Consider the following 72,089-nt stretch of genomic DNA (forward strand, 5'->3'; position numbering starts at 1 on the left):
CATATGTAGATATGCCAAGTCTAGATCCGGAATCAGTATTGCATCACTTGTCGTTGTTACTAGGAATCAAACCATACAAACAAAAAATCAAAAAGATGCATCCATAGATCGCATTGCTGGTAAAGGTAGAACTACAGAAACTTCTAGATGTGGGTTTCATTAGACCTGTTGACTATGCAGAGTTGATATCCAATCTAGTACCTATGACTAAACCACTTGGGGGCATAATAATTTGCACATATTTCCAAGATCTAAACAAGGCATGTCCTAAGGATTGTTTCCCATTACCTAACATAGACATGATAGCTGATCTAACCATTGGGAATGAAATGCTTTCACTAATGGATGGTTTCTCAGGATACAACTAGATCAGAATTGCACCAAAAGATCAATACAAAACTGCATATACATGTCCATGGGGAACATACTATTGGAATGTCATACCATTTAGTCTTAAGAATGTTGGAGCAACATATCAAAGGGCTATGACAATATTATTCCATGACATAATCTGCAATATCCTAGAAGACTATGTTGATGATCTGCTGGCTAAATCACAAACAAGAGAAGGTCACCTTGAAGTCCTTGCTAAGATATTTGATCGATTAGAACAATACAATGTTAGATTAAATCCAAAGATGTGTGTGTTCAGTGTAACAGCTAGAAAACATCTAGGCTTTATTGTTTCTAATAGAGGAATTGAGGTAGATCCAGCAAAGTTCAAAGCAATCATTGATATGCAACCACCATCAACACTCAAGCAGTTAAGAGGATTACAAGGAATATTATAGTCTATTAGAAGGTTCATAGCACAGCTAGCAGATAAATGTCACCCATTTCAGCATTTACTCAGAAAATGAGTCACCTTCAAATGGACAGAATAGTGCAAAGAAGCTTTTCAAGCTTTCAAAGATTATCTTTTGAATACTCTAGTATTAGTTCCACCTACTCAAGGAAAGCCTTTATTACTATATATATCAACAACAAACTCATCTTTGGGAGCCCTTTTTGCACAGCATGATGATCAAGGAAAGGAAAGAGAAATCTACTATATCAATAGAACCCTTATCGAATATGAGCTTAATTACAATCCCATAGAAAGGGCATGTCTAGCAGTCATCTTCGCATCTCAGAAGCTTAGACACTATATGTTGAGTCACAAAGTCCAACTCATAACACGATTTGATCCACTCAAGTATCTGTTGAGTAGAGCAACATTAACTGGAAGACTAGCCAAGTGGGTTATGATTTTAAGTGAGTTTAATATAGAATACATGGCTAGAAAGGAAATTAAAGAGCATATTATAGAAAATCAATTAGCAGAAGCTCCCTTGCAAGACAGTCACCCACTACTAGTGGATTTTCCTAATGAGTCTGTGTTTACATTGACAGCATCCACCACTTGGAAATTGTACTTTGATGGTTCTTACACAAATCATGGAGGAGCAGTTGGGATTCTTTTCATCACTCCTCAAGATGATTCTATCCCAAAGTCATTCCGAATCAATTTTCCTTGTACAAACAATATAGCTGAATATGAAGCTCTCATCATAGGACTTTGTACTGCTATACAATGGATGATAAAAGAACTACAAGTGTATGGTGACTCACAACTAATTGTCAATCAAGTCAATGATGAGTATAACACAAAATATGATAAACTAATGTCTTATAAACAAATGGTAGAATATTGCAAAGAACATTTCAGTAACATCACTTTTAAGCAGATTCCAAGAATGCAAAACAAGGCAGCAAATGCCATGGCTAAAATAGGGTCTCTCCTAGACATGCCTAATAATGAAACTCAGTTTGAGTTCATTGTAGAACAGTTGATGGTACTAGCATATGAGATTCCCTCATCAGAATATGTATGTATCATTATGGGTCCTGAATCCCCATGGTATAATGAGATATAAGCATACTTACATAATCAGTATGTGTCTCCTAATCTGTCAAGAAATCAAAAGAAGACTCTTATTCGTCAATTGCCTAGACATGCCATTATCGTTGACACATTGTACAGAAAGAGTCTAGATGGAACACTTCTTTGATGTCTTAATTTTGAAGAAGCGCAACTTGCCTTAAAAGAGGTACATGATGGAATTTGTGGTGCACATCCAAGTAGCCCTACACTATTAAATAAGTTACTAAGAACTGGATACTATTGGCCTACTATGGAAAAGATGTCTATAAATAAGTACATAAGTGTAGACAATGTTAAGTGCATAGGGACCTCATTCATGCACCAGCATAGGATCTCCAACCTATCACATCACCATGGTCATTTTCACAGTGGGGGTTGGATCTTGTTGGTAAAGTTAATCCTACTTCATCCAATGGGCACAAATTCATCTTAACTACCAAGTATTTCACCAAATGGGTAGAGGCAATCCCTCTAACATACACCACTGGTAAGAAGATAGAAACATTCATGCTTAACTACATCATCTGTCGGTATGGGATTCCAATGTGTATAGTGACAGACAATGGACATCCATTCAAGAATCAAGAAATGAAATAACTGTGTGAACAATTCCATATACAACAGAGATTTGCAACACCCTATTATCCGCAAAGTAATGGAAAAGAAAAGGGAACAAACAAAATAATATTGAAGATCCTGAAGAAAGTTGTCACTGGCGCAAGATGGGACTGGCATCTCCAGTTAAATCTCACTCTTTGGGCTTACAGAATAGGGGTATGAAAACCTACGGGAGAAATGCCCTATTCATTGGGCTATGGTCCAAAAGAAATATTACCCATTGAAATAGAACTAGCATCTTTAAGAGTCTCCTTAAAACACGTCATATCAGAGGAATACTATCGAGTTGCAAGATTGCAAGAGCTTGAAATGCTCAATGAAAAGAAACAAACTGCTTTAAATCACTTGCAAGGCTACCAGAATAGACTAAGAAGGAGTTAAAATAAACGAGTATGACCAAGGAATTTTGAAGTGGGGGATCTAGTTCTCAAGGAAAACCAAACAAACCTAGCAGAGCGTGAAAAGCCAAGAAATTTTGAACCTAACTAGCTAGATCCTTTTATCATAACAAGGTTCATAGGAAACGAAGCATATAAGTTGGCTACTATAGAGGGAAATCCACTTCGTGAATCTATGAACATCATGCACCTTAAACGATATTACATATAAAGGGTTAGGTTAATGTAGATTTTATTTTCTGCATTACATATCATTTTATTAAAAAGCATTGCATCGCATATAGTTTTGTTTTCAAATGCATCGCATTCACAAAAATTTTGCATTAGCATATAACAACATCAATAAAACAAGTCAACTGTCCAATTTTATCATCTATTTGCATTCAAGAGAAACAAGGGCAGTCCCCTTTCTTAGATATTCAGACATGAAGTCCTTAAGATCCTAAGGTCATACATTTTTAACATCACCCCATGACGATGATTTACTTATGGTTAGGTAGAGCTTTCACTATCTGAGACTTGTTAACCCAAAATATTTCAATTTCTATATCTCAAACACATTAATAAATCTCTAATTCATTCTAGACACTTAGTTGATCATATGACTAGTGAAAAATCCAATATTCTACTTCAGTGTCGTTGTAGTTGTCACACCCAAGTAGGTTTCATTACTTACAAGTCAAGGCAAGAAAACAAAAATAAAAAGTTCTATGCCAAATATCCATCTCAAGGCAAAAGAGAAATGATATATAACTGAAATATCATGCATACAAGTATGATAAAAAGCTTGACTATGGTAACATGCAAATAAATCCATCAGGGCTATGGATGCCTGCTAGAAATGGAGCAATATTTGAGAGATTACAGTGTATATCCTCATCAGAGCCCTAAAAGCTTGCTAGCAGTGAGGCTCTATCTGGGATGCTTTTGAAGTTAGAATAATCCATGTAGCTAGTCATATAGGATGCTAAGGATCTTCAGCAAACACAAGAGAAGGAATTAACTCATTTGCACACCCATGGGCAAAAGAAGATCAAAGTTTCAAGAATCAATGGGGAAGTTTTTCGTGTCTCCATTTGTAAATCCTAGTCACTAAGTGTGTTAATTTGGATGTTCCAAAGGATATTGAGGACCGATTGACCGCTTATCTGTGAAATGTTTTGTACCTCTAATTCAATTGGTGTATTACAAAATGCTAAACAAACACAGTCATCCTTGTCAAAATAGGAAATGCATCTTCATCATGCATATTGCATTAAAATAGATCATGTTGAAAATTCATTGTCTTTGTATGTATCACCTAGATCATCATATCATAACAGGTCTACATACTGGGGCATAACTGAAAAAATCACTAAAAAACATATAAAGTCCTGAAAAAATCCAAAAAATAGTGAAAAATAAAAAAATCACTAAAAAACATATAAAGTCCTGAAAAAATTCAAAAACATTGAGAAAACACAAAATACCAAAAACATCCATATATGATCCTGAAAAAATCAACCAAAAACATTCAAATACAATCTTGAAAAATCTACCAAAAACATTCAAATATCAATCAACAAAATCCAAAAACAATCGAAAATCAATCACAAAACTTGCAATAAAATGTCTTGCAATAATCAAACACCCTAGCAGATATCTAGCAAACTCTTCGCATGAAGTTAACAAAGGATACAACTATCCAGTCAAACATCTACAATCAACTGATCAAACTATCTTATCAATCATATCATATCCATATCAAGTGATCATTATCTTGTCTTAAACAAAGATGGATACACTTGAAATCAGACAGGTCAGTCTTAAATAGGGTCCATGCTTTCTGAGATCAGGCATTATCAACCATCACATCAAGAAACTGAGAACGAAGGCACATATCAGTATAGTTGCTGAATTTAGTCTTGGTCAGTCTCTATCTTTTATCATTTGGTGATAGGTTATGTTCCTATGCTACTCAAGGATGTCCACAAGTGACTAGAGGAGGCCTTATGGGCATTATCTTTTTCTTTGTTTGTTGTTTGTGGTGTGAACCAATGAAGTTCTAGAACAATTTCTCTAGTGGGTGTCTGTGATAGGAGCATTCAGTTTGTGAATGCCACACATACCTCGACCCCTAGCGTAATTCCCAGAATGGAGGGTTCCCTCCTTGTCTGCTATGTGTTTCTTTCTTCAATGAGATATCTTTACATCTTGGTTCCTTATACCCTGATGTGCTAACCTCCATTGTTTCATCATAAGGCTCAATGATGAATATATCTCTCTATGAATAAATGACACAAGTTTGTGAATCAATCATTCTCATTTCACCTCATATGCTTATTTCTTGTTTGTTGATTCTTTTCTCATCATCTCTTTCTGAATCATATTCTATCATCTAACAGTATTCTTTCATCAATCTATTGTCTCTTTCATCTTACAAACATTTCTTCAAAGGTATATATGATTCAAAAGAGATAAAGCAATATTCTAACATTATCAAACAAAAACATATTGCATTCATTTTAGGTTAATTTCACTTTTTAAACTGCATTCATTTTAGGTTCATTCCATATTATATATTGCATTCATTTTAAATCATATGCATATAGTTTAAATTATATTCATTTAGTCATTTTCATTATATTAATATAGTATAAGTGGAATTAGTTCATTTGAATTGCATTCATTAATCATATCCATCATATTTGTATCTTGTAAGATTGCATTAAATTAATCATTACATTAGAAGCATATAGAAAACATTGCATTAAACCATGTAGAGATCACTCAAAAATCATATAGACATGCATCACTTAACACATATAATCATACATCATAAAAGAACGTAAAGCATAATAGATCGCCGCCAAAAAACTGCATATCATATATATATAACTCAAAAAATGGTAATGTGTCAGAATACAATCATCAGAAAATGCCCAAAGGCTCATATAACATAATCTAAAGTGTCTCAACCCACACTGCCTCTATCTCCAAGTGGATCCTGTTTGCTAGATCCTACCCTGAGATGTCCCAAAGATGTCCGAGGTGGACCCATGATGCCAGTGCTACTAGTATCTCTCGAGGTAGATCTGCCTGATCTCCTACCAACTATATACACACTATAGCTAGGAACTCGCTCTCCCTCTAGGAAAACTCTCTCATACTCTTGACATCAATACATATGCTCCTCAAACAACTAAATAATGTGCTCATCACGTGTCAGCCTACCTGTATTAGAGGCCCTGTACTGATCATATACATCATGTGCCAACTGAGCCCTCCTCACTCCGTCATCTCTCTCCCTCTAGAGACAATCCCTCTCACTAGAAATCTAGTCTCTCTCCCTCTCTAAGGCACCATAATCCCTGTGGAATAGATCCCGCTCATCACCCTGTCGCTCCCTTAGTCTAGCCACCTCATCCTCTAGACTCCAAATCCATGCTCTTATAATCTATGGATCATCATAATCCCCATCACCACCTGGTCCTCCATCCCCACTCCCCTCTGTAGTTGGTGCATCCTCTAACTCGAGCATGTCAGTATCATCCCCATCCTCACTGCTCAATTATCCTAAAGTTGAATCATCATCATCTCCACTACTAATAGACTTAGTGTCTCCACTGATTTCTATGTCCTTGTCTCCCTCCTCATCTCCTCCCCCACCCTCATCTCCTTCGTCATATCCACCATCTCCCTCCCTATCAACCCTCCTCTGTTATCTTGAATGACGTATTTGTTGAGGTGTGATAGGAACCGTCAGATCAGTAAGTGGAATAGGCCTATGTCTGGCCCACCATGCATCATACAGAGGTGTCATCCCCAATCTACAACACTTACCCTCCAACCCCACTGTACTTCCTAAAGTGTATCAAACTCTGCAGCAGCAACATGCGGTTGTATACATGCACCCCAATCTAAAAACTCACGAGAAACATGAGCAAAATAAGTTGTGATAGTAGGTACTCCATGTACCTCCCCAAACTGCCTAAGTACCCATCCAGGTAGGTACATCTCAATGATCCTTTGTGTCTCCAAAGTCCTACCAATGAGATATCTCAGCTCTCTGCATAATGGTAAATGTTGGTCATCGTCTTCCCAATCGGGGCAATCCAGGTATGGTCTCCAAATAAAGTGTTTTAAAATATCAAACTGATGTCGGCAATACAATGTGTTACCCGAGCCCTTGTGTCTAATCTTGGGTGTATTTGTGTATGCATATGGCTCCTCAGGTTGTAAATCAACATGAATAACTGGCCTAGAAATAGAAATGTGCTCCCAAGCCCAAGTCTGGAGCAATGTAACGCCACAACTGACAGATCTGTATCTCAAGTAAACAATGTTGTGCATTTGATAATAAACCATCTCTAAGAGACAAGAACCCCAAGCATAGACATGCCGATGAACGTTCATATCATCAAGGAATCTACCCCATCTGACTGGGAATCCATGACCTCTCCTATCAGGGATAAGTACACTGCCTACAATACTACATAATACTATAGTGAAATCATCATAGTCCAAATGAGCCCATGGTATATCATAATGACCACTGATCTGTAAGTCTTGCTCATCACACTCAAAAAGAGCACACAGTCCTATGATAGCATCATCATGATCATATACAACTCTGTCTCCATGAATGGGAATATGGAGAATCCACCAGACATCCTCTAATGTAATGGATGTTTCACTGGTAGGAAGATGGAATGTACACATCTTGGAATGCCACCGCTCAATTAATGCGGTAATCAAGGCCTTGTTGGTCGTAATCTCTTGCAGATGTAACATGTGATATAAACCTAGATGTCTGATATGTGCAACCTCCTCATCAAGTAACTGATCACACAAATCGAGACCACTGGGTCTACTCTGTCGGCAGTATAGCACTCCAATATTCTCCTACACAATAAAAATGATGAAAATGTCAAATACAGTATCACGAGAAAAATCACCATACGCATGACAACAAAACACTTATTTCAAAAGAATGTGTTACAATTAGAGCTAGTGCATTACATTTGTTACTAATGTGTTACGTTTATAGTGATTGTGTAACAGTTAACATGAATGCATGAAGAAATTCACCTATGCGTAAAAAGATAGTCGTTTGCGTAATACTTAACATGCATGCATAACATTTATACTATTGTGTGACCGTGAAATTTAACATGAATGCATGACATTTAACACGATTGCATAAAATTTGACATATGTATGCCTAAAGCTTAAAATTGAGAGCTCTAGAAAAATTTGGAAAAAATGACAAAAAAAGGCAAAAAAATTGAGCAAAATTTTGGATACTTACCATACCGCCCATCCCAGGTGGTCTCTAATATGAATGTACTTGTTTGGACAAGTGTTGTCATGCCCTAATACCAGCCATGATGATCAAACACTCGCAAGAAAGCACTAAAATCACAATGAACTCCAAGAACTCAAAATAATGCAAATGAGCAAATGAAAGGTCAAAAACACTATTTATAGCTCAAAAGTAGGGTTTTTACCACTCTGACGGTCGTGGTCCCCCTGAACTTCAACACACTTGTAGGCCAGTCAAATGGACTCAATATCGCACAAAACTTCATACGATTGCTCACTAACATTGTATAAAAAAAATGGTCTCAAATTCAAAAAAAATCGACCACTTTTTTCGAGGGGGCATATTTACACTATAAAGCATCACTGGGACATACCGGGGTAGAATTTTTTGTTTTCTTTGAAACAATGTCGAAGTCTCAAAGAGGGGCAAATGTAGACACCTAAAAATGTCTCATTGATCATGTACTAATTATTCCTCTAATTGATTAAATAATTATTTAATTATTTAATTAAGCTAATTAATCTTATTCTTCTAAAATCATATTTTGATTATTTATTTCTATTTCTAATCAATTAATCATTTAACCCTTCTCTTAATATTAATTAAATATTTATTTAATTAATTATGATTTAATACCTTTAATTCAATAATATTTATTATTTAATTAAATTTAATTTCTAAAATAATTAAATAGTTTCTTTAAATTATTTAATTAACTAATTTTCTTCAAATTCAAATTCCAAATCCCCAAATTCTAATTTTGTTTAATTTCATTTATTCTTCTAAGTAAAATTCAAATTCAAATGCTTCTAATTTATTCTAATTTCAAATACATGTGCATGATTTCAAAAATCAAATTGAAAATCAAAGTCAACCCTGGTATAGCCAGGATAGGTTGTGTTATTCACTCTAGAGAAAGGGAAGAAGTGGTTGCTATCGCTAAACCTATAGGGACAACCACTAATAATGTGGTAGAAGCCACTGCAGTGGTAGAAGGGATGTTGCTCTGCCATGAATTAGGTATCTAGAATCTGGAAATTGAAGGAGACTCTGCAATCATCATCAATTCCCTCAAATCAGACTGGAAAATCAACAATTTAATTAAAAAGGTCAAGGACTTTCTTCCCTATTTCAACTCTGTTATCATCAATCATACTTACAGAGAAGGAAATCATAGAGCAGATGAACTTGCTAACATAGGAGCAGATAGCAAGGAGCTCAAAATCTTAGGCAAAACCAATGCTCTGCCTGATAAGGCAGTGCCTTCATCCACCTAGATTTTATCATATGTCATCCCCAACAGGTTGGTAACCCGGGCTCAATCCCCCATCTCCTCCCACCTTCTCTCCCAGATACAAGCAATAGCCTGCTCCAGTCCCTTTCAAGTATTTCAACCGTTCTAGGTTTATTTTATCACTCCTCCTAAATCTTTGGCCTTCCTTCTACGAGAATATCTTTAACCTTCATCCCTTCTCTTCTCCATCCTTGATCCATTTTACCTCCCTTACATATTCAGAAATAGGAATCCAATGGCCCAAACCTTGAATTCAGGATCAGTCATTGCTTCCCTCACAGCTTGAGAGATACATTTGCAAGGAAATGTATCAATATATATATATATATATATCTGTGTGTGTGTGTGTGCATGTATATATACATGTATATGTATATATATATATATTCATATTTACATATATTTATATATATATATACACATATATTCATATTTACATATATGTATATTCATAAATACACATATATGTATGTATATGTTGATACACATGTAGTCATACTTATATATATATATATAGATATATACATACTTGTATTTATTTAGATATATATATTGTTGGCATTATGTGAACCGGTATGAGGACATAATGACATTGTATGTTGTTATTGATATCAATATGCTGAAGAGGTGAGAACCAGCATATGTGAGAACCGGTATAACACTGTGAACCGGCATTTGTGCCAAACTGAAGCGGTGTGTTTGTTCAAGGTGAACCGGCACATGGAAGTGTTGTATGACTACTGATTGGTAGTCTCAACTTCAGGGTTTCTGATTGGAGTGCTTCAAGCTTGTGTGGCTCAACCGATGAATCTGTGTGATGAGTCAGAATGATAACAAAGAACAGATTGTGTTGCCACGTAAGCCTTGTGTGCGTGAAGGATCTTGCATGAAGGAGATTGTTCCTATCTACCTCAGGAATGTGTGAAGTCTGTAAATGATGATAACGTGTGATGGGTTATCAGCCACCATGAAATCGGTGGAAAACGAATGATGGAGATTAATGCAGTGTGCTCAACGGTCAGGATTGAACCGTTTGAATTCCTTAACCTAATAGGTTTAGGGTTTAGGGTTTAAGCTACCAACCTATCTGTTTTCCTATAAGGTCGATGTTGTGATTCTTTCTAGGGTTGTTGGCAAAAGTTATGTGTGTATCCAAGAGAAGAGATACATGATTCTTGCCAGACCAGAGGAGAGAAATTATACCTACAGAGTGTAAGTGCAGAAGGTGAAGAGGAGCTTAAGCAGATCTGCATTGGCATTGAGTGTTGTTACCAGATCATTGGAATACCTGTTGATCTCTAACCACTTCAACAGTTGAGAAATCCCTTAACTGGGTAGCCTTAATCAGCTTGTTGTAAATCCTTTAACAGGGTGACTCAAACCATTGAGTTCTTGAAATCCTCTAACAAGGTAATCTTTAACAGGGTTTAACCCTTAACCGGGTATTCTAGCCATCCCTTAATTGGGTGATCCCTAATAGGATCCGTTCCTAACAGAACCTATTGTATTAGTCTTTAACTGGACTAGGCTCCTAACACAGTGGACTTCTAAAGAGTTCAAAAACAAGCTTGTGGGTATTCATCCCCACCGTGATTTTTCCCAGTTGGGTTTCCATGTCAAAAATATGTGCGTCATGTGTGATGTCTTCTTCATGTGATGCTATGTCATTTTCTGTCAAGTAGTGAATCATGTTGATCTAGTTGCTTATATGTACATCTTTGATGGTAGATTACTTGTTCATGCATTAGGGTGAAATGGAAATGAAATGTTAGATTGTATGAGAAGTGTCAACCGGTTTATGCTTGTCTCAGTTATTCTAGGTTTTGTTAGTTGTACTCTATTTAAGGACCGGTGTTACTGTTTGTCTATCAATGCACAGTGTCTACAGACAAACCGGTTCAAGAGTGTGTTTTTGTTTGTATTGATTCACCCCCCCCCCTCTCAGTACTGGTTTGGTACTATTCATTCATCATTGAGTTATCAATTGGTATCAAAGCATCCTCCAGGTCCTCTATGTTATAAGCTTAACCGCTTGAGGTAAAGATCCCAGTCAGATGATGAAGAGGGAAGGTCCAAAGTTTAATAGGGAAAACTTCAATATATGGAAAGATAGGATGAAGATATACATTAGAAGCATGGGTGCTCAACATTGGAGCTATGTTGAGAATGCCTATGTTGCCCCTACCGGTACTCTCACCGATGACCAAAAGAGAGAGATGCAGGAGAATGGGCAAGTCATGGAAGCCCTAGTTAGTAGTTTATCTGACATTGAGTTTATTAATGTCCAAGATAAGGTAAATCCCAAAGAGGTATGGGATACTCTTAAAAATATCTATGGCGGTGATGAGCATGTAAAACAAGCTAAGGAAGAAAGCCTTAGAGGGAAGTTTGAAGACATGCAGATGATTGAAGGTGAGACCATTCAACAGTATCGAATAAGAATCAAAACCATTATTGGAGATATCAAGAGTGCAGGTGGTAAAATGGAAGACTCCATTGTGGTAAGCAAAGTCCTGAGATCCCTATTGTCAGTCTATGCAATAAGGGTTGTTGCTATTTAGGAGCTGAGATCAATAGACAAGACTAAGGTATCCCTAGACTCCATCATTGCAAAGTTAACAGCCTATGAGCTAAATAGTTTTGATGGCAGTGTTCAAAAGATTGAATCAGCTTTTAAAGCTTCTGTTGTACCATCCAGAAAAGGAAAAGAAGCTAGCACCAGTGGTGAACCAAGATAGAGTAGAGAAATGGATGATGAGGAGATTCTGATGGCATTTGAAGCTCTCCTTGCTAGGAAACTTCCTAAAGGAACTGGCAAATATAGAGGTAAGCTTCCTTTGAAATGTTTTTCTTGTAACTAGATAGGACATATTGTTGTAAACTGTCCTAATGGCAACAACAAGGACAAACCGTAAAGGTTCAATAAATTCAAAGGAGGAAACCGGAGAAACTATTTTGTGGTAGTTGATGAAGGTGTCACAGATGAGGAATCAGAGGATGAAGAAAATGAAGATATTGTGTTTGTTGCTGTCAAGGAAGATGTGTCAGACAAGAAGGCTCTTGTCTCCCAGTTTGATAATTCCAATGAGTGGATCATTGACAGTGGTTGTTCTCACCATATGACTAGTGACCGGAGTAAGTTTCTATCCTTGGAAGAGTATGATGGTGGTGTGGTTCGCTTTACTAATGATGCACCATGCATGGTCAAAGGAAGAGGGTCCATCTCTCTGAATGGAAGGAGTAGTGCTGACAATGTGTACTGGGTTGATGGTCTCAGACACAACCTTCTAAGTGTTGCCCAGCTAAATGACAGTGGTCTCACTCTAGAATTCAAGAATGGTGAATTGGTGGCCACCGGCATGCAGACCAAAGGTAACCTATTTCAACTGAATGCAAATATAAGTACTTGTCTTATGGCTAAATTTGATGATAGCTGGATATGGCATAGGAGACTCTGCCATGTAAAATTTGATAACATTGTGAAGGCTAGTAAGATCAAGGTAGTTAGAGGGTTGTCGGTGCTAAGCAAACTGGATAATAACTTGTACAGAGAATGTCAATTGGGGAAAATGTCTTCCTCAACCTTTAAAGGTAAATGTTTCACTGCTGACAATTTGCTTGATCTTGTGCATACTGATTTGTGTGGTCCTATGAAAACTAGAAGTGTGCAGGGTGATAGGTACTTCATGATTCTCACTGATGACTACTCATGAATGATGTGGGTCACATTCTTGAAAGATAAGTCAGAAGCTTTTGTAAAGTTCAAATCATTCAGAGCATTAGTGGAGAAGGAAAGCGGTAAAAGGATCAAGTGCCTGAGAACTGATCAAGGAGGGGAATTCACTTCCAGTGAAATCAACTACTATGAAGAACATGGCATCAAGAGGCAACTGTCTACCCCCCAGACTCCACAGCAAAATGGCCTCACAGAGAGGAACAACCGGACTATGGTTGAAGTAGCTAGAACCATGTTGATTCAAGGAAAGGTAGCCCACACCTTTTGGAGGGAATTGGTGAGCACTGCAGTCTACACAATGAACTGAGTACTCATCAAGAAAGGTAAGGATAAAACTCCTTATGAGTATCGAACCAGTAAGACACCTGTGGTTAGCTACTTTAGAGTGTTTGGTAGCAAATGTTACATTAAGAGGAGTGAACACCAGAGAAAATTTGATGCTAAATGTGATGAGGGAATATTCTTAGGGTATTCCACCAAGAGAAAAGCTCTCAAGTGTTTCAACAATAGGACTCAAAGAATCATGGAAAGCATCAATGTAAGAGTTGATGAGACCTCTAAGAAAACTAAGGAAACCGGTAGTGAGCAAGCGGTAAATGAACCAATTGCAACCTTCTAGGAACCGGTTGTCAATCAACCAAGTACCAGTAACAGTGTTCCTACACTGGTAGATGTAGATGCTAATACTGATGGAGATGAGGATGAAGAAGAAAAGCAAGAGGAATCTATCAAGACCATTCCTCGATATGTTAAGCTAAATCATGATCCTAAGAAGATCATAGGAGATAAGGATGTAGGAATCCTTACAAGAAGAAAGGTCAGAGAAAACTCATGTATGATCTCTGAATTTGAGCCTAAAATATTCAAAAAAGCACATAAAGATGAAGACTGGATCAAGGCAATGGAAGAGGAACTTGACCAAATAGAGAAAAATGGTACATGGTCTTTGGTACCCAGACTGGAGCATAAAAATATCATTGGTACTAAATGGGTTTTTAGAAATAAGCTGAATGAGGATGGCACAGTGATTAGGAACAAAGCCAAATTGGTGTGCAAAGGATATTCTCAAGAAGAAGGAGAAGACTATGGAGAAACCTTTGCTCATGTAGCCAGATTGGAAGGAGTTCATATGCTTCTTGCATATGCAGCTTTTAAAGGTTTCAAAGTATATCAAATGGATGTAAAATCTGCATTCCTAAATGGTGTACTTGAAGAGGAGGTGTATATAGAGAAACCAGATGGGTTTGCCCTATCTGAAGATAGCGACATGGTATGTACACTACATAAAGCCTTATATGGTCTAAAGCAGGCACCTAGAGCATGGTATGAACACTTGCATTCCCATCTTGTGAATATTGGATTTGAGAGAACAAGTGAAGATAGCAATATCTACTTGAAGTCTGAAGGAGATCAAATCCTGATCTATGAGGTATTTGTTGATGACATTATCTTTGGTGGAGATGACAAGATGAGTCATGAGTTTGTAGATAAGATGAAGAAAGAGTTTGAGATGTCACTCATAGGGGAGATTAAGTTCTTCATTGGATTGCAGATCCAGCAGATGAGAGATGGAATCTTTATCACTCAATCCAAGTATGTCAAAGAGGTGTTGAAGACCTTTGGCATGGAAGATAGCAAACTAGTTGGTACACTAATGGTAACCGGTTGTAAACTATCCAAAGAGGATGACTCTACATTGGTTGATGAGAAGGAATATTGATCCATGATTGGTAAGTTACATTATGTAGTGCATAGCAGACCAGATATTGCACATGCAGTTGGCATTACTGCAATGTTCTAGAAAAGTCTAAGAGAATCCCACTTGGTTGCAATCAAGCGGATTCTTAGGTATCTGAAGGGAACTATTGACTATGGATTGTGGTATCCATATAGCAAGGATTTCAACTTGAAAGTATACACAGATGTTGATTGGGTAGGTAATGTAAATGACCGGAAAAGCACAACCGGTGGTGCATTCTTTCTCAGTGGTAGACTAGTCTCATGGATGAGTAAGAAGCAGAGTTGTATCTCTCAGTCTACAGCGAAAGCAGAGTATGTTGCAGCTTTCATGAACTACACTTAGACAATTTGGATGAAGCATGTATTAAATGGCTTCAAAGTTCCTGTATCTGAACCAGTAAGTATATTGTGTGACAATACTACTGCAATTAATATCTCCAAGAATCTGGTTTTATATTCTAGAACCAAGCACTTTGTGTAATACCCTAAAAATGGTCATATAAACCATGGGCCCCTAATCTCGACAACATCACCAAGGTCCTAAAAAAAGGCAATTAAATAAATCTTGAGCACATTATTAATTCTTTAATCATCAAATATCACATGGCATATCAACTACTCAATATTAATTAAATATTTATTTAATTAATCAAATCATTTCCAATAATATCATTTTGATCAGTTATCCCATTTTAATTTATTAAATATTCTTGCATATTTAATTAATTAATAAATTTGCCATTCAATCATGCAAAAAGGATTAATTTATTATAAAAGATGAATTAATTTATTACAAAGAGTTGAATTGAAAATAAAACAAAAAGAATTGAATTGAGAGAGAAATCAAACTTGAGATATTATTTCTTTTTCTAAATTTAGAACTTGAAATCAGAAAAGCAATTTAATTGAATTATTGAATTATTCTCTAAAATTGGAACTCAAAGCTTTTCAGAAAAACAAGTTTAGGTGCATTGAAAAAAAAAATTTCTTGAATAAATTAAAGAATTATCTATTTTTATCCTATATGCATGGGATTAATTTATTATTATTTTTCAATGCAACTTGGACTTCTAATTTGAATGCATTTCAATTAAACTATAATTGGAATCTATCTTAAGGTTAACTGAATCTGATTTCTTAATTATTTTCAATTAATCCTAAATTGAGCTATTTCTCTTGCAATTCTCTATAAATTCAGTCTTCAGCTCTCATTCCAAATTACTCTAGAGATTTTTGAGAACACGCTTGGAGATTATTATCACGCTAATTTCACTCTAGAGTCATTGAAGATTATTGTGCTTTTTAGATTGTTTACATCCATTTTCCATTCATTATTGCTTGCATCCATTGTTGTTTGAATTGATTATTGCTTGAATTATTCATTCATCTTGCATCCATATAGCTTAATATCATATAGATTAAATCCTTTGTCTTAGTGTAGTCTAGTCACTAGTATTGCTTATAAAAAATCTGAGAGCAATCTTATACTCACATCTTTTAGAAGGCAATTGGTTGCTTTGCTATGGTTTATTACTTATTGATTATTGATTACTAACCATGCATATAATGACTTAATTGAAGTGTTGTGCTTGCAGCTACAGGTTCACTTTTTCACACACATCTCTGGTGCCCACCGTGGGGCTCGAAGACTACACTTTTTCTGGCCTCCAAGACTGACCACTTTTTTTTGTTATTTTCCAGATTTCAGATTTTTCATTTTTTTCGTTCGTACATCTAGTACGACAATTTTTACAGGCTGAAATGACAAACAATTGCAAATATCCTATCGTATGAGCAGATCCTCTGTCATATGAGCAGACATCATCAGCAATCTTCTTTCGCATGATACTAAATCCTGTCTCGTACGAGTCAAGTGTCTATCATACGATTTTGTATTTTCTGGTAAAAGAGGCAAATTTCATAATTTTTTCATTTCTTATTGATTATTCTGATGACTGACCCTGACTATTTATCTATCTATCTCAGAGTTTTTCACAGCCTAACTAGTTTTTGCAGAACGCTTGTCGAAGAATATGCTTGTCGCACAAAGATAATATGACTACTGATTCATTGTCTTTGCAAGTTGTCTAAGGAGAATCGACCAAACCACGTGTATTCTTTAAATTCATTTTTAGGAACCTAACTTGCTATTTGGTTAAAGAACAAATTTGTCTTTCGTGCTTTTAGAAGATTCTGAGAGGTAGGAGAGTATGCTCTTGTCTTTTTCTAGACAATCAGAAATCCAAACCCTTGAAGCGTTTTCTTTGTTTGAGATTTGTATATCTTTAGCAGGTCTGCCCTCCCGAGGGGTTGAAAAACTCTTAAAGTCGTTACGGCCGGTGTGAGGGGAACGACCTAAGTGGGAATGGCTAAACGCCAAGTACTCCAACCCACTATAAAATAAACATGATTTGATGAAAATCAAGTCAACGACAATGCTCGGGAATAGCTCTCCTTCGTACCTTTAGGTATATTAAACCTTAGTTTTCAAGGCTGGGAGACCTCTTAATTGATTTTATACCTCGACACGCCGAACAGATCCTTAACTAAATCCAATTTAAAATTAGAAGCTACTCGGTTCACCTCCGAAAGGGGGATAATCTTTGTGCAAGAGAGATAGTAACTCTCCCAAGATACTTGTCATTTCGTGCCCCCATTAGCATTTGGAGTCGGATAATACAGCGTTGAGAATCCATTGTGTGAGACTCAACAGCCGTATTCTGATTAGCTATTGGGTGTGTACCTGAGTCTACAAGCAAAGGTTTTCTTTCCTCACCAAATTCCTTAGGGTTTGCATGATGTGATTGGAGTCACTATACATACTACTTGTTTTCTGTGTTTTCATCTCTGAAACAAAAAAAATTGAAATACCAAAAATTGGTGAAGACCAGAAACAACTCGATGAGTCAAAACTCTATCTGTGTTAGAAACTAGTCCATCCTAAATCAAAATTTTGTCTGTGTCAGAAACTAGTCCATTTTAAGTCAGAAATTTGTCCGTGTTAGAAACTAGTTTATCCTGGTCAAAAATCAGTCCATCTTAGAATTAGTCATACTCAGTTATCATACTCAACAATCGGAAAAACTCAAAATTTATAGGCTTTGTCCTATGAATAGTCATACGAGTCTGATAATCCATCATGCTGCACTAGGTCATGTGTCGTACGAGTCTACTAGTTTGTCGTCCTATACCATATTATCTATCATACGAGTCTGAGTCATCTATTGTCCTGCATTGTATCCTATCTTGTATGAGACAGAATTGCCCTCAGTCTTTTGTCATCCTAAACATGCCCATTTTTTGTACGGTACGAGGCAGCAATTCATACAAAATAGAACTATTGTCATCCTGTAGCTGCTAAATTATCGTTCGGTCTAGAAAATACTGTTGTACAAGTCTCTAGTTTTGTCAGAACAGAACAATCAAACTTGCCTAAAAATAGCTTATAGCAAACATAATACTGGTTATCAATTTTCCTGAGCATAAACAGATCAAGACAGTGTACCTCTGCCATTTGCGTTGCACGATTTGGTCGATCACCTTTCAGCTAGTTCAATCAACTACCTATCAAATTTTAGTCACTTAGATAACGTCTTATATAGGATAGATCATTCCTGAAACTAGACTGAATCTTACACTACACTTAGAATCAACTTAGATAACATCTTAGACAGGATAGATCGTTCCTGAAATCAGACTAAATCTTAGTTGTTTCTCCTAAACAATACTCTAAATAGAACAACTAGCTTTGAAATTGATCTTGACCTCTGCATCACAAAACAACTTTAGGTCACACTAATCCATAAAGATGCCTATTCAAACTAGGAGTTCTCATAAGAAACAAGCCAAAGGCAAAGAACAAACCTTCACCTATCAAGATAATCCATTCTATGTGAAGGATCCACTCACTGACATGTCATCATCATCAAGTGGACCAATTTTTGATGAACCTGAATCTCCCACCATACATGAGACAGAATACAATGATGGAAACAAAAATGACCATAATATTCCCAAAAATCATAATGACTCCACATCATCAAGTGAGACTGATGAAGACACTGAACCTCCAGAAAAAGAAATCCTTGACTGTCAAAAGGACAAAGACTTTAGAAAAATGATGAAAATTGTCATGACCCAAGAAAAGGAAGACTATTTCTTAGAACTAGCAAAACAAGGTGCCAAACTTCCTATTGGATATGATGTCCAGACACTTATTACTAAAAAGGAAGACTCACCTATACTCATGGTACACAAACAATTACTAGCCTTGCGAATGGAGGTCACAAAACTGAAGAATAAGGACAAGTCCCCAAAACAATATTCTCTGGAAACAATATGTCCCTTTCCATTTGACAAGAATCTACACATGCCTCCATATACTCCATGAGTGGAAATCCCAAAATTTGACAAATATGATGGTACCTCAAATCCTCAAGATCATGTTATGGAATTTAGTGTTGCTTGTATGGAGTTCATGCATGATCAAACGTACCTCATGCATCTCTTCCCAAGGAGTTTAAGGGGTCAAGCAATGGAATGGTTCTCAAGTCTACCCAAAGGAATAAAAACATTTGAAGAACTAATCCAACTATTTTTGCAACAATACTCATACAACATTCGACATCCTGTCACTATGATCGATCTTTGTAATACTCAACAAAAAATATGGTAACCTCTTCTTACTTTCCTCCAATGCTGGAGAAAGATGTTCTCTAGGTTACCCACGACCTATTCCAGACTCTGAGAAAATGGATATATTTGTCAATAACTTGATCCCCAAACTGAAATATAGTGTACAAATGCAAGTACACCCATCATTTAACAAAATGGTAGATAATGTCATTCGAATGGAAGATATGCTCATAAAGAAGGGGGATATCACACCTTGGAAAGAAACACAAATAGGATCTAGCTCTAAAGAGAAGAACAAGTATTGGAAATTTGACAAAGACAACAATAAGAATGTTGTTAACAATGGAGTAGTAGACACTGTTAAAACCAACTCAAAATCCACAATATTCAACTTGGCTAGTGGTACACAAGCACTTAAAGCTGCTGAGGCTGCCACAGAGAATCCACCAAAGAAAACAAAGGAATGGTTCAAAGAAAAGCCTTGGTTTTCCAAACCTAAGCATGATTTTACTCCTCTTGAAGAATCATATGAATCCACTTTCAAAACTCTATTGGCAAACAACTTGATAACACTACCAGATAACTCTAGACCATATGATCCAGATGTCAAACCAAGATGGTGGAGAGAAAATAAATATTGTGACTTCCATTGGAATAAGGGCCATAACATAAATAATTGCATGAAGCTAAAACATGAGATTCAAGATCTCATAGATGCTGGTAAAGTTGTTGTTGGGAATCATCCAACCAATGTTGATCATAAATCATTTAAGGACCCTTTGCCTATTTACGAACAAGGTGATTCCTCAAAGACCAAAGGAGGTACTAAGGTAAATTATACTTATGCCAGCCAGGACAACGTTATCAACATGATTGAGCCTTCACACTCAGAATATTGCAATGTGATTATAGTTCAAGATAAACCAAATCAATCACGATATGCAAGAACTCTAACCCAATCTCAAAAGAAAGTCACTCTCCAAGGAGCTAGTTCTTCCACTTCAGCTCAAGAAACATCAAACCCAACAGCCTTGCCAAACAAACAAAAAGAATCAACCTTGGACAAATTTAAAAGGTTAACTTCATCATCATCCTCTGGATACAATGTAGTTGAATAGTTAAAAAGGACAAATGCTCAAATTTCAATTTTTGAATTGCTACAACTCTCATCTACTCATAAGGAAATCCTAGACAAAGCATTTCTCACTACCAATGTTCCAAAAGATTTAGGCATTGATCAGTTTTAGTCTATGGTGGGTCATCTGACTTCACCTCACTATTTGACCTTCTCTGAAGAAGATGACAATTCATTAAATCATCCACATAACCAGCCATTGCATATTGAAGCGATGATCCACAAACATAGAGTCAAACATGTTTTGATAGATGGAGGCGTGGGGCTCAATATCTGTACTTATCATTTACTTACACAACTAGGATTCTCTGAAAATGTCATTGATCCAAGCAAGAAAATAACAATTAAATCCTATGATGAGGAAGAGAGGACCTCCAAAGGTCTTGTATCATTACCAATCAGAGTGGGACCGGTAGAGAGAGATGTCCTTTTCCAGGTTCTTGATATTCCATTGTCATACAATATTTTACTAGGCAGGTCGTGGATTCATGAAATGAAGGCAGTACCATCAACATATCACCAATGCTTAAAGTTTCCTTATAATGGAGCTAAAGTCAATATTCCTGTTGATACAAATGTCATCTGTAATACATTGACAAAAGGTGCAAATAATTTTGTGCCTCATAATAGGGAAGCCTCTCCAAATGAAGATCCAGAAACATTGATGAAAGACTTAGAAAAGAGATTGAAGATTAAAAATACTAGCATAGATGGCTACCAGATAGAACCGGTACTTTCATTAGTTTCTCTCCCTCCATCACCAAAACAGTTGGGCAAACCATCAGAGGCTATGAGAACATAAACTTCAGCTTCAAATACTATATATGATGGTCTCTTTGTACAATCTTCTACCTCCTTGGCGGATGAAATAGAAGAGGATGTTGTTCTTAACTAGCTCTTTAAGGAGGATAGTCAAAATGAGGAGGTACGACATTGTGAGATTTCCTCAAACCAATATGGTTGTGGTTACAAAATGATTCAACGCATGGGGTACTCAGGTACTGGTCCACTGGGCAAACAAAAAGAAGGTATTACTAAACCAATTCAGCTACAAACCAAATCCATAAATGATAAGGCTAGACTGGGATACAATCTGAAAAAGACATCAGAACAAAAACATGTTTCTAAGTCTAAGTGCTCGAAAAAGATATCGCCTTTAACATTACATGAAGCAGACACTAAACAAACAAAAGTAGAGCGTAGAAAAGAGAAAGAGGAATCAACAGTCAAGAAAGAAGAAATAGTCAGTGCCCAAGCTTTGATGTTATTAGCTACGATAATACAAAAAGTTGAGGTTCCTGAGGATATAAGAGATGAAGTCATAAGAATCAAAGAATTGTTTGCACCATTAAAAGTTCCAGTCACATATACTGGCAGGCAACAAGTAGATGATTCAAAGACTGATTCAAACGAGTATGAATGGGGTCCTGACTATCTTTCAGACACATCCAATACAGAAACTCAAAAGAATCTAGTGGTGTCATAGATGATACTCAAGAGCTGAAGTGCATAAAACTAGAGAAGGAAATACAAGAAATTAGACAAAAGAGGCAAGCAAATTATGAACAAGGATTGAAAGAAGGAAGAATACCAGAAAGCTTCTCATCTATGTGCCCTTATCCTAAAATAGAACAAATCAGTTATAGCACTACACAGGAAGATTTAGAAGCTACAGAACAAGAACCAGTCATCAGTCCAAAAGAAGCTGAATGGAGTAGATGACAACAAGTCACAGAAAAAGCAAGATCATGTCAACAAGTGTGTTAGATACAAATGACAAATGAACCACAACATGAAGGAACTTGTAGCGTTAAAGATATTGGTATTGATACCATACATATGCTTACTAAATCACCTAAAAGAGGATTGGAAACTCCATCTGATGACTCTGATGACAGTCTTGTTCATGATGATATCCACTCAACCTCAAATTCTGAATCATCTGATACAAACAATGAAAAATTTCCTACTAGTCTTATTATTGTTAAACCACAATATGACGTCCAGTCTGGCATAGTGAATGATGTTACAAGTATGTCTATTGGATTTGATCAATTAAATTCTAACGTGAACTTTAATAATCATGATTTGACTCTTCCTAGTCTCGAGACACTTACGCAAGATATCATTCCGAAACTCAACTTTTCAATCCACGGCTGTGATAACAATACCATGAACGCTCTTGAGCCTATCCAAAATTTGTCCTTAGTACATCCCGAATTGATTGACTGTACTTTACAGAACCAACCAATGGATATACCTACTTTTGCCAATGACTATACATTATCCTATTATCCCAATGTAGTCGAACCTATAAACTCTTCCACCAGTGAACAGAGTGAAAATATGACTGAAGCGAATATCAAGTATCTTAGTCGCAAAAACAAGAAAAATAAAAATAAAAGATTTGATGGCAAAAACCATATTGTGGTGGTGTCAGAATCTAAAAAAGAGAAAATAAAGGACATACCTAAAGGTGAAAACCTCTTTGAGGCGCCTGAAGGTGAGATACTTGGTATACTGCCCAATCATTTCTAGGAGGGGTCTTCCATATTGATCGAGCCAACTCAGCCAGTGAATATTGGGAATCAAGAGACACCACAAATCATTCATGTAGCTCAATCACTATCAGCAGAAGAATTGAAGGAGTTCACTCAGCTATTCTTAGAAAAGAAAATAAACTTTGCATGGGCGTACTCTGATATGCCAGGCTTGGATCTTGATCTCATTATGCACCATCTCTCAATCATGCCAGGAGTAAAACCAGTTAAACAAAAACTTCGTAAGATGTACCTGCATGTAGTGCTATTGGTCAAAGTTGAACTAGAGAAATTGCCCAAAGCTAGATTTATCAGAGCAATAGATTATGCTAAATGGATTTCCAACATAGTGCCTGTGCTGAAGGTAGATAAATCTATCAGAGTTTGTATAGATTTTAGAGATCTCAACAAAGCATGTCCAAAAGACAACTTTCCATTGCTAAATATTGATATGATAGTCGACATGACAGCTGGGTATGAGATGTACTCACTAATGGATAGATTTTTTGGCTACAATCAGATTAAAATCGCTCCTAGAGATCAAGAAAAGACAGCTTTCACCTATGCATGGGGAACCTTTTGCTGGAACATTATGCCATTTGGGTTAAAGAACGCAGGGGTGACCTATCAAAGAGAAGTTACAACTATCTTTCATGACATGATGCATAAGAATATGGAAGATTATGTTGATGACACCTTAGTGAAGACTATGAAAAGATCAATGCATATTCAAGAGTTAGGTCTTATACTTGACAGAATGGAGAAATTCAAGCTCTGATTAAATCCAAAGAAGTGTGCATTCGGAGTGACATCTGGTAAACTACTTGGCTACATCATTTAAAAGAAGGGAATCGAGGTTGATCCTAAGAAGGTCCAAGCTATAATGGAGATGCCATCTCTGAAGAACATCAGTCAAATGAGAAGTCTACAGGGACATCTCCAATCCATTAGAAGATTCATTTCTCAGCTAGCAGACAAGGCTCAACCTTTCACAAAAGTATTGAGAAAAGGAATAATATACAACTGGGATCAGCAGTGTGAACAACATCTTTGGTAGATAAAAGAGTACATGTCTAATCCACTGATATTGATGCCACATATTCAGGGTAAGCCACTAATCTTATATATATCAGTAACTGATTCATCATTGGGGGCACTTCTGGTGCAACAAGACGACAACAAAAAGGAAAGAGTTATTTATTACATCAGTAGGACATTGGTGTCTTATGAAATGAGCTACAGTATAATAGAAAAAGCATGCTTGGCATTAGTCTTTGCATCAAAGAAATTGAAGCACTATATGCTAGCACATTCAGTCAAGTTTTTGGCCAAAATTGATCCACTTAAGTATCTTTTTAATAGAGCAACACTCACCAAAAGATTGGCGAAATGGGTTATGATCCTTACAGAGTTTGACATTGAATATGTGGAACGCAAAGCCATAAAAGGACAGGTAATTGATGATCAACTTGTTGAAGCTCCACTTGAGGATACTCAACCACTACACATCAAGTTCCCAGATGAATCAATAATGCATCTTACTCAACAACCCTGGAAGATGTTCTTTGATAGTTCCTTTACTCAAAATGGTTTAGGTGCTGGCATATTATTCATTACTCCTCAGAAGTATTCAATCCCAAAGTCTTATAAGATTTTGTTTCCCTGCATAAACAATATTGTAGAATATGAAGCTTTGGTGAATGGGATAAAACTAGCCATTGAATGGAAGGTTGTTGAATTACATATCTATGGAGATTCTCAGCTGGTTATCAATCATATCAACGATACATATTAGACTCAAGATGAGAAATTGATGCCTTACAAGAGGATGGTGGATGATCTCAAGAAGTACTTTGCTTTTGTATCATTCCAATAGATTCCTAGATCAGCGAATAGAGCAGGAGATGCTATGGCCACCTTAGCATCTATACCTGAGCTATAGGAGTCCAATTTTTGCTTTGATTTCCTATTGGAAGAGTTATACTACCCCACTTATGATTCTCCCGAGACCCAAATAGTCTTTTCTATTATTGGACATGACTCATCCCGATACAAGCACATCTATTCCTATCTATGCGATCAAATTATCCCTAAAAAACTTACTTGTAACGAGAAAAGAAACCTAACTTGAAACCCTTCGCGATATGTTATCATAGCTAATGATTTATTTAGACGAGGTTTGGATGGTACATTGCTTAGATGTCTAGAAACTGAAGAATCTAAACGTGCATTATCGGAAGTCCATGAAGGTATTTGTGGATCTCATTTGAATGGTTTTACTTTAGCTCGAAAACTATTACGGGTTGGCTACTACTGGCCAAATATGGAAAAAGACGCCATAAAATTTGCTAAGACTTGTGAGAAATGTCAGCTTCATGAAAATCTCATACATGCCTTGGCAAGGGACCTCATACCATTTATATCACACTGGCCTTTTCAGCAATGGGCCTTTGATCTCATTGGTCAGATATATCCGGCTTCATCCAATGGACATAAATTTATAATAACCGCCACTGAGTATTTCACCAAGTGGGTAGAGGCAGTTCTGCTCACCAAAGCAACTGGTAAACAAGTCACCTTGTTCATCCTAAACTATATCATTTGTAGGTATGGGATACCTTCGTCCATCGTGACTGATAATGGAGGACAATTCAAGAATAAAGATCTGGATGAGCTTTGTGAGAAATTCAAAATAAAGCATCATTGGTCATCAGTATATTACCCTCAAGGTAATGGACAAGCTGAGGCATCTAACAAAAACCTACTGACTATCTTGCATGGAACAGTGAACAAATCCGAGAATGATTGGCATTTGCAGCTCAATCCTGCACTATGGGCTTACAGAACAAGTATTAGAACACCTACTAGGGCTACACCTTTCTCTTTGGTGTATTTTGAAGCAGTATTACCTATTGAAGTAGAAATACCATCTCTAAGAGTTTTGTTGCAAGGTCTTTTTAGTGATGAAGATCATACAAAATCTAGATTGCAAGAACTCGAATTGCTGGATGAGCATCGATGAGTGGCGTTTGATCATCTTAGAGTGTATCAGAAGAGAATGTCTAGAGGATATAACAAGAAAGTTCGACAAAGAGAATTTCAAGTTGGTGACCTAGTCTTGAGAGAGAATCCAAAAAATCAACAATTTCGCGACAATAAAGGGAAGTTTAAACCCAACTGACTGGGTCCGTACATTGCTACTGCAGTATTCGGCTCTGGTGTCTATCAACTCTCAAACTTGGAAGGAGAACAGCTCCGTGAACCAATTAACACCATCCACTTGAAGAAATTCTTCGCTTAGCATTCTCTGCTCTAGCAAACATGTACAGCTGAAAAAGTCCTGAAAAAAATCAAAAAAAAAAAAAGAAAAGAATAAAAAAATATAAAAGAAAAAAAATTGCCTTGGTGAAAACCTAGTAAATAGGCACCTTGGTAAAAAAAAAATGAATCTCTGCCAAGCAGGTGAAAACCTGGCAAACAGGCGCCTATTGTCCTCAAGCACTCCATCTATCAATGCAACATTGGCATTTCCCACTTTCATGCATCTTTTCTTTTGCTTGTACATATTTTCAGTCACTTTTGTGACATCCTGGTTCATTGGAACCCTCATGACTTGAAATTGATCAACGTCCTAGTCTTAGGTTAATCGACAGAGCATATTACATATCCTAAGCAGTGTCAACCAAGTCATTCTTTTGTCAATGAAACTTGGTCGTCCACTCCGAGTCAGTCACCTGTCTCTTAACTACCAAAGAGTTTTATCACTGAGTTCACAAGAAAAACAACATAACGGAAAACAATCACTAAACAGTTTGAGCTATGAATGAAAATTTTCTTTGTATGTTGTCTTTTATATTGATTTTTGATTACTGTCCCTCTGAGTAACTTGAGGAAGTCTAATGTGACTAAGAGGAGCAAGGATTGGGGGCATAATATTTTCTTTGTTTTCTGCTTGTAGGAATGGTCCCGATGATCTAGAAACATATAAATTAGTTGGGTGTCTGTGATAAGAGCCTTCACATCAAGGTGAAATCACCTCACATACCTCGACTCCACTTATTTGTATGCTATAGGGAGGTCCATATCATTTCTTTGTTTGTTTTGAGGGAATTTCTTTATGATGCAATTCGGGTCCCTGCGAAATTTGTCCAAGGATATGAATGAAAAAAGGGTCATTGCGGACAAGATAATTAATATTGCAAATTGAAAAAGAAAGGAACTCTAACCTGCCTATTGTGTTTGTTATACTCAGTGATGAATCTTAAGTATTTTAAATCTTGTGACTAGGTTTAGGTTGCATTTTGTACATCATTTTGCATATCATTTTGCATTTTTGTGAATCTAGAGTGATTCTGGTATGGTAATAATCTCTTTATCTTCTGAAGGAGAGCTGAAAGCATCATCATTACTTACGCTAAGTGGTCTTTTTATCATCATTTCTTTGATTGAGTACTTGTGTTTTGAGATGTTTTAGCTGCATACATAACATTTCACATAGCTTCATACATTTCATTATTACTCATTTGCATTATCATTTATTTGCATATAAAGAAACAAAAATATACATTCGTAATCATTTGCATTACATACATTCATATGGAAAAGAAATGCATATATATAGAATAAAGCATATAAGAGACATCTCATAAACGAATCAACACAAGTACGATGAATTCAAATTGGATCTCGTGTATATATATAATGTCAAGTATAAGAGTACAAAATGATGTCCAATGACATATACAAACTCCCATTGGAGCAAGAATCATATAGGTTACAAAAAATGGGAGTGTCTACAAAAAAAATATATATCTGAGGTACAAAAAAAGAATCATCTATCTAGCACCCTCTCCCTCATCTCCTGGTGGAGGAGGAGGAGCTTGATGCCCGAGATCCTGTCGAGGTGCTCGTGCTCCCTCTGATCTAGCCATATACTGTGAATGGGGTTTCACCTGTTGTGCAACAAGAACTACGACACTATATACCACCACATAATATGTTGCCCTACTGCTCTACAGAAGGACCTCCTATCGTAGAGACTCTATCTCTGCTCTCAATGTTGTGATCTGGTGATCACGCTCAGCCCTCACCTCAACCAACTGTCGGTCTCGCTCTGCCAGCTAAGTCTGAGCCACTATCAACTGTGACTGCAACTCTGCAAGATGTGCTCTCATCGATCATCCCGTGTCAGCCCCCTGCTCTCTCACAGGCTCTCCGCCACCATCTCCACCTATGGCTCCACTCTGCTCATCCCGCCGCTGCTGGACCTACCTCAGAGCTGCTCACTCCTCCTCTTCGCCACCCAACCTCATGCTTACTCTCCCAAGGGATCCACCCTCACCCCTCTATTGTCCACCCTCAGCTGGCACCCTACTGCTGCTAGCACCAAGATCTCCACCTATTCGCCTCAGAGCCTCGGCTCTCTGTCCCTGCCTCTGGCCCTATCTTTGGCCCTGTCCCTGTGCTAGTGCAGGGGCATCATCCTCCACATCCTCCATATGAGGAGTCTTCTCTCCCAGATCTATAAATCGAGGGAATGGATGCTGCTGAAAGTAATCCCTATACTGGGGCAATACCCCCACATCCGCTACATCCTCCAGGTAATCTCATCTCAGGCAATGTAAACCTGTTAGCTCCTACATAGCCAAAGCATACAACAATCATGGAGACCATCCCTGCCTCTCCTCATTAGCATAGCATGTATAGGTTGTATACTCCTGTGAGATCCCCTGAGGCCGACCGTACTGCCTCATCACTCGTGAAATGATGAATCGCTCCACAACATTCTGTGATCTCCCAATCAGTGGGCGTGTCACAAAAAGGTCCCTGCGAACCCTCCACCAGTCATCCCACAACTCCAATCCTCTGTATGGTCTCCAGACAACTGCTATAAGGTCATCCAACTGTCATCACCAAAATTTTGTCTTGCCTAGATGGGGCTGTGTGATATATCCGGCATACCTGTAAATGATCGGTTGCCCAAGCTCTCTGCTATCATCTACTATCGGCTGATAAATGGGAAGGTGCTCCCAAGCCCACACCTATAAAATGTATACACCCATGGCCATGCTCTACCCATCTCTGTAAACAATCTCATGCATCTTCCAATACATGTGGGCCAATAAATAAGAACCCCAGCCAAGACTCTAAGGGGTCTCTATCAACCTCTCTAGCATCCGGCCCCATCCACTTTGGAAACCCTGTTGCCCTCTATCTGGCATCAAAAAGCAATCGATGAACCCTTCTAGAACATATGCTAGGGGATACTCCTCACTGTACCTGCTCATCAGTATGTCCCAACTCATCGAACGAGTCAAAATGTTGGGATCCCTGAATACATTCCTAAGTGCCTGTAATCCCGGTAATAACGCAGTATCATAATCCACCTTATCCCTAGCAAAAGGGATACAAAGGATCCTATACACATCCTCGGGAGTGATAGTCAACTCCCCAACTGGCAAATGAAATGTATTATGCTCCGAATGAAACCACTCTACTAATGTCGTGAGCATCCCGTGATTCACATGGATATCAGGTAATCACAATAGATGAGTCAAGCCGCACAAATCAACATGAGCCTACTCAACATTAGATAAATGATGAACTAATGCCATTGTAGGTGGATATACACATCTGAAGAGAACAGGAGGTAATCGAACCTACAAAAAAAAAACCAACAACGAGCATCAGAAAACATTCCAAATGAGCCTACAAGAGAAGTTAAACAACACGCAAATCCAAATAAGTCAAATACAAAACCAAAATTTCATGTTTACACTTTCAAAAATGATCGCTGTCTTTCAAATGACAAAACACAGTCAAGCAGCATCTCGTACGAGTCAGGAATGGCTCTCGTACGAGAAAATAGCCTCGAACGATAAACTTTTACACATCGCACGACAAAATGGTCTTTTAACAGACCTATCGTACGACATGAGGGTGGACCCCGTACGAAAAAACTAGTAGGCTCAAACGAAAAAAGATTTTTTACCAGTTGCTCGTACGAGACAGGATCCTGTCTCACACAATAAACCGAGACACCCAACCCAAAACCCGTGAAAAACTTCAAAAAAGCATAAAAAAAATTCAAAATTGGAAACATAAAGAGGCTTAAGATCGATCACTTACCACTGGCTCATAGTTTCGGGGTCGATTATGTCTTCTCTGGCACTCAAATAGATGTTTATGAGTAGGGACCACCATTTTCTTTGCAGAAGGCTTTTTGAATTTTCAAACTTGGGGGGTGAAAATGATTTGAAAATGACACTTTCGTCCCATATATAGCCTAAAACCTAATTTTTCAACTTGCTCTGATGGTCATGAAAATTGTACCCTTAGCTAATTTGCCTACTCTGATTCCATTTTCGATATCGAAATCAAAATACGAGATCATTTTGCTAGTCAATTTCACAATTTTGACTACTTAGCACTCTTTTCATCAAATGCTCATTCTTTCTTCAAATTGCGCTCAATTTCAATGCTGAATCTTAATTCAATTTCATTCTACACATCAACATTATAATCAACTCTATGCTCAATTTCTCATCAATCATCACCAAAATTTTCAAAAATTCCTCAGAATCAATTTGTGCTCAAATAAATTAATTTCACCACCAAATCACCTATAATCAAGTAACCTCATTATCTTTCGATTTTTCTCCCAAGGGGGCATACTCATGACCTTATGACTTCATGTCTCATAGTCAAGAAAAATTTTCAAATATTCATCAAAAGTTGAGCAAAATCTTTTCAATTAAAGAAAATCAATCCTTATTGCTAAGGGGCATCTCAGCTTCATCGCTTCACATCAAGTTGAGATCTCTCGATCATCTGAATCGAATCAATCGCTAGGGGCATATCAGTTTCATCGCTTCAAATCAAGCTGATATCTCTCAATCATCTGAATTAATCTCTTAACATTAATCAATTTCATCACTTCAAATCAAGCTGATTATTTGTTTAAACTCAATCAAAAGTTTCAATAGTATCTTTGATCACACTAAATCTAAGCAGGTATTTAGTATTCATTTCTTGATCAAGCTGGACAGTTTATTCTTCACTCATCGTGTCTTGATCAATCAAGTTCAAGATCGATTTTTATCATCACTCACTACATCTAAGATCAATCAAGTTCTAGATCAGTAAGATCCGCTTCTTGATGAATCAAGTTCAAGTTTGGTATCTTTGTTTTCTATCATTCCTTAGTTCAATCAAGTTTGGGATCGGTATCACTTTAATCAGACTTCATTCAGCTTTATCGCTTCGAATCAAGCTAAACACCTTGCTTTTCATCTAATTTGTGATCAATCAAGTTCAGAACTGGCATCTCCGAGACATCACACATTCTTTGAACCAACGCACTGCTCGCACATTAATTCAAAGAGGGGCAAATGTAATACCCTAAAAATGGTCATCTAAACCATGGGCCCCTAATCTCAACAGCATCACCAAGGTCCTAAACAAAGGCAATTAAATCAATCTTGAGCACATTATTAATTCTTTAATCATCAAATATCACACGGCAAATCAACTACTCAATATTAATTAAATATTTATTTAATTAATCAAATCATTTCCAATAATATCATTTTGATCAATTATCCCATTTTAATTTATTAAATATCCTTGCACATTTAATTAATTAATAAATTTGCCATTCAATCATGCAAAAACGATTAATTTATTACAAAAGATGAATTATTTTATTACAAAGAGTTGAATTGAAAATAAAACAAAAAGAATTGATTGAGAGAGAAATCAAACTTGAGAAATTATTTCTTTTTCTAAATTTAGAACTTGAAATCAGAAAAGCAATTTAATTGAATTATTGAATTATTCTCTAAAATTGGAACTCAAAGCTTTTCAGAAAAACAAGTTCAAGTGCATTGAAAAGACCTTTTTCTTGAATAAATTAAAGAATTATCTATTTTTATCCTATACGCATGGGATTAATTTATTATTATTTTCCAATGCAACTTGGACTTCTAATTTGAATGCATTTCAATTAAACTATAATTGGAATCCATCTTAAGGTTAACTGAATCTGATTTCTTAATTATTTTCAATTAATCATAAATTGAGATTTTTCTCTTGCAATTCTCTATAAATTCAGTCTTCAGCTCTCATTCCAATTTACCCCGGAGATTTTTGAGAACACGCTTGAAGATTATTATCATGCTAATTTCGCTCTAGAGTCGTTGAAGATTATTGTGCTTTTTAGATTGTTTACATCCATTTTCCATTCATTATTGCTTGCATCCATTGTTGCTTGAATTGATTATCGCTTGAATTATTCATTCATCTTGCATCCATGTAGCTTAATATCATATAGAATAAATCCTTCGTCTTGGTGTAGTCTAGTCACTGGTATTGCTTATAAAAAATCTGAGAGCAATCTTATACTCGCATCTTTTAGAAGGCAATTGGTCACTTTGCTATGGTTTATTACTTATTGATTATTGATTACTAACCATGCATATAATGACTTAATTGAAGTGTTGTGCTTGCAACTACAGGTTCACTTTTTCACACACACACTTTGAGCTTAAGTATCATTTCTTGAGGGAAAAGGTTCAGAACAAGGAGATTGCACTGGAACATGTTTCTAGTAAGGAGCAGTTAGCAGACATATTCACCAAGCCTCTCCCGAAGGCTACATTTATGTTCTTAAGAGGTGAATTAGGGGTGTTACCCCTTCAGGAGGTAAACTAAAAGCATATGCTCCACATTAGTCAAGTATTGCATAGTCAAATTTATTTTGGATTGATGTGTTGAAGGATGCTACTCCACAGGGGGAGCAGCATAATGGGACAAGGAAGCTTGTGCCTCAACTTTGGCATTGTTGTCAAAGGGGGAGAAGATGTGAAGCGGAGAAGATATCTACAGAAATTGGGGGAGAAGATGTGAAGTAGAGAGATATCTTTGTAAATTGCCATCAATGCCAAAGGGGGAGATTGTTGGCATTATGTGAACCGGTATGAGGACATAATGACATTGTATATTGTCATTGATGTCAATATGTTGAAGAGGTGAGAACCGATATAACACTGTGAACCGGCATTTGTGCCAAATTGAAGCGGTGTGTTTGTTCAAGGTAAACCGACATATGGTTATGGGAACCAGCACATGGAAGTGTTGTATGACTACTGGTTGGTAGTCTCAACTTCAGGGTTTCTGATTAGAGTGCTTCAAGCCTATGTGGCTCAACCGGTGAATCTGTGTGATGAATCAGCATAATAACGAAGAACATATCATGTTGCCATGTAAGCCTTGTGTGTGTGAAGGATCTTGCATGAAGGAGATTGTTCCTATCTACCTTGGGAATGTGCGAAGTCTGTAAATGGTGATAATGTGTGATAGGTTATCAGCCACCATGAAATCGGTGGAAAACGAACGATGGAGATCAATGCAGTGTGCTCAACGATCAGGATTGAACCGTTTGAATTCCTTAACCTAATAGGTTTAGGGTTTAGGGTTTATGCTACCAACCTGTTTGTTTTTCTATAAGGTTGATGTTGTGATTCTTTCTAGGGTTGTTGGCAAAAGTTGTGTGTGTATCCAAGAGAAGAGATACGTGATTCTTGCCAGACCAGAGGAGAGAAGTGATACCTACAGAGTGTAAGTGTAGAAGGTGAAGAGGAGCTTAAGGGGATCTGCATTGGCATTGAGTGTTGTTACCAGATCATTGTAATACCTGTTGATCTCTAACCACTTCAACAGTTGAGAAATCCCTTAACTGGGTAGCCTTAATCGACTTGTTGTAAATCCTTTAACAGGGTGACTCAAAACCATTGAGTTCTTGAAATCCTCTAAAAAGGTAACCTTTAACAAGGTTTAACCCTTAACTAGGTATTCTAGCCATCCCTTAACTGGGTGATCCCTAACAAGATCGATTCCTAACAGAACCTATTGTATCAGTCTTTAACCAGACAAGGCTCCTAACAGAGCGGACTTCTAAAGAGTTCAAAAACAAGCTTGTGGGTATTCCTCCCCACCTTGGTTTTTCCCAGTTGGGTTTCCATGTGAAAAATATGTGTGTCATGTGTGATGTCTTCTTCATGTGATGCTATGTTGTTTTCTGTCAAGCGGTGAATCATGTTGATCTAGTTGCTTACATGTACATCTTTGATGGTAGATTACTTATTCATGCATTAGGGTGAAATGGAAATGAAGTGTTAGATTGTATGAGAAGATAAGTGTCAACCGGTTTATGCTTGTCTCAATTATTCTAGGTTTTGTTAGTTGTACTCTGTTTAAGGACTGGTGTTACTATTTGTCTATCAATGCACAGTGTCTGCAGACAAACCGGTTCAAGAGTGTGTTTTTGTCTGTACTGATTCACCCCCCCCCCTTCTCAGTACCGGTTTGGTACTATTTGTTCATTATTGAGTTATCATATATATATATATATACACACTCATAAATTCACAATATATATATATATATTTAATATCCACACCTCAGTAAGTAATTGCATTTATAGATATAGGTATACATTTAGATATACTCCAAAACTTATATATACCTTGATAGATATATGAATATTGATATATACATAAGGTATAGACATATATGTATATGCATATATATACCAATCAACGAATTCTATATATAGGTATATACATATATCTATACATATGTATAGATATATATATTGATATATTTTCATTTATATAACATGAGATGATATATATATAAATATTTATACATACATAAACGCATGTATATACCTACATAAATATGTATGTATAGATATAATATATATATATATATATGTATATATATATATATATGTATATATATATATATATATATTCAGCATCCACTCATTTATCCACTCTCTGGGCTTAGGCTATTATACTGAAGATTGCTAGGAAATCATTCTCTCAGCGATCCTAATGCTTGATGTCTTCCTCTCCCGTGATTATCACTTCATTAACCCACTTTGAATTTTGAAATTTGGTCGTACCCTCTTCTGATAATTTCATCTTGATGGTTGAGTTGTATCAATCATCTTCACACATGTCGATCATGCAAATACTAATCAGACACTAAGCATGTGCGATTTCAAATGATGGAATTTCGAGGATGGATTTGCATTCATTTCTTTACAATATGCTTCTCAAGAAAGTACTCTCATCAATGCTTATTGATGAGGAATAATTATTTTGGCTCACTCACATTAAGTTCAGTTCATTCTCACTCTCGATTTTTGAGAAAGACCTCTCACTTTATTTAGGCCGCCTCTTCTCTACCTCTCCATTTTATGCTAAGTGAAATCCAAACATCATGGATACTATACTCAAGCTCTCGAGTTCTAAAAGAAAAATGACCATCTCTGAGGAAATAAAGGCAGTTTGGCTAAAAGGCCTTATGAAATACCCTCACGACCTGGTCATTAACGGGGTTACTCAAATTTTAGGGGAAGATTTTATCAACAATGAGGATAGGACCAGAGAAAATTTTGATATTTCCTCTATGTTCCTAGTCGTAGTACTTCATTTCGATCATAATAGGGATTTCATCAGGGAATTATGTTTAAAGGTTTTTAAGCATAGCATTTTTATAGAGCTTGACTGGGTAATGGTTAATGTTACTTCTGATCTTGTGGCCCCCAAGCCAAGGCATTATGATATCTTGATGTGGAACAACCACCAGGTTCCTCAGTTCCCTATACTGAATCATGACAACCCCACGAAGTTTGCCAGCAGACGGCCCATCATCCAGAGGAATGTCAACTTCCTCATGTGGTGGTTCAATGTGAAAGCACCTCCCTACAACAACTGGTTGGTAATATACCTTCAGGATGAAGGGCTCAACATGGACATGATAGCCGAGATGGAGAATCTAAAATCCTCTAATTCGCCAAAGGGTTCACCATCGGACCAAGCAGGGGCTCAAGGGAAAGGGCTTGCCTTTTGAGTAAGATGTTGTTGGTGACAATCTATTTAATCTAAGACAAGCTAATCTGATACTTTACTATTTTTAGATAAGAGATGACTTTCTTTTTTGAAGCTATATGTTTATAGTAATCAAACGTTCAAGATAACTACTATTATATGCAGACGCTTAAAGATAACTCCTATGATATGCAATACCTTTTGTAGTGGTTTTCACATATTTATATCATCAACTTTAGAACATAGAAAGGATGCAATTTTATGCTATAGATTTATTAATGAAGTATCTATCTCAGTACAAGTATACACACATAGATGCAGGTGTGTTCATATAATGCAAGGCAGAAATATTAACACATTTGCTTTCCTGTGGCTATAGGTATGATGTTGTAGATACTTTTGTTAATTTCTATTAATATTCCACCTTCATGTATCTGGGATCATGTGGATGGGGTACATTGGGTTCCTTCCCCTCATTTTACTCTCCTGAGCGGCTCACCTTTAACCCCATCGATTTTTTGACCACGGTTGTAATGGCCCTGGTTCTTCTTATATTTTCATTTTTGTAGAATGCAGTTTTGCAGGACAACCTTATTCTGGGAACTTTAAGGGCACCAATCACTGAGTCTTAGATGGAGTCGATGTAGACAGCTTCCTTCCTTCCATGATATTATGTGGTTATATGGTTATCCTAACTCTAAGTGTGTAGGAAAGAATTGCTCTATGTTTGCAGAATTAATAATCCATCTTGTTCATCCCCAGCTTGGTCAGCATTTGAATAAATCCTTGGTCTCCTCGCTCGTTCCTTACCACCTAAAGGATTCACCTACAATTTAGACCCTTGATGTAGAAGTCATGTTTAAATTATCGACAGCAAGATGTATTGTTAAAATTATTATTATAATCCCTTAAGAAGTCATATTTCTAGCTACCAGGGACATGTAAATTATTCCAGGATTTTTCCTTGGGCAAGAGCAGAGGTTTTCTTCATTCGGTTCTTTCCTACCGGTGTCCACACCGAACCGAATTTGTACAATATTGTAATTATTTTTTTCAAATTTAATAAAATTTACGACCTCGCCCCATTGTCGATCAAAAAAAAAAATAACAATTTGAATATAAATAAATTCAATATTTGAATTAAATCTCATACAAAGATTAAATTGAAAATCAAAGTCAAAGTGCCAGCACATGCTAAATTAATTAATTTAATTAATTAATTAATTAAATAAATCAATTATCTTTTCAATCTCTATTTCTATCTTCCACTTTCTTTGTTTTTTTAAATATTTCAAACAGTTAACTATTCCATCTATTTTATTTTATTGATTCAATTAATTGATTAATTACATCATTCTTTAATTCTCCTCCAATCATTCTTTTTCTATCTATCAATCAGCTTTTTTCTCAATCAATTAACTCAATTAACTATTCAATATATTTGGTTCCACCTCCAAATCTGATGCAGAGGGTCTAAGAGGTCTCACAACAATCAGGAATCAAATTCCAAACCCCACCTGAATTTGAACATTGAATGCTCAATCAAGACTCTAGCCTAGACAGTGCTTCACCTAGGCCTAATGAGACAACATAGCAAAGGGTACAAGAAAGACTTGGGGAAAGAGGTCCAACATGTCCTTTGACCTATTTGGACTCAGAAAAACTAGTCTCAGCCTTGGGATCACGTCCTGCTAGATCATCCAACACCAATTGCATCCTATAGACCTAGACTCTAGTAGCCTTGTTTCGAGACAACTTTTATCATATCTTTTGATTCACAGACACAAGAAATGAAATAAAACCATTTTGAGATACCCTTTTTGAATTTGTAAGACATATGTGAAAACCAGGGTGGGGTACTTTGGACCAAGATGCTCAAAATCTGACTGTTACAGTCCTACAAAAGCCTAATTAAGCCTCCAACTACACTATAGACACCTCTTAGACTCTCCACTACTCTACACAACCAATTTGGAAGGTAAGGGGATGAAAAAATTAAATGGATTACACAAGTCTTGTGGCCACCTTGGTTATTTTGGTACCAAAATCATCAACAAATCACTCAACCTTGTCAAACTGGCCTAATACATGGAGATATTAGGCCTTCAAATGCTCAAAACCCCAATTGAACTCCTCCTCTCCAAAAATATTTCAAAACTCATCTAAATCACCATCATACCCATCATTCCACCAATTCTTGATTCAAGTCGTTAGTGGAATGAGTGGATATGCATAATTCTTGTTAAAACCCTCCAAACCTAGGGTTTTAGACCAGTCTAGACAAAATCACTTGTAGGATGCACAAAACCCAATTAAATCAATCCAAACTAGTGCCAAATGAAAGGTAACTTAGATAAATTTCCAACAAGTCCATCCTTGAGTTCTAATTCATCCAAAATAGAGATGTATGAATCAAAGTGAAGCATTTTTTCTGCAAATTACAGAGAAAATGTTCATGAATTGCCTTCAAATTTTGAGTTCTCTGTACAATACCATCAACCAACCCCTTCCAAACATCTGAGGGGTCTATAAATACTCTATAATCAATGGCTATAACCACCATTTGAATTGGTTAGTCATACAACTACCTTTGGTATGCTAAGTGTCTTGACAACGTTGAAAAGTTGTCAAGCAACTTTTACAAAAAAAATGCACATTTTGCATATTTGACACCAATGACCCCTAAGAACTTTGAATGCATCTCAAATAGGGTACATAAACACCAAATACATCAAAGATACTCCCATACCACACTTTGGGAGGCATTGACCTATTTTGACCAAGATATCCCTATTTGAGTACATTCAACAAATTGGCACCAAGGCCTTACAAAATGAGACAAAAGGGCTCCAAAGGTTTGAAGATGGTCCTAGAGACCTTATTACATCCAAAATGAACAAATAAACATGAAACCAAGAACAAAAATCCTGAATAGGTCCCATGGACCCAACTATGCCCCTGCACCGTACTCCTGGGGAAGAAGATTATCAAGTCCCACTTGAGAGGAGGTCTTCAATAGAGACGTCGTGTTGTTTAATATCATTCTTAGTCATCTAGGTAGCATCTTCCTCAAGGAGATATTTCCACTTGATCAAATATTCCTTGTATGTCTTTCTTCTAGTTTTCTTCACCTCCTCAGTGTCAAGGATACACTCAAGCTTCATTGGTTAGCTATGGGGAAACTCCTTCACCCAATCATCATCCTCATTTACTGATGTACCTGCATCAGAACCTGCAACCACAGAGCTCTTATATGGAAATAAATTAGATACATTAAACATGGGGGATATGGCTACCCCAAGCGGTAACTCAATCTCATATGCATTGGGACCAAACATGTGAACCCCCTGGCATGGTCCCATCATTTTCATCATCAATTTGGTGTACTTTCCTTTGGGAATCCTTTCCTTCTTTAGGTGTGTCAATACCAAATCACCAACCTTGACTTCTAGGTCTCTCCTCTTCAAATCTGCCCTTTCTTTATACTTTTCCACATTGTTTTGAAGGGTTTCTCTTACTTGTTGATAAATGTCCTTGATTGTTATAGAAAAATCTTCTCCTTGAGCACTCCTCCCGTCAATCCCTTGTAGATCTCTCAATTCATACACACCTCTAGGGTGCATCCCCTAAACAACTCTGAATGGACTTCTTCCAATGCTCCTATTCATGGAATCATTATAGGCATACTCCACTTGAGGTAGGACTAGAAGCCAAGCCTGCCCATGTTTTTTGGTAAGACATTTCAAGAGATTTCCCAATGATCTATTAACAACTTCTGTTTGATCATCCGTTTGTGGATGTTAGTCCTCTAAAAGTGACCAATAAACTTAGAATCCCTATCAGAGACAATATTCAATGGTAAACCATGAATTCTCACTTCTTTGAAGAACAAACCTACAATTTGAGATGCATCATTAGTACATTTACATGGAAGAAAGTGTGCCATCTTACTAAACCGGTCAACAACCACAAAAACACTATCAAAACCCCTTGGAGTTCTAGGCAGACCTAGTACAAAATCCATACTCACACTCTCCCAAGGCCTATTGGGAAGTGGTAAGGGTTGATAGAGCCTTGCATTTGAGGAAGTACCCTTGACCTTTTGACATATAGAACATCCTTCAACATAACTCCTAACATCAACCTACTTTTTTGGCCAATAATAGAACCTCCCAACCAAATCCAAAGTTTTGTCAAGCCCAAAATGACCCCCCAAACTCCAACAATGCTTCGCTTTAATAATATTGTCCCTCATTGAACATCTAGGTATGCATAACTAACTCCCCTTGAAGAGTAAACCATTCTGAAGTAAAAAATCAGAATACTCATTATGGAAGATGTTGGAGGATTGTTCTCAAACCTCATAAATCCCCTTGAAATCTACATCATCATGGTGCATGCCCTTGAGTACATCTATCCCCATTCTTTGGAATTTAATTTCTTGTACTATGAGGGTTCTCCTACTAAGAGAATCTGCCACATTATTATCTTGACCTTTCTTGTGCTTTATAGTGAAGGTGTAGGCTTGCAAGGATTCAACCCACTTCATATGCTTGTGGTTAAGCTTATCATGTCCATTCAAGAAACTAAGAGCATGGTTATCAGTAAAAACAACAAATTCTTTGGGTAGAAAATAATGTCTCCATTTTATAAGAGCCTGCACCATAGCACACAATTCCAAGTCATATGAAGAGTACTTCCTTTTTGCATCATTGATCTTCTCTTAGAAGAATGCCACTAGTCTACCCTCTTGGCTTAACACCACCCCTATGGCCTGATTGCTAGCATCACATTCAATAGTGAAAATCTTATCAAAATCAGGGAGAACAAGTATAGGCTGCTCTACTACCCTTTTCTTCAAATACTCAAAAATCCTATCAGCCTCATTAGTCCAAGAAAACTTACATTTACTTCCACCCTTAATAGTATCTATCATAGGTGCACAAATATGACAAAGATTCTTTATAAACTTTCTATAGAAACTAGCAAGCCCATGGAAAATTCTAACATCACCAACTGACCTTGGGGTTGGCCAATTAAGAATGGTCTCTACCTTGGAGGGATCCATTTTTAGATTTCCCTTGGAGATAACAAAACCAAGGTACACTAGTTCCTCCTTCATGATATCACATTTCTCCAAATTGATCATGAGTTTCTCCTCATGTAACCTCCTAAGAACCATGTCCAAATGCTGCAAATGTTCTTCCTTTGACCTGCTAAACACAAGAATGTCATCAAGGTAAACAACAACAAATTTACAAATAAAGGGTTTCAACACCTCATTCATTAGGTGCATAAAGGTGCTAGGAGCATTTGATAGCCCAAAGGGAATCACCATCCATTCATAAAAGCCTTCATTAGTCTTAAAAGTAGTCTTCCATTCATCCCCCTCTCTAATCCTTATTTGATGGTAACTGCTCTTAAGATCAATCTTTGAAAAGTAACATGCTCCCCCCAAATAGTACATTAGGTCTTCAATCTGTGGCATTGGGAATCTATATCTGATAGTGATCCTATTAATGGCTCTTGAATCTGTACAAAGTCTCCATTTACCATCCTTCTTAGGTGCTAGGATGTTGGGTACCACACATGGGCTTAAACTCTTCCTCACCAAGTCCTTATCTAGTAATTTCTTCATTTTGGGAAGGTGTCATCTTATAGGCAGCCTTATTAGGGAGTGTGTCACCTGGAATAAGTTCTATAAGATGGCTGATATCTCTGATTGGAGGTAGGGTGTTAGGCATTTCATCAACTACTATACATTTGTATCTCTCCAACAATTGCAGCACCTCTTTAGGAGTGTCTTTCCCCTTATTTATTACAAAATCAGATTCATCTTTTGGCTTCAAGATCAAGGCAAACCCTTGTCCACCCTCTTCCTTCAAGGTTCTCAAAAACTCCTCACCTACCACTGTGACACTAGAGCCAACTTGTATATCCCCACTCTCATCCGGCAAAGGGTTCAAAGTGAAAGACTCACCATTTTTGGTTATGGTGTAAGTATTTTTCTACCCATCATGTTGAGCATTAAGATCATACTTCCATGGACATCCTAGAAGCAAAAGGCAACCATCCACAGGAATCACATCACATAAGATTCTATCCCTATACCCCCCAATCTGAAACTCTACACAAGATTCTTCATTTACAAGCACTTGTTGGCCCCCACTCAACCAAGACACCTTGTAAGGGGTAAGATGAGGAATTTTATTCAATCCTAATTTATCAACCATTTCTACTAACACCAAATTATATGTGGATCCTAAATCAACTATGATTTTACATACCTTCCCTCCGGATTTATAAGAAGTCCTAAAAAGTGACTTCCTCTATGGTGGCTCCTTGGTGCTTGGCACCTTCAAAAATTTTCTCCTCATCATTAGACTCTCCCCATATTATGGATCTGTGGGTTTGGGTGGTGCATTAACACTTTGGCTATCTTCCTCTTGCACTAGTTGATTCCTCCTATCTCCTCCATGAGAACTAGAAGCTTGCTTTTCAGGACATTTGAAGGTCGGATGTCCCACTTGGTTACAATTGTAGCATCTACTGGTAAAGGTACTTGATCCTCTTCCTGAACCACCATTCCTTCCTCTTCCATTGGGCCTTCTTCCTCTAAAACTTCCTCTACTATTTGAGTCTCCATTTTGTTCATTTGGATTTGATTCTCCTTGTTGTCTTTGGGACTGATTTTTGCCCCCAAATTTTCCTCTTCAATTTTTTTTCCGCCCTCAATGCCACTTGAAAAAACTCATCCACGGTCTTAGGAACAAGAACGTTGATCTCATCTTGGATATTTAACCTCAGGCCATTTAGGTATCTATCCACCTTTTCTCTTTCATTATCCACATGTCTTGATCTCATGTTGAGTCTATGGAACTCCTCAGTGTAGGCGGCCACATCCATGTCTTTCTGTTTCAAGTTTTACATCCTCTTGAACACTTGAACCTAATAATCAGTAGGTAGGAATTGTCCCTTACATTTTTTCACCATCCTATCCCATGAATTTATCATGGGTTTTTTGTGTTTCACCCTTTCTCCTTGGGTGTAGTTCCACCATGTCAAGGCAGAACCCTTCAACTTGGTCTTGGCAAATTTTACCTTCTTATCTTCAGGCACCTCCTTGTACTCAAAATAGTTGTTCAAGGCATCAATCCACTCTATCAACTCCTTAGTGTCCATTTTTCCTCCATACATTGGAAGCTCCATCTTCACATCAGCAACATCCCCTTTTACTGACTTCAAGGCATTTATGAACCTTCTTTCTTCAAGAGGGATCTCCTCTTCCTCAGGTCTTGCAGAAGGGGTCTCACCTTCACCTTCTACTCCTTCTTCCTCTTTGGGGTCACTATCACTCTCTTCACCCTTATCTCTCCTTCAATATTTGGCTTGAATTCTTCTACCTCTTCTCTTAGGGCTTTCAACTCCCTAGCTACTGTTGATCCAGCCTTTGGATGCATATTGCCTACTCAAATTCAATTTCCCTTCTTCACACACTAGTGCTTTCCCTTACCAAACAAAAAATGTGGCTTTGATACCACTATTATTTAGAGGTTTTGAGAGATCTCACAACAATTAGGAATCAAATTCTAAACCCCACCTAAATTTAAACATTGAATGCTCAATCAAGACTCTAGCCTAGACAACGCTTCAACTAGGCCTAATGAGACAACATAGAAAAGGGAAAAACAAGGACTTGGGGTGGGAGTTCCAAAATGTACTCTAACCTATTTGGACTCATAAAAACCAATCTCACCCTTGGGATCATGCCCTACTAGATCATCCAACACCAGTTGCATCATATAGGCCTAGACTCTAGTAACCTTGTTTCGAGACAACTTTTATCATATCTTTTGATTCATAGACACAAGGAATGAAATGAAACAATTTTAAGATACCCTTTTTTAATTTGTAAGACATATGTGAAAACTAGGGTAGGGTACTTTGGACCAAGATGCTCAAAATCAGATTGTTACAGTCCTACAAAAGCCCATTTAGGCCTCCAACTACACTATAGCCACCTCTTAGACTCTCCATTTCCCTACACAACCAATTTGGAAGGTAAGGGGATAAAAAAATTAAATGGATTTCATAGGTTTGTGGCCACCTTGGTTTTTTTTTACCAAAACCATCAACAAATCACTCAACCTTGTCAAACCGGCCTAATACATGGAGATATTAGGCCTTCAAATGCTCAAAACCCTACTTGAACTCCTCCTATGAAAAAATGGTACAAAACCCATTTCAATCACCCTCATACCTATCATTCCACCAATTCTTGAGTCAATCCATTAGTGTAATGAGTGGATATGCATAATTCTTGTTAAAACTCTCCAAACCTAGGGTTTTAGACCAGTCTGGACAAAATTGCTTGTAGGATACACAAAACCCAATTAAATAAATCCAAACTAGTACAAAATGAAAGTTAACTTAGATAAATTTCTAAAAAGTCTATCCTTGAGTTCTAATTCATCCAAAATAGAGAGTTATGAATCAAAGTGTAGCGTTTTTTTGGAAATTGCAGAGAAAATGTTCATGAATTGCCATCAAACTTTGAGTTCTTCATACAATACCATCAACCAACCCCTTCCAAACATATGAGGGGTCTATAAATACTCTAGACTCAATGGTTATAACCACCATTTGAATTGGTTAGCCGTAGAACTACCTTTGGTATGCTAAGTGTCTTGACAACATTAAAAAGTTGTCAAGCAACTTTTACAAAAAAATGCACATTTTGCATATTTGACACCAATGACCCCTAAGAAATTTTAAGGCATCTAAAATAGGGTACATAAACACCAAATACATTAGAGATACTCCCATACCACACTTTGGGAGGCATTGACCTAGTTGGACCAATATATCCCTATTTGAGTACATTCAACAAATTGGCACCAAGGCCTTACAAAATGAGACAAAAGGACTCCAAAGGTTTGAAGATGGTCCTAGAGACATTATTACATCCAAAATGAACAAATAAACATGAAACCAAGAACAAACATCCTAAATAGGTCCTATGGACCCAACTGTGCCCCTGCACAAAAATCAGCAGTTCAACTATCAATCAGCATGTGAGCTCACCTGAGTTTCACCTCTTAATAATTATGTTCCACCTCTCAATCAATCATCTCCAATAATAAATAAATTCAGAATTCAATGCTCATTTTCAAAAATGATAAACTTTGAATATTTGTGTCAATTGTAGGTTACTAGTGCGATATCTGAGAGCCATCATACCACAAAGAAGAGAAGAACAATGGAAGCCATGATGCACAATAGGGAGTTTTATATTGTTTAATTTGATTCAATTATGCATATATTTCATTTGTTTATGTTTGGATTTCTTGAATAGTTAAGGAATTCATAATTTTCCTTATTTCCTATTTAATAATGATGATTTTAAGCATATACAATATATGCTCGCCTAATGACATGAGTGGCAAAAGATCATTGAGGATGTTTCGAGTTATGCATGAAAGTGGATAATCCTTTTCTATTGATGCAAGGGATACTTAGGTCATCTTGGTCTTATTATACCTCGATTTTTGTATTAACTATATAAATCAAAATCCATGTAAGAAATACTCAGGTCATCTTGGTGTAATTATACCTAGGTACTTGTATTTTCTTACAATAGTTTAAAACTCAATGATGAAACAAAGCACTACAATAATATCTTGAAAACATGACAAAATCATTTAGATATGTTTTTCATTTCATTCCATTATAATCATTTTATCATTCATTCATGAGGTTATCATTTAATCATGATATAGGGTCAATGGTTGTCAAATTTGGGATTGAGTATACTTGGGCAAACAAAACATTTGCATTCATCTTATCATTTAGGGTCTTTTAGTTTCATTCATAGATCTTTTTATCATTTTCATCATCTTATTAGTACTATTTAGGGTTCATCACATTTATCATCTAAGATCATTTAGATTCATTTAGGTTCATTATCCATTTTTCATATCATTCATCATCATATTCCTAAATTTGCAATAGGATTGCATATAGTACATCATTATAATAACTTTATAATACAACATTTCATACATTATTAAAAGTCAATTTCGTCATACAGTTATCTCATATCATATAACATTATTTCATAGAATTTTATCATCATTGCATGATATAGGCATTGTAAGCATACATAGAAATCATTATAAGCATCTCATCAATCATAATGATCATCATGAACATAATGCAAGTACCATACATCTAACATCATAATACATATACATTAAACATCATCATCATAGTAGTATGTAAAGAATCATGACATTAGTATCGCATATATCAATGTATATAAGATCATGATAGAAATCAATCTAAGTAATCCATGTAAGTATCATCAACATGTAGATCATAAGCATCATCATCATAAGATCATCATCATAATAGTATGCATGAAAATTATATAAAACCATATAGAGAGTCCATCAATGTATGTCATCATATCATCATAAAAATGTCCAAGTATACAATCATATCTGAGTCATCAAAAATATGCAGTCCCATATGATACAACAAAACATCAATCAAGTATCAATAAGCATCAAGTGGCACTCCCTCCAGAGGCTGGTGGTCTCTGATGTCCTGTACCTACTCAACCAGATGGTCCTGCCCCTAGATCTAAATCTCTCAAAGGTGGCCCTATAACACCACCACTCTCTATCTGTGCCCATCTAGATGGCCGTTGGGAGGAAGGGACGTGTCTACCCGCTCTCTAGATAGGAGGAAAAACATCATATTACAATCATCACTAGTATACAATCTCCTTCCCCACCTCCACCATCTCCCTAATGGTGTCTGCATGAAGGCCCTCACTCCCAACTTGTTGTATGTGCTCAAGAGTACTCTCAGCACGGCCATAACGCTCAATGGCAGTATCCCACTCTATGGTAATGTCCTTGACCTTCTCTCTAGTGGTATCCTACTCTAATGTCAGACTCTAAATTTGTGCCTGTAGCTATGCAATTGGAGCTCTCAAAGTAGCAGTGGCATCCTATCACTGTTGAATATGGAGATCTTGTGTATGTGGCTACTCTACTACCTATTATACTAGATATTGTACCTGTGTTGGGGCATCCACCTAATCTACCCTCACCACCCTCCACTTGATAAGTGGCACATTATCCTCTAAGTCATCTCCCTGCACATAACCCCCATAGCCCCTTGCACCACCAATATCATGTCCAATCCTCAAGGGAGCACATCTTCCCTCTCCACCTCAGCCTGCATCTCTACCCCTCCCTCTAGCTCTACTTCCTCCTCGACCTCCATCTCTCCCTCCATCCCTTCCCCCATCTCTCCCTCAGTCTTTGCCTCCATCTCGGCCACCTATCACCAACATAAGCCCTCTCACCCTAGCTCCAAAAGGTTTGCGATGAACCCATGCCCTACCCCTCCCATTCCCTCCTCTCCTCCCTCCTCTACCATCATCACCACCCTCTCCATCACCACATCGACCAATATGTCACTTCCTCCTCCTTAGTCATGTCTCCCCATCCTCATCATCATCACCAAAACTAGGTGGTCGCTCCGTCAGATCTATCAATCTAGGGGATGGGTGCTCTGCAAAGTATCAGGCATACTCCTCTCTCATCCCCGCATCTAGTAAATGTGAGCATAAATCATATGCAAGATGAGGCATGGCAATAAAATTCACATAGGCAATATCAAAAGAAATGGAGGGACCCTAGTCTTCTCTATCCTTGTATGTCCACGCATTTGCAAAAGAAAGCAAATGGTCGGGAAGGTAGGCCCTCTAAAGGTAACAAACAATCCAAGACATGAGAATGGTATCGAAGATCTAGATTTCTGATCACCCTAAGAAGGATGAGAGCATACTCTCCTACTCTAATGTCAAACTAGACAAACAAAGTGAACACATGTTCATTCCATCCTACTTAGCAAACATATTAGGTGCCTAATTAAAAATCACAAACACAAAGTTTGGTTGGAATACAAGGCAACCTGCAAAATCACTAAGTTAGAAGTTTGATTTGTTTGGTTTTTGACTAGCGAACCTGCATAAGATTTGTTAGTAGTTTCATTCTTAGTCTTCGTCACACGTAATGCCAAGGTGTTGCACAGAGAATCAGTACCAAAGAAAACCAGAATGCAAGAAACAGAATGAAAACCAATTTTTTTTTTATTTTTTTTTTTACACAAGCACAAATTGCCTTAACACAGGCGCAGAACCCATCAATTTGCGCCTATGTTGCATCAAGCTATGCATGTGTACCTTACATAGGTGCAAAACACCTTACACAGGCGCAGAAGGTGCCCACACAGGCGCAGAATGCTTTGACACAGGCGCAGAAGTGTCTAGAAAGCTCTGAGGCGCCCTGTTTCTTGATTTTTCACCTGCAAATCAGCTCAAAAGCACTCAAAAACATAGTTAAGGGGTTAAGTTCATGTCGGTTTCACCAATTAATGTAGATAGGAATTTGGAAATCATCAAACCAAGTAGCAAATTGGACTAGCTCAATCACAAAAACTAAAATGCAATGACAAGAATCCTAAAAACACTCAATAGAGATAGGGAAATAAAACATTCAAATCAAATGCAAACCATCGCAAACGTGAATGTCTCCTCCATGATTCTCCATTGTCCTTCTTTCTCCTTCAAATAGCTTTGTTTTGTGGATCTCACCTTCAAGTGCATAAGTATAATGTGAAAGCAAGATTGACAAGACGAGACGACAGCATAAGGGTACTAGAAGTGTGATTGATTCGACCTTTTGATTGAAGAAATTCATCCAATTTATAGACAAATTGGAGAAAAGACAAGATCAGCATGAATTTGATTCGAATGGAAATTTCAAATCAAGAATGACAAATATGACAAATTATGACAAATTGACACTTTCTATGCGAAATTGATTGATTGACAATTATGACAAATTGCTATGTCAAAATTGATTGATTGACAATTATGACAAATTATGACAAATTTGCTATGTCATTCCCATGAAATTAGGAGAAATATAGGAGAAAATTGAAAATTGATAAAAATTAGAAAATTAGGAATTAGGAGAAATTAGTAAATTGGAAAATTAGGTAAATTAATTAATAATTTTTCATTCATTAATTAATTCACAAAGAGGGAGGAATTAGAGCCAATTAAATAAATATTTAATTGTGACAAGAAGACTTAGGATAAATAAATAAATTATTTAACCTAGAGGGAGAAATGACAAACAAGGTTAAATGAATAAATCATGAAACCCTAGAAGATGAATTAGAAATGCAAGGATGACAATTAGGTCTTGACAAAAGATAATTGATATCGATTCAATCATGATTCTGACTGACAAAGAACCAATGCTGATGAAGTGATTTGATTGATAAATGCGCCAATTGACGAGAAATGATGACTAATTGATCCAAATTGACATGATTGAGAAGGACGACGATCGATGTCAAATCGATCACAAAATTGACGAGATTGACAAGAACAACGATTGATGACAAATCGATCACAAAATGACGAGATTGAAAATGACCATGATCGATGACAAAATAGTTTGCAAAACGACAAGATTGAAAATGACCACAATCGATGACAAATCGATCGCAAGATGATAAGATTGATAAGAGGACAAAACCCTAATTCAAAAGCGAGACAACTGAAGAATGCAGAAGAAGGACTCGATGCTCGCAAATGATAAAGACCAAGTGTGAATCATAGGAGAAATTTTAATGTGACACAAAAACCCTAAAATAAGGCAATGCGTCAATGTTAAAGTATGACTCCGCAAGCATTGACCATTTTTAGACGTCTACATTTTGCCCCTCTTTGAGACAATGCGATTCTAAGCATTGTTTCGAAGAACAATAATGAAAATGCCCCAGACAATAACAATGACATATGCATGCCCCCTCGAGGAATTGGCCGAAAACATCCAGAAAAGAGGCCAATTGATCGATAAGAGTGATAGAAAATGATAGGATCGAACGGACTGACAATCGGAGACCGGAGACACAAAGGACAAGCAATTGATGGTGCAAAAGACCGCGACCAGCATAAGATGGAGAGGGTGCACGTCCATCTATGCACTGACAAAGATCTATAAATGAGACAAAGAGAGTGAAAATTGCTCATTTGCACTAGCCAAAGAGGAGAATTAGTTGCTCTAGAAAAGGACGCTTGCAGAGAGATGGTGAACATCCAATGGCAGATCACCTCGGAGAATGTGTATGCATGTATAGACGATCGGACGACGCGAGAGCAGCGGTAAACCCATATTGTCAATTTTAGAAATTTGACTTGCTTGCGGGACATTGCGGGGCTCACAGAGAATGCAGAAAGGGAATTTTGCGCCTGTGTGAGCACATCCTGCACTTGTGTAGGGTATCCTGCACTTGTGTAGGGTACACAGGCGCAAGACACAACACATAGGCATAGTTGTGCACTGGGAACTCAAATTTGGTCAAAAATAGCATGTGAATGATCCGAAAAGGGGGATAAGGGTAGGATAGGTCAAAATAGATAAAGAACACCCTAATTTGTGAGTGAAATGAGGAAATGCAACCCATAGGAGCAAACCCTAAAATTGACAAAATGTGCCCCAATTGTGATGCAGAGTCGACAGTATCCATTGATTATGCGGGAGAACCGACCGGACTACTTCATGTTACGACATAGACTTAGAAGCACGGACAGAGATACATTAACAGGACTTGGAATATACTATATCACATTCATGCCTGAGATTAGGGCAAACACAGGACTACTGACCGCATTGGCAGAGCGATGGCATTCAGAGACCTCCTCATTCCATCTATCGACTGGAGAGGCGACTGTGACACTAGAGGATGTATGGCGTATCCTCCGCATTCTGATTCATGGGGAGATGATAGAGTATGACCTAGTGACAGGGAGAGACACTTTGTGCAGATTATTTGAGTGCGACGCAGATGATCTGGATATCGTAGAGAGGGAGATTGGCTGGGAGACCATGGCATCAGAGTATGATCGGTGATATGTGGAGATTAGTAGGGGACATACGAGGACATGGATTCCCTATTGGATGGGGAAGAGTGCTAGAGTAGATGGCGACAGAGGGGACTATGTACTCATGGGGACCATGTGTACTGGTTATGCTATATTTTTAGTTGCATCAGATAGCATATCAGGGAGTTCAGACTTTGAGCTGTGGAGTCACACTGTTACAGGTATGGGCCTTTGAGCACATAGCCATATGTCGATCGATTGTAGAGAGATAGGTATTACCACATCGACCATATGTGTACTGTTATGGGGGAGCACTGAGACAGGGTCCTTTTGGATACATATTGTATTGGCGACATGAGCTAGACAGATTGAGAGAGTTCACATGGAGGCCATATCTTGATTGCCCTGGATGGTCAGATGATAGTGATGAGCTACCATATTGCAGACAAGAGAGATACCTGATTGGGTGACCAGTGAATCACCAGAGAGTGATTGAGATTTACCTGCTAGAGAGAGTCAGACAACAGTTTGGAGAGAGGCAGGATGTACCTAGAGGGACTACTTACTTTGCCCGATCTCACAAAGAGATGAGTCAGTGGGGGAGGATGAGTCAGCCACACATAGCATATATTGACTTCACACAGCTACAACAGAGACAGTGGGATTGGAGGCCAAATGTTGTGGATGCTAGGATGACAGAGGAGTATGAGCGATAGTTTGCATGATGACGGCCAGTGCCATTGATAGATCCAGATATTCCAATACCTAGGAGACAGGAGGACTTCCCACTTGCTAGAGAGGAGGAGAGAGATGATGAAGATGAAGATTATGAGCCAGATTCAGGTGATCAGGAGTCATTATAGGATATACCCATAGAGCCGGAGACAGCTAGGATAGAGGAGATGGAGATGTGTAGGGCTACCATAGCAAGTCAGCATGATCACATTGCAACATTAGAGATATAAAATGCTATCATGAGGACAAAGAAGGATCAGTTCAGAGTAGAGATAGCCAGACTTACAACAGCTCGAGATGCAGCAATAACCCAGGCACAGCAAGAAGGACAGAGTGTCACCGAGTATATTGGGTCGATTAGGGATGCCAGTGCACGTGAGATGGCACAGATGTTGGTAGAGATCAGAGAGGAGATATGCCATTGGAGGACACTATATGAGAGTGCAGTTCCACCAGATCAGAGAGCAGCTTCATATCGGGCATGATCGAGGACAGAGAGCAGGCCACTCTCTCGGAGGTCATTGAGCAGCATGGGGGTGAGTGGACCTATGAGACCACCACAGCCAGGACCAGGGACAGGAGGGACATCATCCTTGAGACATGGCAGGGATGAGGAGGACAGAGAGAGCACCCAATGACAAAGGCGCATGCTCCTTATGACAGACATTTGACATTATGTAGTCAGCCTGCGGGCCATACTTAGGACAAACAGTCCAATTTTGTACTCCGATATTAATTTGATATATGATATGATATGCATCGATATGATGAGATGCAACATGTTATGACTTATGTTATTATGCACCATTGATGTACCATTGTGGAACATGTATGGATATATTTTTTTATGTGTTTTTGATGCATTTATAATGTGAAATGGATAAAATGCTTGATGTAATGCATGAGATAATGCAAATGTACTAAGCAATGAATGCAGGATGCAGCATATGTGTGTGCTTTTTTTTTGTGGAGATCGGAGCACTAGACCGAACTGACTGCCCAAACTGATGGAAGAAATGTTAGTAAGAAGAAATGAGACAAAGGACAGTTAGAGACGAAGAAAAACTTGCTTTCACTAATGCACTTTGTAGGTGAGAACCTTTATTTTAATGTAGCAAAATGGATGCAAAGCATCATGGCATTGAAGGCCAAAGCTGAAACGCAACCCCTTTTGCAAAAGACAGACACATCACACACAAGGAATGAGTGAAGCATCCTAGGGTGCATACATCAAGGGTCGAGGTATGTGCGGCATTCACAAAGCGAACGTACTTATCACAGACACCCAATGATATAGTTGCCCCAGTTTGTAACAAACATTCCACAAATAGCAATCACAACCAAAAAAAAAAAAAAGAAAGGGACCATGAACCATCCCGGTCACTCTAAATCACTCAGTGACATCATCGAGCAACATAGGAACATGATCGAAGATAAATCAATAAATGATAAGACTCGCTAATTCCAACAAGTCAAATAAACATCTTGATCTTCATTGTCAAAAGTTGAAAGTGTTGATAGGATGTTCATGTTGTCTGGTTTCAGGGAATGTGGTACCCCATCTAAGATAGGACACAGTCTGGTTTCGGGCATACCACACCCTGTATAAGACTCATGATAATGTGCCAAGGACGAACGATATTGATGTTGATTGATTGATATGACAATTTTGATTAGTTTGAATGTCTGGTTTGATTGAAAATTTCATCTGTTAACGCATGATTCCATTAAAGTACAATGTGTGATTGCGTGTTGTTGGAGGGATGCTCAATGATTTGTCTTATGCACAAAAGGGATATTTTTTGTTTTGCTTTTCGAGATTTTACAATTTTTTTGTGTTCATTTTTTCAGGACTTTATTTGATGTTTAGGGATTTTTTTAAGGACATTTTTCAATTTTTTTTTGGATTATTGCAAGACATTTTTCAATTTGTTTGGATTATTTCAGGACATTTTTCAATTTTTTTTGGATTATTTCAGGACATTTTTCAATTTTTTTGGATTATTTCAGGACATTTTTCAATTTATTTTTTTTGGATTATTTCAGGACATTATGTGATTTTTTATGATTTTGCCCCCAGTGTCTAGCAAGGCAAGGAATATGACAGGTGAATAAATAGGCTTTCTAAAATGTTGGTGGATAGAGGGAAGACAAAGGCCTTTTATCATGGAGACAATAAAGATGCAATTTTCAAGGGCTATTGCGTGATGGGACAAGAGACTGGATATGACAATGTAAAGCAGTGACATGGCATGAGGGACATGTCAAGAGGTTTTTGAAACCATGTTTAAATTTTGTGTCCTTATGTCAGATCAAGATCAAGGGATAGAAAAGGTGTATGGATAGTGATAAGATATGGATAGGATAAGCAAGACCAAGAATGGATAAGGGACATGGACTGAAGGTCGGGATAGGATACGGGATAGTGGCAGAAAGTTGTAATAAGATAGGGAATATGGATGAAAGGTTATAATAAGCAAATGGATAAATGACCAAAAGCTATGATAGACTAAAAGCTGCAAACAAGATGCATGATGCTCATGAAGATCCTCAGCCTTGTCAAGATCAAAGGTGGAAAGGGAAACTGGACATGAGGGACAATAGGATATGAAGGGTAATGACATGGTATGATAGGATAATGAAACAATGAAGGACAAAAGGATATGAAGGAGGAAACCTGCCCCTAAGTGTGGTGTGCAAGAAGTTCATAGATTACGCATGACACCTGTTTGCCAGGTTTTCATCACGGTACTTGCCCAAGGTGCCTGTTTGCTAGGTTTTCACCAGTGGACGAATTATTTTTGCTTTACTTTTTTTTTTCTTTTGTCTTTTTTTTTTTTGTATTTTGACTTTTTTCAAGAGAAGATGGACACATGATAGGGGATGGAAGAAGGACTCAAACATCTTTTTGTTTGGATAGTAGTTTTGAAAAAAATAGACCATGATCGTTAAAAGTATGCTCAAAGACGTTGGTAGGATAAGGACATGGAAAAAGAGATGAAACTAAGGCAAGGATTTATGCAAAGGATGGGATCAAAGGGATCGAAGGATGGAAAATATGCATTGGATAATGGATAGGATATTGGAGAAATTGGGCTTCAGTGGATGGAAATGAAGGCAAGATCAACATTGGCACACACCTTGAGGGGTGGTGGATTGATGGAGGAAAAGTGTATTTTGGATATTGAGATTTTGACGAAGGAATAGCTAGGGATTTTGGGACATAAGGGCCCAAAATGGATGAAGAATGTGATGGAGGAATAGACTTGGAAATTTTGGATTCCAAGTTGGATGTTTCTTTAGGCTTTTGTGCTTCAAGGAGCCGCTTAGGGATCCACATGATTTTTTATTTTTCATGCTTTTGTGGTTCCTTGGTGTGCATTGCTTGCACAAGGGATTTAGGAACCCATATACATTTTGAATTTTCTTTATTTTGCTCAGTGGGCCTTTGTGGCCTTTTGGATATTTCTTTTTCTTTATAGATCATATTGTTCTTTGTTTTGACATGTCGATTATATTGGACATGTTGATCCTTGAATACATGTGGATTGCTAGACTTATGACTTTTATGTTTGCCATCTAAATTGCTTAGAGGGGGAAAGGAATGCATGGATGGATATGAATGAAATGGAGTTCTTTTGGATTGATGAAATTTACTCAAGGATGTATGCCTTTGCTAACCTTGCATAGAGGATGAAGGGATATAAGGACCTAAGATGGATGGAAGGGATGATGGGGAAGGGATATGTTTGGATTTTGAAGGGATGTTGGATTTAGTAGGGGTACCCACGTCTTGAGGAATTTCACTGAGGCCATGACCCTTAATATTTTCTTTAATATGAAGGGATTCTTGCTTATTGAGATCTACTCCTTTGCCTTTATGAATATTTTGACTTGTAGGATACTCTTTTCTTTGGGAAAAAGACGCAAGTCCATTATGAGGTGGATATGATATGAGAGAAATAATGAGATCTTGAAGTGGATCGGATTGCACCAAAGTGGAAGAACCCATTATGCATGTCGAGGGTTCATGAACATCTTGCACTGACACGTTAGAATCATGAGGGGGATTAGGATCATGAGGGGGACTAGGATTGTGTAGTGGACATGGTTCAATGACAGGCTCTTCAAGAGATGGAATGGGAGAAATAATGTGATCATCAAAAGAAATGATACCTTGGAGTGGATATGCTAGATTAGGACGTGGACATGGAGGAACAAAAAGATCTTGTGGAGGATCTGAAGGAATGATTTGATCTTGACAAGGAGTAAGATCATTGGAATCCTCTTTAGAGTTTCTTTGCTCTGGACTTTTAATGGATTCATCGGAAAGGATGGAAGGGATATCTTGATCTTTCAGAAGTGGAATGTCAATGGGATTTGAAAGGACATTGTGTTCTTGGATAGAATTGACAGGAATAAGTGAATCATTGCAAGTGTCTGGGGAAATGGGATCCTAGTCAACAATTGGATGGGATGATAAGGTTTCAAGATCTTGATCTTGATCTACTTCAAGACACGTTTCTTCATGCTCTAAATTATCCTCTTGACATGGGGTCGGACGTTGGATATGCATGGAGGATTCTGACAAGGGATCAATGTTTTGGCATGAAGGAAATGCACTTTGAACATTTGTGATGGATTCTGGCAAGGAATCAATTCTTGAACATGAGGAAGAGGGACTTTGAATGGGGTCCTCTAAAATAGGTATTGGCAATAATGTGCATGGTGGCATTGGGTCTTGTATTTCTGAAACATGACAAGGACGTGCATCATGAATTGGATTATCTTGGCAATCAATTATGGATAGCTCTTGGATAATTTCATCCTTGGGTGTATTATTTGATGAGGACAATATGGAAGGTTCTTGTGAAACTTCTAGAGGTGTAGGGATAGACGCCACTGGAGAGTCAATTTGTTTGTGGGGGGATGAGGCATTGCTAGACATAAGTGTATTATCTTGATCTTCCTCAAAGAACTCACTTGGTAATTTCCTTAAGATCATTGCAATAAAGCCACCTTTCTTTCGAGGTTTTGACATAGTTGTATTTGGAATTTGAACTTGTTTGGAAAGGAGTTGGTTCTGGTCTGATGTCATGTTTTGATTTCGAACTAGATGTTGATCAAATTGGTTTGACATGTTCAAAATTTGGCTTGGTGCATGTTGCAAGTTTTGTTTTTGAATGTTTGGTTGTGGTTGTTGACATTGATATGCCACCATTGGTTGAACTATTTGTTGACATTGTATATTTGGTTGGACATATTGTTGAAATTGAACCATTGGTTGTGTTGGTTGTATATGTTGGACAATTGGTTGTGTCTGTTGGAAATGTTGAACAACTAGTTGAACCATTGGTTGTATATGTTGGACCATTGGTTGTGTCTGTTGGAAATGTTCGAACTATTGAACAATTGGTTGTGATGGTTGAAAATGTGATTGATACTAAACACCTTCTTGTTCTTGTTGTGGAGGCACATAATGTTGTTGTCTCTTTTCTTAAAATTGTTTCATCATCTCTATTTGTGAGAGGAGAGTTGGTATGTCTGATTGTTCCATAAGAGATCTTACATCAATTGGCTCAATCTTTGGATTTCGACCTAGAAATTTTTGAAACATTTTGGACATTTGTGATCTATTCTTCTCAATGTTTTTCACTCTTTGTTCCAAAATCTCATTTTCTTGAGCTAGTTTCTCCTCTAGTTTTTGTATTTGGACATTTACATCATCATGATAAGTTTGATCCAAGTTCTGAGACATGTAGAGATTGGATTGACATGATTGATTGCTCAATTGTGATGAAATGGCTTCATAAGAAGGTTGAGACCTCATTTCAACAAACATGTCACTATGCAATGCAACTAATGGGATTGACAAATGCAACCTAAAAGGATGACAATGTAGCTAAATGTTTTTGGACTTTTTCAAGATTTTGACAAACTTTTTGGAATGCAAATCTAAAAAGAGACCCTTAGGAAATTGAAATGATGTCTAGACCTCAAAGGACAAAAGGACCAAGTGACAAAAGGAAAAAATGTCAATGTCTCCCCTATATGCTTGGATACTAAGCTAGGTTTGAACAAATGACATTGATGACAAAAAGACAAAAGTTTGATAAGGTCTAGACTTCCTAACAATGACTTAGGGTTTATCAAAGATTTGCATTACTCAAGTATGACAAAACCTAGTTTTGACACTATATGCAAAGGGACAATTACTATGCAAATGACCCTAATATGATATGATAATGACCTAAGCTTAATGAAGAGAGCTAGGGTATGCAAATGTGACCTAATGTTATGAGGACAAGGATGCAAATGCAAATGTATGACAATGTCAACCTAAGACAAAACCTAAGGTTGAATTATGAAATGGTATTACTCTAATGCAAGAGGACACATGCAAATGGATGACCCTTATTGATATGCAAAGGAGCATGACCTAGGTGAAACCTAACCTTGGTAGTTGACAATGAATTTGCAAAATGCAAACCTAGGATGAACCTAATGTTGGACATGCAATATGACACCTAAGTGAGGACCTAATAATGACATGCAAGGGGACACCTAAATGAGAACCTAATAAGGACATGCAAATGGACACCTAAATGAAATGGACCAAGTGGAATGCAAGAATGATGCTCTAAGCCCTAAGTATGGACAATGGAGGACCTAAATCTAAGTGACATGAATGTTGAGACAAGATTTTGAAAAAATTTTGACTACCATGTTTGAAGGTGTTTTGAACTTTGTTGAATGAAATACTCTTGTGTTTAACCTTGTTTGGACAATGTTTGGACTTTTTTGACAAATGATGTTTTGTGACAATTGTATAATTCAACTTTTTACAATCACAAAATACAAGATGTTTGGACTTAGACCCAAGACAATCATGCTCATTCACACATTTCTCATGGTAGGTAAGGACAGTAGGTACTTGAGAGGTAGACTCGTTATGAGATTCAAGGAGAATACATAGATGCTTGACCCCACGGGCTCCCCTCCACGGCACTCACTTCTCAGGGCAGCCAAGCATCAGTCCCCATGGAAATCTCCCCATGGCAAACTTAGTATCTCTTCCAAGTATCCGAACTCCTCCTTCTCAAGCAACTAGAAGGATTTTTGGCCTCTAAATACAAGGTGTTTAATAAGGATTTCTATTAAGAGCTACTCCTTGGTGTCACGCAAGCATGATTGAGACATAAGCCCACCAAGATACCAAACAAATGTAGTCGCGCAAGCACGATTTAGACCATGAGGCCCTACTTAGATGTTGATATGAGAAAGAGTCCAAGGGCCATCACTTCCCAAGTAACTACAATTCCCACGTAACCCTTCCTTCAAAGCTTTCGCCCATCAGGTATTTATTTATAGTGAGTTAGAATGCCAAGGTACTCTAGCTGTGCTCACTTTGGGTCGTTCCCTTCTCACGATTGTCACTTGCTTGCAAAAGAAAGCAAATGGTCGGGAAGGCAGGCCCTCTAAAGGTAACAAACAATCCAAGACATGAGAATGGTATCGAAGATCTAGATTTCTGATCACCCTAAGAAGGATGAGAGCATACTCTCCTACTCCAATGTCAAACTCAACAAACAAAGTGAACACATGTTCATTCCATCCTACTTAGCAAACATATTAGGTGCCTAATTAAAAATCACAAACACAAAGTTTGGTTGGAATACAAGGCAACCTGCAAAATCACTAAGTTAGAAGTTTGATTTGTTTGGTCTTTGACTAGTGAACCTGCATAAGATTTGTTAGTAGTTTCATTCTTAGTCTTCGTCACACGTAATGCCAAGGTGCTACATAGAGAATCAGTACCAAAGAAAACCAGAATGCAAGAAACAGAATGAAAACCAATTTTTTTTTTTTTTTTTTTTTACACAAGCGCAAATTGCCTTAACACAGGCACAGAACCCATCAAGTTGCACCTGTGTTGCATCACGCTGCACCTGTGTACCTTACACAAGCACAAAACACCTTACACAGGCACAGAAGGTGCCCACATAGGCGCAGAATGCTTTGACACAGGCGCAAAAGTGTCTAGAAAGCTCTGAGGCGCCCTGTTTCTTGATTTTTCACCTGCAAATCAGCTCAAAAGCACTCAAAAACATAGTTAAGGGGTTAAGTTCATGTCGGTTTCACCAATTAATGTAGATAGGAATTTGGAAATCATCAAACCAAGTAGCAAATTGGACTAGCTCAATCACGAAAACTAAAATGCAGTGACAAGAATCCTAAAAACACTCAATAGAGATAGGGAAATAAAACATTCAAATCAAATGCAAACCATCGCAAACGTGAATGTCTCCTCCATGATTCTCCATTGTCCTTCTTTCTCCTTCAAATAGCTTTTTTTTGTGGATCTCACCTTCAAGTGCATAAGTATAATGTGAAAGCAAGATTGACAAGACGAGACGACAGCATAAGGGTACTAGAAGCGTGATTGATTCGACCTTTTGATTGAAGAAATTCATCCAATTTATAGACAAATTGGAGAAAAGACAAGATCAGCATGAATTTGATTCGAATGGAAATTTCAAATCAGGAATGACAAATATGACAAATTATGACAAATTGACACTTTCTATGGGAAATTGATTGATTGACAATTATGACAAATTGCTATGTCAAAATTGATTGATTGACAATTATGACAAATTATGACAAATTTGCTATGTCATTCCCATGAAATTAGGAGAAATATAAGAGAAAATTGAAAATTAGATGAATTAGAAATTAGGAAATTTGAAAATTGATGAAAATTAGAAAATTAGGAATTAGGAGAAATTAGTAAATTGGAAAATTAGGTAAATTAATTAATAATTTTTCATTCATTAATTAATTCACAAAGAGGGAGGAATTAGAGCCAATTAAATAAATATTTAATTGTGACAAGAAGACTTAGGATAAATAAATAAATTATTTAACCTAGAGGGAGAAATGAAAAACAAGGTTAAATGAATAAATCATGAAACCCTAGAAGATGAATTAGAAATGCAAGGATGACAATTAGGTCTTGACAAAAGATAATTGATATCGATTCGATCATGATTCTGGCTGACAAAGAACCAATGCTGACAAAGTGATTTGATTGATAAATGCGCCAATTGACGAGAAACAATGACTAATTGATCCAAAATGACATGATTGAGAAGGACGACGATCGATGTCAAATCGATCGCAAAATTGATGAGATTGACAAGAACAACGATCGATGACAAATCGATTGCAAAATGACGAGATTGAAAATGACCACGATCGATGACAAAATAGTTTGCAAAATGACAAGATTGAAAATGACCACGATCGATGACAAATCGATCGCAAGATGATAAGATTGATAAGAGGACAAAACCCTAATTCAAAAGCAAGACAATTGAAGAATGCAGAAGAAGGACTCGATGCTCGCAAATGATAAAGACCAAGTGCGAATCATAGGAGAAATTTTAATGCGACGCAAAAACCCTAAAATAAGGCAATGCATCAATGTTAAAGTATGACTCCGCAAGCGTTGACCATTTTTAGACGTCTACATATATATGTGTGTGTGTGTATAATATATGTATATATATATGTATGTGTGTGTGTGTGTATATGTATATATATACATACGTGTGCACAGGCATATATTCCAAACAATGGTATTCAAACCAAAACATTATGAAACATCACTAATCAACATAAGGTAACTTACCACTATACCCATTAATTTAACTCAACTTGACCAATTAAGATGTGAGTGTGTGATAGCTCAATAAGGCACATATATAAGATTATTGAACCAAGTTCTTCTCCTGAGTGATTCTCTTCCTCCCTTCGGGAGGCTTGTTCATTTCTTGCAACCAACTTAGCACACCACAATAGTAGTCAATTGTTATTAAAACATACATTTAAAATATCACATTGTTTCCATATTCATTCTTCAAATTTCTAATCAAGATAAATATACTCAAAGAATATTTGTGTTCTTAAGTATTTTAACTAAACCAAGAAATAGTAAATAGTAATATCTCAATGGGGTGTAACATATTCATATGGTAAAAAAAAATATTCCACAGCAAAGTGGCCAAAAATTTGCTGGTTGAAAAGTTTTGCTACCTAACTCTATATTCTAACGCCCAAAAAGGTAACAATCTCACCAACACTTGAGATAGGTATGAGGTCCTTATATACCCACTCTCTGGTTCTTTTACAATGTGCATCTACCTTCTAATAAGAAACAAGGAATTTCAAAATTATGAATGCTTTTGACCCAAAAGAAAATAAGGAAGAGCTTTTAACCAAAACGCTTTTAAAGTTAGAAAATTGTAATAAAGATAAGAAAGAGAATGCAAAGATCCTCTTTTTATATGGAAAATCACTTAACATATAACTACATTATTGTATCATTTGTTCCAAGACAACTTTTCCATAGTAATATACATGACTTCATCATAAATACTTTTAATAGATATAAAGAAGAATCAGCTAAGAAGCAATGTATCCAACATAAGAAGAATAAACATCCATTAATCAGAGCACAAAGCCTTCAATTCACATAATTGCATTCAGGTAATCTTATTCACATCTACCAAAAACTTGTTGAATTCCTTCTAAAACAAAGTTCATTTAAAGCCTCTAAAAAAAGCCTCTATTATTATTGATATTCTAACATATATAGATACTCGATCATAATTGTCTCAAAAAATAACAATTTCTTGAAAAAGATTGTTTTTACAAAGAAAACTAAAACATAACATATCATAGCACACGTGGCCCACCAAAAACCATAATTCAAGATGTCGAAGACTCTTAAGTCTATGCTATTGACTGATGTAGAGGTGGGAGGATGATTTCCAATGACCTACAAGTCATTTTACAACTTACCACAACAAACAATCAATTCTTTCTCCCAACTCACCTAACAATCTAAGTGTCCTTGTGCATAGACAACATCATGCAACTTAGGTCTCATGGCTTTCAATGCTTCATAAACTGCTAATATTAATCTCCTAAGTCTTAAGACAACCTTATATACCACCTCCAACAATCAAAATATCCCAACTAGGCTTAGGGTCTTCTCCTTACCCAAAAGTGCAGACAAGGAGTGTTCAACCTGATTTGGTCACCTGAGGAGTTTGGAGACACCTCCTACTAGCTATACCTTGTTTTGTTCCTAGTTTCTACTAGCCCTCCTTTTTAGGATAGGTGAAAATTTCTTCTTTGTCTGGCCCTTCTTCCAAAAATATCGAACAGTTTTAGATACCCTTTTGGGAGTTTTAAATAATATTTCAAAATGACTATGAGGTGTTTTGGAACATGTCAATCAAATTTGAGGTTTTCTCGCTACACTAGGGGGTCAATTAGGTCACTTTTACAAAGGAACCTATCTCCAATCAACCAAACTTCTCACAAAACCCACTCAGATATCCTAGGTAGACCTCAAATAGATGGATTTACTAGTTTTTGACCAGGGAAGACTCCTTTTAATACCCTAATTGCAAAACCCTCCTTTTAAGCCAATTTCATGGGGTTTTAATGGAACTCAATACTCCAAGCTATATCTGACCAAAGTAACTCTTCAAACACCCTTCAATGGGTTTGCACATGCTCTAGGATCCTTCACATCAGTTTCCACATCAACCTTTTTGTCAAACTCTAACTGTATACCCACCCCCCAATTTCACTTGAAAGACATCCAAATTCACACTAGGGCATCACCCCAAAACCTTCCAAATGCCTCCCCTGCTCCTATACTCATGAAAAAGCCTAGTTTAAACCTTTTTAGATTATTCCACCAAGTTACAATAGAAAACAATGAGTGGAATGGTTTAAATGTTCATTTTCTCCATTTTCAAACCCTCAAAACTAGGTGACAAAGCCGCCTTCAGTAAATCACTTCCAAAATGCTCTAAAATTCATGAAAACACTCCAAATCAAAACCAAAACAAATTTAATTCATCCCTTTAACAATTTCAAATTATTTTAGATCATAACAGTAAAGTACGGACAAGTACAGGAGCTTGCAATAGCGGATTGCCAATCAAAATATAGGGAAAGCATACTATATTAAGGTTTCAATTTACACAACTCATGGCTCACCTTTTCCCAACGTTCATAAAGCCTATATATACATTATGAAACCTCCAAAACCATCCACAACTGACTTTTGAACTTCCTTAAGCAATTATGACACTTCACCTTCCTAGTTTGCACTTCTACAACTTTTACAATTTTGTAATGACAATTTTTACCATATTTTTGCAATTTGTGCAACATTTTCAATATAACACTTAAATGACCTTTTACACCTTAAAAATGGTCCACAATGACCTTATTACACACAAAATTGACTCAAGATACCTAAAATCTAACACTAGACCCAAATTGCATCCATAAAAGCAACATTGACAATTTCTTTACACAATATTACACCTAATGACTCAAATGACCCACATTAAATAACAAATGGTGTATTGTGACCTTATTTGTTTAAATAAAATAATAAAACACCTAAACTACTAAATGACTTCATTTGACCATATTTGCACAATAGGAGCTTGGTTCCCCTACACCATTGACATCAATAATTAAAGGGAGTTGGATTCCTTTCGGCTTCTAGTACCAATTGGAGTTGTGCATCAAGTAATTCTTCTTCTTATTCTACTTCTTCCACCAGCACTAGAGTCGCCCTCATATAATCGACGAAGTTCATCTCACATTTCTATGCCAAAGTTGTTAACCTAGAGAGGATATCTTCTTGTGGATCTTCTATGAATTTCATGCTAGGTTGAACTATGTTGGTAAATAGATTTGTCACTGCAATTGTTTCTCTGAAACTAACCCTATTTGCCTAAAGAGCAATGACAACCATGCCAATAGTTGGAGAGATCACAATCAAACTATGATCTTCCTTTGTGTTTTAGAGGGGAAAATCCCTCTTATGATGGGGGTTTTTGGGATTTTTGTGTACTTTTGACCTAAAAGTACAAAAGGGAGAGAAAACTAAACTAAAGAAAGGTGAATAATAGAAACACCAATGGAAAACATACGATACACATTGAGATTCCACAAATGATAATGATTGTAAAGGGGTTTTAAGCATGAGATAAGTTTGGATATGCTATAATGAAAGAAGAATAACACATCTCAACGTATGACCATAGATAACTTGAGAAAGAGGGGATTTTGCATCCCCAACATATGCTATCTATGTCTCAATGATGAGGAATCCGTGAACCATATTTTTATCCACTATCCTTTTGTCCAACCTATATGGTCAATGTTTTTCCAGCATTGGGGTTTAAATTGGGTGTTCCTTGAGGAGATTCAAGATTATTTCAAGAGCTGGTCTTGCAATACTAAAAATCCAACCATAAGAAATTTATGGAAGTTTTCCTTTCCACATATCCTATGGGGTATCTGGAAAGAAAGGAATAACATAATTTTTAGGAATGACATTAACCTCTCTGAGGTGGTTTGGGCTAAGATAAAATACAATTTTCTTGAGAATGTGATGGCTATTGGATCTCATTATTGTAGTAGTAAGGAAGATTATGATGTTCTAAGGAGCTCGAACATCCCAACCCACATGGACATTAATACCAATCAACTCAAAAGAAGGATGTGTTGCTAGTCATTTCCTCCCTATGATTAGATTAAGGCTAACTTTGATGGGGCTACTAAAGGGAACCTAGGGCCAGCTGGTTGTGGTGGAGTTATCCGTAATTGTGTTGGCTTTTGCATAGGGGTGGTTGCCTTTCCCTTAGGGAGCCAAACAAATCATTTGGCTGAAGCTATGGGCGCCCTCCAAGCTATTAAATCAGCACATCATCTAGGAGTCATTTTTTTATGGTTGGAGGGGAATTCTAAAAATATTATCAATTGCCTCCTTCGTAAGCATCAACCCTTATGGACAATTAAAAATATCATTAACATGGCCAGGGAGATGCTTGAGGGATTCGACCAGTGTTAAATTTCTCATGATTATAGAGAGGCCAACAAGAGTGTTGATTGGGCTGCCAATGAGGCAGTATGAAGCAGGAAAATCAATATTTGGTATGGTGAGGGGGAGCTCCCTTGAGTGGCACGTGACATTTTAAATTATGAAAGATATCATGGTAAGCAAGGCAGGATTTGATATTGTTTCCCGAGATGGTAGAGGTGGTCATGGCATCATGAAACGGTATCGTAAGCAACCGAGAGGGAGGTACATTATTAATTGCCATATCATCTTGCATGCTTTGTGGGTGCTTCTTTCCTTTTGGAGCAGAAGCGTAAGAAATATCTATTTTCTTCTAGAGGCTTCTTCTTTGCTAAAACGAAAGTCTACAGAGAAGAGTGGTATTTGCTGGAAATTACAATTGATTGATATCAATAAGAAGATGGGGTGAAATTGCAAGCGTACGGAGGCAACTAAAATTGATAAATGGCGGGACCGTCCCCAAGTTTGGGTTGTGTTGCAAGCAGCAAGAATGACAGATTACATGGAGAGAATGCAAGAAAGAAGGCTAGAAATCACTAGGATTTTCAAAAAGGGGTGGAATAAGGGAACATTAACCATTGGCAGTAGGAAGGTTGAGGTCAATGAGACCATGATCGCTGAGGCTACGGGTCTGCCAATGGATGGAATCAAATTCTACAGGGACCAGAAGTTGTCGGATGCTATTGTGAAGACATTCCCTAAGGACGAGGAGGAGAAAGCGAAACTAGTGAAGGGAAGCCATACTTACTACTCCCCTAAGGTAATCAAGATGATCTGGCGATGGATTTTCTTTAGATGGTAGATATACCAGGGTTTATAGCTACCATTTTGTTATTCTCAACCATTTTTGGTTCAAGGAGAAAATTTCCCTCCCCTACTACTTGTTTTGTGCCCTAAATGTCAGGATTATGGATGTTATCTCTAATCCCAAAACCAATCCAACTCTACATGAGGATCTTATGGTGGTTCTTTACAACAATATCAAGAATAGCACTGTTCAACTAAATATTGCAAAGGTTTCTGAGTCGGACGAGGAATTGGATTATTTGGATGATGACAATGGTGAGGGTTATGACACAGAGGTGGATGTTGAGGTGGACCCCCATATCACTAGGTCGAGCAAGCATAAAAGGAGAATTGGGCAAGAAGATCAGGGTAAAGGGTCGGTCAGAAGGGAGCAAAAGGGGGAAGATGATGACGGTTGGTATGAGGAAGAAGATGAGACTAAAGATGATATGGAGATAGACAACGAGGAGGTTTAAATTCTTTCCAGCTAGAAGAAGAAGGGGAAGATGTTGAGAGATGAGGAGTTGGGAGCTAAGAACCGTTTGCCCCTTCATACTGGTTCCAAGGACCACAGTAAGGGTTTGGCTGGGGAGGACACCTACATGAAGGAAGCTAAGATTCCTAAGTGGAAGGAGGTGGGTCTGGAGGTGAACTTGGATCCTGCAGGAGACAAGGCCCATGATGGACCTCATCTAGATATTGACCTCTATTTCAAAAATGGCACGGACTACTTCAATAAGGTCTTCCTTTGGGTTCACAAGGAAATAGCAAGCATAAAATCCAAATAGGCCCAGGAGGCCAACAAAATTGAAGCTTTAGAAGTTATTGGAAATGTGAAATTCAATTCCCTCCCTGATTGCTTAAGTGAGCTTACCAAAGCTATCAGCAATGCTGAGGAAATCATAAATTCCCAACACAATAGCTTTCAAACCTTGGAAGACAGAAATGGGGCTACTGAAAAGAGGATGGAAGGGATTGAGAAGACTCTCAAAAATATTTGGGAGCAGAGTCACAAGATTTTAAAGGCTGCCTATGACAGCATTAAGGTCCTTATCAGCAAGCTTGAAAGTGTCCAAGGGGAAAATGCCTTTGGGGACACCATTGAGGTGAAGGAAGACACCCCTAAAGATAAGGAGATGAGTCCTGGAAAAAGAATTTGTGCAAGCACCAGACAGAAGCAAAATCAAAGCAAGGATATTGAGGAGATCAAATGGACTACTGAGAACATGGAGAAACTGGAGCTAGAAGTTGTCGGGTTGCTAAAGAACTTTACCTAGTCTTGGCTTTTCTTTTCTGCTTTGTCTATTGTCTTTATTTCTATGTGTTGTGCCTTTCTGTTGCTGGATTTTTTTTTTCTGGTCAGCTGTCTTTTCTATGTCTATTGTCTCTAGCTTTTTCGATGTTCTGTAATGGCTATCTTTTGATCTAATGTTGTAAAGGGTTTCAGGGGCCCTTCAAAACCTATTTTCCCCTAATCAAAAACACATCTCAATATATGAAGAAACAAGTTACCTTATCACATTCAAGCCAAGGTACCAGGGTATGATTGTTTTTCATCAATTACATATATCTTTATATTGAAAACCAAAGGATCACACAAATACACAAAGTGGTTAACAATTTAACATACAAGAAATTGATAACAATAACTCATGAGCATATTCAAGACTTACGAATCAAATGCACTCTTTATTATCCTTTTAAAAATGTACAAGTTCAAAAGCTCTTAGGTATAAAGTGTGAACACCAAAGTTCTCAAAATGTTTCTCTACAAAATTCTCCAGAGTTTCCCCTTTGCAAGAGTCCCCCTTTACATTGCAAACAGCCTTGCATTTATATGCTCTCTCCTGATAACTAACTAGTAACCGCCCAATAACTACCTTTGAATTTTGAGAAAAATAAAAAATAAGCTTTATTTTAGTTTGACTTTTCTCAACTTTCACACAAATAAAACTTATTTTGTAACTTTTAATTACAATGAGTGACAAAAAGTCACCTTTACCAAAATGGTAACCTAAAATCAATATTTCCAAAGAAAGAGCAAGTTACTCGTTTTGTCAGGATGGCCATTATGTCTTTTTCCAATACATGCCCAAATCATACATTCTAAATGCATTTGCTAAGCACCTCTTTCCTTGAATAAAATAACATGTAAGGCTTGTATAAGACATGATCAATCCAATCGTACTCAACTTCATTGCCACCTTGACCATTCAGTGAGGATGTATTTGAATTAAGCTCACTTCTATTGGAACCAGAGTATTCACTTCTTTCTCCCTCCTACAATAGCTCCATATTTTATGACTCTTAAAGAGGCAACACCAAAAAGAACAAATCTTTTGAGTACACATCATATTTTGTGAATATATTGGACCCTGTAATCCATCACATGCTCTCATGTTTACATAAAATAAATCATATTGTGATTCATATACCTATAATTGGGATATATTCCTTCAAGTTTATGTGGGAATGACTTCATAGAAAATCTCATCTTCACCATTTCCCATCACAAAGCACATTGTACAAGTAGTGACTCACAATCCAAACTTAAATATTAATGAATCCTCTCTATAGAATCTTTTCCAAAGTCAAGTTCTTTTATCATGGAAGATTTCCAACATAGTACACCTTCATGCTCATCAAACAAATCTATAATAAGAGTAAACTCATTGCTAAAATGACATCCAAGATTTCATCTAAACCATGATAAACTCAATCTGGCTTCAAGGTAAAGCAAGCAACAAACAACAAACAACATATTTTTCAACATTACACCCTTTTCTTGGATATAGTTTGCTAGGGCTAAATATAAAGTCTATGATGCAACTTCATTTTATCAAATGAGAGATTCCTTGCCAAGTCTATTTTGTGATGATTTTACAATCATTGCATTCCTTGAGGTGGCATATCTCTAAGGTATTTTGTCAAAACAATTTAGGTGTGATGTCAATGGTTGCATATTTCGCATGTGTCTCAAGTAGAGCACGGGTTGTAGAATGTGACTTTGCACCTACCACTCACATTGCTTGGATGCTTTTAAAACTTTTATAAAATTCATTTTGAGAGAATCCTTGTGATCATGGCATGCAACAAGATTGTATTTCTTTGTGGCGTTATGTCAAACAATTCACTTGCCTTGTTACTGCATTCACATTCTACATGCATGATTCCAGAGTATAAGAAATGTAATTTTGGCTTTATACCTACAATTTGAATTCATTTGAATGTATCTAAAGTGCTTTCAATGCATTCATTTTAGTGCATATCGCACTCATGAAGTAACCTTTCCTTGAGACATTTTGTCAAACAATTCATTGCATTGGTTTGTGCATCCACATTTTGCAAACATTACTTGCAGTATTGAAAGTTTCCAAAGCCTGTTAAACAAATTTGTTTCTGCATAACCTGCAACTATTACCTTCGATGAGATGACATCGCTTGGGGAAATATATCAAATAGTTGATGCACCCTATCTCAGCTTCCATGCTTGAATGTGCATTGGGGATGAAAATATAGAGTTGAGCTTTCCAACTATTTGTTTTTATTTGCTTACAACATTTCTGGAACTCTTTCATAAATACATTATGGGCATACCCTGCAATAAGTTTGTTTGATTCCTCAAAATTTCTTTATGATATGAAGCATTTATGTGAAACAATTCATGTGGCCTATTTTTTGGTTTTTAATCATTGCAAGAAGTGAGATGCCTATACTTCCACAATTCATGTTCAATATGTTTTTCCACATGTCTATAACCTGCCCAAATTACTTTCTCCACAAACCTATGTGGACACATTAAGTTTGCTATGAACTTCTAAAACCTTTTCATCAAATCTCATTTTGTGGAAACCCACATACATTGTATCAGTATGTCATGAGACGAATTCTCCTTGGGGTATTTTGTAAGACAATTCACATTCCTTTACTTTGTTTCCACATACACACAATATTCAGGGCTTCCATTTTTGCATAGGTGGGGAGGATAGCCACAAAGGTAGTAGTGTTCAATTTTCAATATGCAAATTACATTTTCTTGAAATTTTCCTAAGCCTCCTTCACCAAATATATTTTGGCACTTATCTTGAAATCATTCCATACATAGAATAGCATTGCATTGGATGAGAGCACATCTCCTCAAGATTTTTTCTCTAACAAATCATGTCCATAGTAACCTCTTGCTTCACATTTGGAATGTGTGGCTACGATATCTAAAAAATTCCCCCATAGATATGCTATGATGGATGTACATAACATGCTCTGGAGCTCCCATTTCTATACATGCAGCCTCGAGAAGGTATAGATAAAGGTCGTAAAACTTGGCTTTGCACCTGCCGGTTGTGTTTGCTTGAAAATTTCAAAAACCATTTTAATAGGTCTTTTGTGTAAATCGTGCGATGATTGCCTATGATGAGATGGAATGCCTTTGATGCATTTGCATGCCTTTGTTTATGCTCTACATTTTACACATATTTGGGTTGACACTTTCACAATCGATAACATTCCTCTCCTGATGACATATCTTTAAGCATTCTTTCAACGAATGCACTTCTAGCAATCATTACACTCCAAGAGATGACACCTCTTTGAGGCATTTTGACAAGCAGTTTGAATGCATTGTCTTTACTTCCACAATTGCATGTGAGTTTGTTATAACACGGGTAAAAAACCTATTAATACACTTCAACCTCTACCCACTTCTTTGTTGTTTGGACTTTACCATGCTCTCTCAATAACATATTGATAGATGGCTTATAAAGACTTTGATAGAAATCTTACAAAAATTATTTTACAGAACTTGCAAGTTTACATTTCATGATATGTCACTTTTGTGAGGCTTTCTTTAAAATAGTTCACTCTGGTTCAATATTTTGCATTTAGGTTTTCCATTTTACCATAGGCATAGGATGCTGGTAAAGGACATGGAATTTGGTTTTACTACTACCAATTGCATTTGCTTGAAAGTTTTTAAAGCCTTTTCAATAGATCCATTATATGCAAATTATGTAATCTCTAAACTCCGCTCTTTGAGATGGCATCTCTTTCAAGAAATTGTCAACTGGTTTGTATGCACCTTCTATATGTTTCCACATCTTGCAACGATTCTACAAGAGCATGTCCAACTGTAATACCTTGGTAGTTATGAATCCTTGAAATAGTCATAAAATTTGCAAGTTAAGCTTTTAGAGTTGATAACGTCAAAGTTAAGGTTTTGAAGCAACCAACGCAAAAAGTTGGGGTTTGATTTTCAAAAACGTGAAATTTAGAGTTTGGAGAAAAAAGGTGCACAAAGTTAAGGTTTTTGAAAATTTCTAACAAAATTTGGGTTTTGGAAGCATCATGTGTGAAAAGTTAGGATTTGGGGTTTACAAAGCATAAAAGTTGAGGTTTGAGAAGATTTCACGCA

At 37.2% G+C, this 72,089-nt stretch overlaps 1 protein-coding gene across 1 annotated transcript; it reads right to left on the reverse strand.

Annotated features, from left to right (window-relative positions):
* Positions 1-6,783: 6,783 nt before the first annotated feature.
* Positions 6,784-43,433, reverse strand: LOC131035914 (protein MAIN-LIKE 1-like). Its single transcript, XM_059210331.1, has 2 exons — positions 43,326-43,433; positions 6,784-7,824 (listed from the first exon to the last, which is right to left on the reverse strand). Exons 1-2 carry the CDS (start codon positions 43,431-43,433, stop codon positions 6,784-6,786), a joined length of 1,149 nt encoding a protein of 382 aa, XP_059066314.1.
* Between the last annotated feature and the right edge of the window lie 28,656 nt (positions 43,434-72,089).

This window comes from Cryptomeria japonica, chromosome 8 (assembly GCF_030272615.1).
Source record: "Cryptomeria japonica chromosome 8, Sugi_1.0, whole genome shotgun sequence".
Taxonomy (NCBI): domain Eukaryota; kingdom Viridiplantae; phylum Streptophyta; class Pinopsida; order Cupressales; family Cupressaceae; genus Cryptomeria; species Cryptomeria japonica.

Bases quoted from the DNA above. Each gene is read 5' to 3' on its own strand.
- LOC131035914 (XM_059210331.1), bottom strand. From the start codon at position 43,433: ATGGAGCTTCCAATGTATGGAGGAAAAATGGACACTAAGGAGTTGATA. The intron at 7,825-43,325 runs GTAAAATTTGCC...TTTATTGTGTAG, and splicing joins AGGTGCCTGAAGATAAGAAG to GAGAATATTGGAGTGCTATA.